The 72,089-nt window shown below is 35.7% G+C and overlaps 1 protein-coding gene across 3 annotated transcripts; it reads left to right on the top strand.

The window, feature by feature from the left end:
- The first annotated feature begins 36,638 nt into the window (after window positions 1-36,638).
- LOC149786222 (uncharacterized) lies at window positions 36,639-67,084 on the top strand. 3 transcript variants are annotated; one of them, XM_089976600.1, is made up of 19 exons: window positions 36,639-36,753; window positions 38,577-38,815; window positions 39,195-39,373; window positions 39,673-39,776; window positions 40,365-40,633; window positions 41,018-41,182; window positions 41,923-41,966; window positions 44,890-45,003; window positions 45,385-45,498; window positions 48,645-48,758; window positions 49,125-49,238; window positions 50,950-51,063; window positions 54,574-54,687; window positions 55,951-56,064; window positions 60,905-61,018; window positions 63,521-63,634; window positions 65,269-65,362; window positions 65,655-65,716; window positions 66,247-67,084. In XM_089976600.1, exons 1-19 carry the CDS (start codon window positions 36,646-36,648, stop codon window positions 66,252-66,254), a joined length of 2,298 nt encoding a protein of 765 aa, XP_089832726.1. In that variant the 5' UTR covers window positions 36,639-36,645; the 3' UTR covers window positions 66,255-67,084. The 3 variants fall into 3 exon arrangements, with proteins under 3 accessions (XP_089832726.1, XP_089832727.1, XP_089832728.1); XM_089976601.1 differs by lacking the exon at window positions 45,385-45,498; XM_089976602.1 differs by lacking the exon at window positions 60,905-61,018.
- Window positions 67,085-72,089: the final 5,005 nt, after the last annotated feature.

Below are 72,089 nucleotides of genomic sequence, written 5' to 3'. Positions count from 1 at the left end.
CATATTTTCGCAATTTGATGCTTTCTTTCACTGCCAATTTACAAGACAGAACATAAATACAATACATATGCCGTTATTTTATTTTATTTGTAATTTCGAGTTCGAAAATCTCTTCACTCATTTTCTCTATTCATCTCTCTCATTGAAAAATAGTTTTTCTCTCACGTAATCTGATTAAAATCAGATCTCTGCTATCCTGCGTTAAGATCTGACGACAACCGTTAAAGGATCATGTTCTGGTGACCCCCAAGTGATCGCTGTCAGATCTTCATGTTTAACAGTGGTGATCTAATTTTAATCAGATTGGCCCTTCACACTGATTCATTTTTCAGCAATTTAAGATGTTTCTTTCATTGATTTATGATGGATGACACAATAAATACGAACAACTTCATTCAACTTACTAAATGAGTAGATCTCTCTCTCTCTCTCTCTCTCTCTCTCTCTCTCTCCTCCTTGGTATAAAGTGCTATTCGACTAAAGGCAGAAGGCAGCGTCCGACATCGTTAATCAATATTCCAATTTGTAACGTATATCCTTGGTATGCCAGCTACAGGTAAACAATTTGCCATTTATTACCAGAATTTAGAACACATGATTGTATATACTAGAAAGTTGGTCGAGGAAAGATACAGCGTACATACTTTACCTAAACGTTATCTAATATATATATGGTTAATGTTAATTAATGGCAACTATGAATTGACTGATTTAATGTACTCTTCGCATCTCTGGATGTAGTTCTGTATCTTTTGTTTTCTGTTCACAATCCTCTTCTTTTCTCTCTTGAATTTCTATTTCATTCCTTTTCATTAGAGAAACATACGACACGTTTAGGATTTGAATATGATAGTGGCTTAAATGAGGAAAGTGAGGCACTACAAACACAGATGGCTAGTTTCGTGCAAACTTAGCATGCAGCCATTCATGTACAGGGAACACAAACTAAGCGGAATGACGAACCAAGAGGTCATTCAAGCATCGTAACGTATTTACGGTTGATCCAAGTCAGTATTATGCTTAATTCACATTGTTTCCTGACCATATAAATTGCTTTTATCCTTCATCCCTCTCTTTACCTTTCAGTTGGTCAGTTTGACTGTATCATTTCAAGTCATTGATAGGTCCAGAGATACCGTCTCATGGCGCAGGCGAAAATGCGTCAGGGTCGTTTTTTTCACGGATATTCGTCCGTAACCTTGTTTCAATTGTCCACACACACACACACACACACACACACACACACACACACACAGAGAAGACTTTCCATACCTTTTTATTGATCATCCCTTATCTTTTATGTTGGTCGGTTAGTCTGCTGCCTGACCAACCAACGCAATGAGAGGTTGGGGCGGGGGGGGGGGCGGACTTTGGACATTTGAATATTTAATCTGTTTTTAGAACCTTATTATATGTTTCTTTAAGAAAGGATTAACTAGGTTATTGTACATATGTGCCTCCTAGCAAAGATATTTCCGGTACAATCTCGACATACCACTGCAACTTTATGGCATTGGTATTGTGAATACTGTATTTAACTCCTATGGAAAGTGCACATATACCGTTGCGATGAAGAAAGTTATTCTTGGTTACATGTTATAAGTTAATTGACAACGCTTTTATCAAGCCCATATTCTTTTCCTCTATCATTCCATAGATTTCCACGTAATTTGTCCCTTATGCATGAGAGTCAGGATGAGAGATAGGGAGAGACAAATTTAGATAAAGGGATAGCAGTGAAATCATAAAGGATTTTGATGAAACTACGTTTCATGTTTAATTCACATATTCAACTGGGATTACTATTATTATTCTCTTTTTTATCTTACGTCGCTCATGATTCATCCTTGGGATATTATATCTGACCCTGAGAGCATAAAAGCGAAATCCTACTATATATGCGCATTAATCCGCCATGGACGGGTTACAATTTCATATACCAACAGTATTGGTAAACCTAACTGCTTAATACCAACACTTTACAAATCACGTGATATATATTTATATATATATATATATATATATATATATATATATATATATATATATATATATATATATATATATATATATATATATATATATATATACGTTAGACGTGTCCAGAAGAGCATTTCTGAAGTAAAGGCTTAAACATGTCAGCAAATGCATATATATATATATATATATATATATATATATATATATATATATATATATATATATATATATATATATATATCTGTGTGTGTGTGTGTGTGTGTGATGTACGGTTTGTGTAATTATTTAAAAGAGCACTAAGGTAAGATTTCAAACTCTCGGGCTTGGATCGAAGTCTCAAACTCGTTTCTCTTGCATTGGGAAGCTTCTGCAAAATTTAAATTGTATTTGATCCCAAAATCTATTTTCTTATTCTTTAATTTTAAGTTAACAACCACAACATATATGGACGTATCAGCATATAATACTCACTTACTATAGCAATTAGGTCAATTCGCAAACATTTCTACAGCTCAGACTGTTGTTTTGTTGTATACCAAATGCTATTAATCAATCAAGAAAAAAAAGCATCCCATCTTCAGCGAGATAATGCGATCTGATTTAAATCTCCACAGTCATACACGGAATGTAGAGATTTGATTTTAATCACATGGGTGAGAAAGCTGATTTAAGATGTACTCTTAAGAATACGTAGAATGGTTTTTGAACTTGTTATGTGTTTTCTGAAGTTTAAGATATGAAGCGGAGAAGATGAAGAAAAAAAAGAAAATGAAGGAAGTGATGATAATAATAAGTATGGGAAGGAAGGGGTATAGGAAGGGAAGAAATGAAAAAGACAATGATAGTGTAATGGTTCCATGAGTTATATCATTGTATTGTGTTCATTAAGGCATGAACCGTTGGATAAAATACAAATTGTGTAAATTCGCAGTGGATTCAAGCAAAATGTATACTTTACATTCAGATTCATACATCGATGAACACAACAGAGTTAAGTCACTTCTTAAATTTAGAATTATTTAATTTTATGTTACTTACAATGTTAATCGTTTATTTTGTTTGTTGTTGTTTTTACTAAAACAAAACCGTGTCTCTAAACAACATGCTCGCTCGATAAAAAAAATGGACGTGTACAAGAACACATTTAGGCAATTAACGTCTTATCGTAAATAGTTTACGTTTCGCCCTATCGTATGCATCCATAATTACTAGAAATAACAAACTATTTTCATTTAAAATAATAACTTTATTATCAGTTAATTTGTTAATTCCATTTGATAGTACTTGTTATATATTTTCACAATGAGCAATTAAATCAATAGTAAATGAAGCATACAACATTTACAGCTTAATATTAATATAAATTCTCCCAACTATCTCCACAGGACACAATGGTGCATTCTTTGAAAGCTTAAACACACACACACACACACACACACACACACACACACACACACGTGTATGCAATGAAATCATTTATATAATGAGATTTCCTTGAAATATTTTAACCAATCAACATTTCTGCTGATTTGTTTCTCATAAATTATATATAAATCATAAGAGATATGTCCAAAATAAAAACTCTCACAGCATTTTCAACGGGTACTCAGTGGTTAAAGGACATATTCGCTATGTTCGTTCGGTTTGCAATTGATATGAAAGTTAATGTGAAATTGTACCACCAGCAGTTCAAGAAATAGTTTTTGAAGTGCATGCCAGTAAGTTATTAGCAGACTTATATATGAGACGGATTTGGAAATAGCCCGTTTTCGAATAAGGCCAAGACATAGGTCATTTGAGTTCTGCTCCTATCTACTGTTGAAACTTGGCTGAATCGCTATTTGTTTCCGGCAGTAAATAAAAAGGCTTTAGGAACAGTATTATATGAAGCGAAAAGAACAACAAATACATGCTGAACATATTTATCGAAACATTTTTCATTGTTTGGAAAACAAACATACATAAAGCCCAATTATCACCAAGCAGAATGGCTCACAAAGACCCAACTTGTTCTATGTTTAGAACATATTCTAATTTTTCAACCAATCGCTTGTCCTCATTTATCTGATTAAGTACCATACTTAATGGAAAAACTCCCCAGTGAATATAACAGCCCATTGATTATGAGCTTCACTGGTGACATTGAATTCTAAAGTTATTTGCTAGAAAAAGGAACAAATAACCTCAGTGTATCGAGATACGACTGAAAGCTAGGTCGGCGGGTGGGGCAGACTTATGAACAGTGGTAAAAGAGAGAGAGAGAGAGAGAGAGAGAGAGAGAGAGAGAGTAAGAGAGAGAGAGAGAGAGAGAGAAAGAGAGAGGCCAATTTAAGAGAAAATATAACAGTGGTTTAAACTTATTTATTTGCTGTTTTATGGATATTCAACATCAAAAACAGCAATTCGTTTACTAGATTAAAAAAAGCACAACTTTTACATCACACTGGGATATCAAATATCAGTGATTCTTCATTTTAAAACTTCATCACCGTGTTCGGTTTCTATTAATTTCATTTCTTGTACAATTTTGTATTGTTCTCTCTGATGTGAGGGAACAATATTGCTACGATGGTGAGTTCGACTAATTGCATGTTTATCGGTAAATCCTTCATTGTTAGGGCAGTGAAACGTGTCATGTTTCCAGAGTGATTTGAAATGTTTCAATCTTTAACGACTATTCCTTCTGCAAAATTAAATTTCTTAACAATTTGACTCAGGTGAGGTCCAATTTCCACATCGTTGTGGTCCAATAACCCAAGTCGCATGCGATGCTATCACCCCTGCGAAGTCAATGCTGGAAAACGATGCTGTGTCACATAGATTAAAAAGCGCGCGACATCATCCACAACAACCTTATCAACAACCAATGAATGTTCTAAGTCGGTTAGCTCATATTAGGAAATATTTAGTGGCTGAGAAGGAGCACGCTTGCTATAGCTCCCTCCTCCCCTTGTTAACCACTTCACTTTCTCTTAATATTAACTATAACATAGTCCCCTAGGATTGCGAAAGGCTAAAAATAAGTCAATATTCCCAGTAGGTCCCTAAATATTTGGTCTCAGCGCCTGGTTAGCAATCAAACTCTTTGTGACGTGTTTAATCCAAAAAGACTGAATAAATAGTTTGATTAGCGTAATTATATTAGGAGTAAACATATTATTTTAGATGTTATTATAATTTTACAACTTGTCTTATTTATTGGACTATGAAAGATATGAGAACTCTGACTAACCCATTTTTTTTTTTGCTTGTCAAAAAATATCAAAAGTAAAGATTTCTAAACAAGTGATTTTATTTGTTTTATCCGAAACCATCACATGGTTTTTATCGTGTTAAATTCAACTGATAAAGGTCGAAAATTGTTTACAATATTTTGTTGTTGCTGCTACTGCTACTATTGTTACAAATGTTGCTGAGTTACAAGATACATATGTAACTATTTTTGTCATATAAATATTATTATTATAGTGACAATAATGGGTACAATGACAACGATGAAAATGATCGTCATTGATTTTAGTCATTTCTGTTTACTTTAGAGTAAGCATGCTTCTTTTCGGTGTACATTGATGACAAAAATGAGGTCAAATATCAAATTTCGACTTTTACATAAGTAAACGCTATTGACAGTGTTCAACTTTCTGATAATATAAATGATGATGAATTGACTACGATCTTCTTCTTTATCCTGAAGACATTGATAGTTGCTATCCACATGGTCAACTCACAGATTTCGTTAGCAAGATTACACAAAACTACTCCACGTGGTCACATGAAACAGAACAGATTTTTAGGGGTTGCATTTGTAGATAACCTTAGTAGACTTTGGAGCCATTGAAGCAATTTCTCATTATCTAAATCATATTTTCTGTATTATGAAATTATAATGATAAAGTGCACAATATAATCAACTTAACACCTAAACGAATGTTAAGATTATGAGTGATACCACTGTGCCTTAGCATGATTACAAAACATGTGTTAGGCTATGAAATAGCTTTAGTCAGCAACATAATGACCACAATGTCAATTAGAGTGTCATTAACTTATCTTTGTACTTGTACAATAGCGGATATTTTTTTACAAATAAAATTCCATTATGCAAAAGGGGCCATGAGTAGCCGAGTGGTCTAAAGCACTCTCCGTTACGGATCACTGCCATCTCACCTCTGTCTGCGTGGGTTCGAGTTTCGGATTCACCCAATGTGGGTATTTGAGAAAGCTTGCCAGTAGCTTCTCGAGGGTCGGTGGTTTTTTCAGGGGATTTCCCGGGTTCTTCCTCCACCATTAATACTGGCCGCCATGTATAGCATATCGTTTGCTGAAAAATGGCGTTAAACCCTACAACAACAACAACAATTATACAAAAAATGAAATCATGATATCAGTATGCTATTTTGAAATAAATAATATATTTAATATTAATATTTCTTTTTCAAATGTATTTGACGTTGGTTTTGAAGTTTTGCATTATATTTTGTTGTATAGCTGCATTATCACAAATTCTTTACAGTTAAATTTTTTCTAGCTGCATTATCACCTCGGATGCGGGAGGTTGTGGGTTCGATCCCCGGCCGAATCATACCAAAGACTTATAAAAATGGTACTAACAGCTGCCTTGCTTGGCGTTCAGTATTAAGAAGTTAGTGTTAGGACTGGTTGGTCTGGTGTCAGGATAATGTGACTGGCTGTGTGACTGGCTGGGACACCATTCTACATGCCTGCGGCATGATGCACCAGCGCTAGACATCACTATAAACTTCCACATTGCAGACATCGTAGAGATATGTCTGAAAACTTGTTAAAGCTACGTTAAAAAATCAAAATCACATCACACATGGTGAAATCTCCGATTCACTGTCGGTACAACAAGGTACTGATTACGACGAGAATAAGAAACGTATCTTGAAGGAACATGATTTGGTACCTGGAACAAATCGGCAAAGGTTTGAGAATTGCAGAAAAGAAACTCAACTAACGTTGTCACTTCGCATGGGAAAACGAACACCTTTTTGATAGATAGAATGCAGACAATAAGTTGGATAGAGATTATGATAACATCAGAGACCTCGTGTGAGTTGAAGAGTCCAAGAATTGCAACCACATTAAACCTACCTTGATGAGACAAAAGCTGTGCTGCATGATTCTTGATCAACTGATGATTATTTCTTGACTCTCGACATTTCATTTGTAAATAAGACTTCATTTGAGGATTTTTCCTTTAAAACAAACCCGTAAATGTGTAACACGAGTATTTCTAAATCTCAGTCTGGCACAAATGCTAGTAATCATATTTCTGATAAGACAGAGCTGTTCCTAAGTGCATTTATTGAACGAAGAAAGGGAAGCTATTTCTGATTGCTACTGATTGACAAATACGCAATAGAAGAAAGACAGACTTATTCGAAATACTCTTACTCATAAGAGGTCATGGGCACGGTTTAGTATGAAAACAATACAGTTGTTTGGTCAAACAAACTACAGTCTGATTTTAAGATGGAGAATTGTGAACCAGCAATGTCAAATGGTCCTAGATCACTCATTGGCGATTCTACCAATCCTATAAAAATTAACATATAGGGGCCACATTAACTCCTCAGAGTCTTTTATTATCAGATGCGTTGCTTTGTCTTAGATGCCTTCTTCCAGTAAAAGTGTTTCTATTCAGGATGTCAAGTGCGGTTTTGTTAATGTTTCTCTCGTCTATATTAATCTGACATCAGACGTAGTCTCAGGACCTGTGATAGTCGGAATAGTACCTTATTGCCCATTGAGGGTAATCAATTATTACTAGGCAATGACCCTGGTGTATCTAAGATAGTGGATAATCTGCTTGTAACTGACTAGTACTGTGTAGATCAGAAGCTGATTCTTTTAAGATTAAAATCGCAGATTTATACCATGCCATTGCAGCCGCATGAACTGTGTCAGAAAGAGGTCTTGATAATGAAGCTGATCAGGAAATTATCATTTTAGCTGATACTTTTATTGGTCTTTGCTTAATAAGATCATGTCTACATTTGTTATTGATCAAATCAAGAGGCATTGAGCACAATGATCCTCTTTTGCCTTTTCATTATATGTACAAGGTGATAAAAAACGATCACTGGTTGTCGAACAGTAACAAAATTCTGATTATTTCAGAAGGCTACTAGAGACTCTGACGCAATAGAAGTACCTGCTTTTCCTACCACACAATTTGGAGGGTTTTACCATAACTTTATTTACGCCTTTAATTTTTCCTTTGCCTTCAGGGGGAGCTTTCTTTCGAAATTCTAAACATGGATGGAAACAACGAAATTAATTTATCATTGCTTCTTATGCCGTACTGCTTTGAAGATTTTACTAAAACTTTGTAGGCCAGATATATGATTGAAGTATGTACGAGTGAAGCCTTATTCGTTTCATTTGGCCTTTTTGGATAATGTTCATGAAATATTGTCTCAAAGAGGGTATTTGGGGGAATCTGTTTCAGCATTGCTTCTTCCTCTACATTGTTCTAAGGGCTTGAACTGTAGTTAGGATATTACGTTGGTAAAGTTCCTCAATATGAATTTACTGTTTTCTCCGTCATATTGTGTACATATTAGCAGCAGGGAAGTTGAACAGACCTCGGTGCACAGACCAAATAAATCTTTCTACGCGAACTTTTCTCGTAGAATCCTCAGAAAGCAAAAACAAAGCCTTCTACGAGGGTCAATTTTCGCATTACTCAGACCCGATGCATCAGGGTGCCCCCGGGGTCTGTCACAAAAAACGTAACGCAACAGACAAAATTTTCGCGGAAATGTGCTATGATTTTGTTCTATTTTTTTGTTGTGCAAATATCGGCTGCCCTGTTCCATTTTACATCACATTAAATAATATATTTTAAAATAAATGAACCCGAATACTAGTACCAGTGTTAGAGAACCACATTCTGCTCGATTAGGTCGAGAAAAATTAGCGGCATTAAGGAAATTTATTCCCACGAGAGAATTATTTAAGAAAAAGGTACGCGAACACGAGGATGCAGAACAGGGATTTACCGAATTATCGTCGAAATTATTGAAGCCAGTTACCGAAACAACCGAAAAAGTTTTACTTGGAGATATCACAGATCCGGATATTAGAAAACGGGGAATTCTTCCTGTGTTGAGAGACATTGAGGAACATGCGCGAATATTACCGGATCAACTAGAACAACTAGTATAAGCACCGCCGCAAGCACAACCACAAGGACAACTGCAAGTACAACCAAAGAGAAAAAAACAGGTAAGTTTTAAAATAAAAAGTAAAGAAAAAATTGGTGTAAAAACTTTTCTTGAGGGACTAAGGAAAAACTTTACCGAGGAAGGTTGGAACATAATAACAAGACCGCTTGAAAAATTTTATACTATAGAAGATTTTGCTAAGCTTGCGGAAGATTCTTTCGATAATAGAAATAAATTTTTGTCACAGGAAGGATTAAACAAGGTCAAAACACGTGATATTTGGTATAATTTGTTATATAGAGGTTACATGAAAATACCACAGGCGAGATAAACGGATCCAATTTATGAAAAATTTTTGACGACGGCGCGTAATCGAAAAGAGGAAAATAAACAAAAGTTAAGACAATTTCCACCTGCTACACAGGAAAAAACATTACCAATTCCCTCATCAATAGATGAACCTTCAAAATTTTCTCCTGCAAAAGTAAAAGCTAAATTGTTGGAAATTAAATCTGATGCTGAAAAATCCAGAATCGAGTCTAAAACAGCGGATTTGTATTTTACCGATGATGCTCTTAAAATGCTCAGCGACGAGGATAAATTAGTTGATATCGCCAGATTTGGTTTTGAGGAAAAAGAAAAATTTATGAAACCAAGATATCGAAAAGGAACTACAAAATCAAAATGGATTCCTGCGGTATATTTTGCTTCAAAAAGAAAAATTGTTAATTTAAATGATCCCGGTTATAAAGATTTTGTGGAAAAAGTAAAACAAAAAGAAGAAGAGGAAGATATACTAGAATCATTATTTAAAGATGAACCAGAACCTAAGACAGGTAGCGGATATACCATTTGTCCCGATAATATTGTCAACGATGTATCTCGCCTTGATTCGGCCAATGTGGATATGTGAGAAAGCTTGCCAGTAGCTTCTCGAGGGTCGGTGGTTCTTTCCGGGGATTTCCCGGGTTCTTCCTCCACCATTAATACTGGCCGCCATGTATAGCCTATCGTGTGCTGAAAAATGGCGTTAAACCCTACAACAACAACAACAAAAATCTCGCCTTGAGGTATTAATCGGAGGAAAACGAGCCGGAAATAACTCTCCTGAAATAATCAACGAAGCCTCGGATATTTGTCAACGATTATTCCGCGGCGGTATTATTAATTCCTACATTTACAAAGAGCTCATCGACGAGCTTATCGATTAAATAATACTAAATTAGATAAATGATCGTTCACAAATATCAACGCAGACCTGTACAGGTTCGCATGGTTAACTCTCGATTGCCCGTATACAAATATGTTCACGGTAACGAATTTGGCCATATCGTTGGAAGCCTCGTTACAAGAATAGCTCCTAAAATCGGACCTATGGCTAAGCAAATTGCATCAAAGGCAATAGGAAAGATTGGCGAGACAGTTATTTCTGGTGTTGGTAATTTGGCCAGTAAAGGCTTCGATGTTGTTAAGGGTAAAATAGCGAAATTAATAACACGTAAAAAACAACCGATCAAATTACCCAGCACTAGCGAAATGCCCAGTAGCGTCAGTAAAATAATAAATGACGCGGCAAATAAAAAAATAAATGAAAAGGAAATCGAGGAAATAGCAAATACAAGTTTTGTGTCAGGTAGCGGTCTTCCTTTTAGATAATAATTCTTTATAATAAAATGTTCGTACAAGTGTCCAACGAGGTATTTGACATGGACGAGCCTGTAGGCAGGGATACCTCCGTGCGTGATTTGCAATATTACTCATACGATACAGTTGAGCCAAACACATCTAATCGTTTGGAAATTCAGGTTCATGATACAACAAGGTATTTTCTTCCATCTGAGGCGTTTATCGAAGTTGTCGGTGAAGTCGTTAAAACGGATAATACTGCCTATAATGCAGATTTTAGGGTCGGATTTGTCAATAACGGTATTATGGCCTTATTTAAGAGCGCCACGTACATGATCGATGGAAGAGAAATTGAATCAATTACCAGCGATGTTGATTTGGCAACGACGATTATAGGTCTAGCTAGATACTCGGATGATTTTACTAGATCAGGTGGTCCTAGTATGATGTTTGCCAAGGATAATTCTGATCGTCCCGAAAGCATGCAGTTTGATATCAGACAACCAAATGATCGTGCTGCTGCTCCAGTTAATGTTGAAAATATGATCATCAATGTTAATCCTAATTATAATCTTGGATTTGCCACGCGAAAAGCTATGCTAACAGGAGGTCGCAGAAGATTCTCTTGTGCTATTCCGTTGTCTCATATATTTGGATTTTGCAGGCATTTCAGAAAAGTTATTTACGGAGCGAAACACACAATTGTATTTGTCAGAAAGGGAAACAGCGACGATGCTATCTGGCGAGAGGGTGATATTGATTATACTACCAACGTGATAGGTCCCAATGATGCCGTAAATAATAACGGTATGGTAAAATTAACTAAATTTACTCTGTGGATGCCAGCGATAACTCCATCGATGATTGAGGAAGAAAAATTATTATCATTCATGAATCAAGGTGGTAAATCAGTCATGTCATGGCTAACAACGACAACGGATTCCACAAACACCGATATTAACGGTGATTTTACCTGGCGTATTGCATCACAACAAGGTACCTCTGCACCTAGGCATATCTTTGTTGCTTTTTTGCACACCAGGAAATATCATCAATTATTTAGTCACATGATATTTGATCGTATCCACGCAACAAACGTATCGCTGAGAATAAACGGGCAACAAGAACCATCCGAGGAAATATCGATCAATTTTGATAATTATTCGACAGCTCGTGCGTATTATCGTTTATTAAGTTTTATGGGTCGTGATCAAAATATCGACACCGGATTGCAAATATCACAGCTAGATTTTAATACCCTTTATCCTATCTATTACTTTTCTCTGGAGCACCTTGATTTGGTAAAACAATCTGTCGTTGATATTCATTTCAAGGCCAGAATTACCACAGGAAATGCCTTATATAAGGTAATCGCGGTAATTCTCAGCGATAGAACAATGATCCTGGAAGGTATCAGCGGCAGAATGAGAGTCATCAACGCACCTGTCGAAAAAATGTAAAATTTTAAATTTTAAAATTTAAAATTTAGATTAAAACGATTATAATATGCCATACAAACACATTAGCGTGACTCTGACCCCGGATCAGATAAAAAAAGCTCCAGTCAGCGACAACGAAGCGATGTGGTGTAAAACTAACTCTAAAAAACGATCATATTCAGGTTGGACCTAACAAATTATCGCTAACTAAGACTCAGCATGGGCGTTTTATCAAAGCTAAATCAGCAAATTCTGGCGTCCATGTTAATCTTAGTCCAGGTGCTATCAAGGATATGATAAAAAACAGGCGGAATATTTCCTCTACTAGCTGCTATTCCTGGACTAATAGCCGCAGCTGCTCCGAAATTCATAGCCGCAGCTGCTCCGGCAGTTGCAAAAGGTGCGATAACAGGCGCAGCTGTAATATGCAGGTAGCAAAATAGTACAAAAAGCAACGAGAGGACGATACGGTAGAAAAAAGGGAGGAGCAATATCACCTGCGGAGGTGATGAGCCTTATTTCACAAAAAACAATATCACCTGCGGCGATGATTAGCCTTATTTCACAAGGGGTAATATCACCTGCGGCGATGAAGGAAACCATCTTAATAAAAGAGAAATTATCACCTGCGGAACAGGAGAAATATCTTCTCTCAAGATTAAAAAGAGGAAGCGGTCTTTATCTAGGACGTCCCCGGTACGGATCCGGTCTAAGATTAGCACGCCCTCCTCGAATTTAGATTTATCTAACGAAGCAAAAAATAAAAAAATAAAATTTTTCAGAGGCGTGTTTATGCGAGATCAACTACCTGGCAAACCAAATTCCACCGAGACAGGAATAATAAATCTCGATTCAAGCACCGGTCCTGGAACACATTGGGTCGCCTACGCGATTAATCCTCGCGAGGTTGTTTATTTTGACTCGTACGGGTTAGCGCCGCCAAACGAGTTTGTCAATTACGTGTCAAAATTAAACATTCCAATTTGGTATTCAACGCTGCCAACGCAAAAAATAACAGATCCACCGATATGCGGTCCTGAATCCATTAACGTTCTTGATGCGATTTCAAAATCATCCGGTCCATATCACAAAATCGTATTTAAATACGCGATAAATAAATATCATGGTTGACATTTATGGAAGATTCCTGTATAGGAAAACAGCGGCGACCGATATTGATCTATCAAAATACGCAACTAAGGAAGATGTTAACAATCTTTTATCGCTAGTAGGAATAGAACCTAACGATGTTGCTATTTTTCAGGATAAAGAAGGAAAATTACGAACAAGTAATATCAAAATAACCGATATAATCAAGCGAGATGAGTATAACGAACACGTTGGTAATTTTGATCGCCTGTCGGAATCAGCGTTAAGAAACAACATTGATATTAGCGAGCTCACGGCAAAGTTGCTCCTAAAGGCCGATAAAACGGATGTGGAAAAAACAGATAACGAGCTCACGGCAAAGTTGCTCCTAAAGGCCGATAAAACAGATGTGGAAAAAACAGATAACGAGCTCACGGAAAAGTTACTTCTAAAGGCCGATAAAACAGATGTGGAAAAAACAGATAACGAGCTCACGGCAAAGTTGCTCCTAAAGGCCGATAAAACGGATGTGGAAAAAACAGATAACGAGCTCACGGCAAAGTTGCTCCTAAAGGCCGATAAAACAGATGTGGAAAAAACAGATAACGAGCTCACGGAAAAGTTACTTCTAAAGGCCGATAAAACAGATGTGGAAGAAAATATTAATATTATTAGAACGAATTTGGGAAGTACCCACAATTATGTAACAAGTAATATCAACAGAATTATTAAAATTAATGCCGATATTGCTGCGATAAATCAAAAAGTCGATAAAATAGACACACAAAAAATAGACGATAAAATTAAAAAAATTAACGATGATCTTGATAAGGTCCTTGAGGATATGAAAAAAATTAACGATGATATTACCAAAGTTAATACCGATATTTCCACAACGCATATTTTAGCGCGTCAAAAGGTCGATATATCATTATACGATGGAGAAATTCGAGATTTTAACATGAAAATTAATGACGCAGTCGCAAAAATTGACGAGATTAACACAAAAATTACAAAATTATCGCCAACGGTAATTGATAGGATAAGTCGTCTTGTTACACCAGCGGAGATAATATCAGAAGATCTTTATTATAATGTACCATTTGTAATAACATCGAGATCAGGTACATGGACGCCGGAGAATAACACATTTAGCTTCACCGCGCCAATTACTGGTGCATATCGATTATATATCTTTTCCAAGATAAGATTTAGAATAATAGCCAAATTATACAAATGGCGCCACGCCACCGATAGATTTCTCGGATTTTTAAATATCTTGCTAAGTAAAGACGCCGAGGAAACATTTGAATTAGAACCGCCAGATAGAACCACAACGACACCGACCGAGTATTTTGTGTTTTTTGAATTTATTTCCGAGATACCATCATCATTTAGTTGGACAAGTTAACTAATAAATGACCGCGTCGGAATATCGATATAATCAGGCGCGCTCATGGCAGGAATCGTTAAAAAATCTTCTCGACGAGTATCAAGCAAAAGTAAAAAAATATCAGCGTAGATTAGTCACCATCGACGTTGCTGTATACGCAGCAAGCGCAATTATCGCCGGCGCAGGAGTAATATTATCCGCGGTAACAATGATCGCTCCAGTCGCGGCAACGATAATCGTCTTATCGACAACGACAATCGCAGGTGTTCTTAATATTATCGCAAAAAAAAATATCCTCGTGCGCGAATGTAAAATTATCCCTGTACACGAACAAATTATCCCTAGTTACGGAAGCATATTCGAAATTATCATCGTTACTTTCTGAGAGTCTCAACGACGGAGTTATTTCCGATCACGAATTCTCCCTGATGATAAAAATCTACTCTGAGATTGAACATATAGATATTAATAATGTCGGAACTAGCTCAGATTGTGACAAACACAACACCGCCAGTAACAACGATGATATCAGCAAGCTCAACCAAACCCGAGTTTAGTATCGATTTTCCAACGCCAATTAGCGCTAAGGAAATTGCACTATCACAATTACGCGTTTATCACAGCTGGCCTAATATTAGATCAAAATCATTTGGTGGATTGTTATCAAATAATTCTCTTGTTTTTGCTAATAAAAACCGTCCCAATGGAACTCCAGATTGGATCGTCGTTGGTATACCAACAGGCAGTTACGAGATTGGACAAATTAATAATGAACTTGTTCGTAGAATATCAAATATAACCGGCGATGCTGAACCAGGGATAAAAATATCCACGCACGAACCAACGCTGGCATCGATCATCGAGATAAAATCACCGTATATTGTCGATATTTATCAATCATCGATCAAGTCTGTGTTAGGTTGGCCCGAAAACGCACCTCCAGCACCACCGATTTCACCGGAACCAAAAAAATCCGATTTTATCACAGACGAGGAAGAAAATACAGTTATCGAAATCGATGCATCAAATATAAATTTGAGATTCAATTCCAATTATCCTTTCACAGGATTCACATTTATAAATAAAGATAACATGAGTTGGGTATTTTATGATATAACCGATCGTGAACATGGGACAATTATGATTCCCTACAGATTTTACACATTTACAGAAATTGCAAAATATTTTGACGATATTAATCAAGAACACCAAGATCAATTAGATTTACTACGAAAATTTTTTCAGGAATGTATCTTTGATATATCAATCTCATGTGATCGTATTATCTCTGTTGTTAAAAAATTAAATAGACTTGCGTCAGATATGGAATATTATCAACAACGATTAATTCAGGCGATAATTGACGATAAATCATCAAGAAAGATTCGAAGTGAATTTCTGGAAGTAAAAAAATCGGGTAACAAGAAAATATTCATGGACGCATATAAGATAACCGAGGTAACACTCCCGGATTACAAAATACCTGGTTACAAGGTTCCCGAGATGAGAAAATCAGTCGTTGATACCATCGATGAGTTATTTTCGCAATTACACACCGCGTGGGCTAAAAAAGCAGTACCGGCACATTTACTTAAACACGATAATGATCCAGCCAGGCAAGGACGGCATATCTCGCCGAGTATCGTTAATATAACGGACGTTATCGCGGTTAATCTTCACGCGGATGTCGTCGAAGGTAGTTACAACGCAGATGCATCTGTGTCCGAACGAGCACAACAAGGCTTTATCCTTTATTCGTTTGCACCCGATGTTTCTCCGGGATATTTGATCATATAAGAACCTGTCAATTTATTTTATCTGCGATGCCATAATCGATTATTGTCAAGGATAAATTTCAGATTGACGGATCAAAATGGGAATCTGCTTGATATGCGCGGAGAAACGTTGAGTATCAACCTGTTGGTGAAATCCTGAAGGGATTTTAATCTTGAGAATCTTCGATTTTAATCCTGAAAAAATCTTCATTTTTAAACCTGTCTATGGCAAAAAAATGGCAAAAAAATAAATAAAAATCGGTAAAAAATAAACAAAATTAGTAAAATTAAGATTCTCAAACTTTACAGGGATTTTTTTGTGGTCAAATTAAGATTCTTGATTCTTGCCTTCCTCGACCATTTTTTTTAACTGCCTGATGCGTGAGATAGTAATTTTTCTCGACTCGTATTCGTCAGATAAGCTCGATCTTATTTTTTCTACCAGCACCGATAACGCAATAAAATCCTTAATCTGATCGTCATTGACAGACGCCAATGATTGATACATCGCGGATTGGATTTTCTTTATGAATTTGTATTCGGACGGTAGCGTGTACCTGTGTTCGAGTTTACCTTGAACGATTGTTTCAAATTCAGATTGGATTTTATCGGTATCCAAATCCGAAGATAAATTTATATTTTTATTTTTCAAATCTTCGATGGCTTCGATGATATTATTTATGTTTTCTTCGTTCATATATTATATTTTTATCTTTAATTATCGAAATTTGTAATTTTCTAGTATTATTTTTTCGGAATCGGATATTATTGGAATATAATAAAACTCGACCCATACGCCAAATCTATAGGAAAATGTCGCATTTTGAATTTTTTCTGCCACAAGCTGCACCGAGTTCGTATGAATACCAAAATATTTTGCAGCGGCATACATCGATGTAAACACTATTTCTTCGTTAGTTTCTCTATTTATCGATTTGACCGCTCTAGCCGATCGTCCACCGCCGTTACCAAATTTAGAATTTTCCTTCTGAGTCACCGCTCGAAGATTAGATAATTTGTTATTAAGTTTATCTCCGTCGATGTGGTCAATGACTAATTTATCTTTGATGAGTCCATTATAACATTCGAATACAAATCTGTGATTGAAATAACTTGTATATCTTCTCTTACCCTTGCTGATGGTAAAAGTAAGATATCCAAGTTTACTAACGTTACCAACGCGATTCTTTGTTTTAATATTCCTAACGATACCATCGGATGATGCCTCGTATTTGCTAATCGTTGGATGAGATTTAAACTCGGAAATCTGAGAATCTTCGATTTTTGTTTCGGGAATCGTTGATTCAAGAATCGTTGATCTTGGATCCATATACAATATTCTATTTGTTTAAATCGTTATTTGCTTGAAATCGATTAATATAATCTTCTTCGCAAGTTATAACCGACAAGTGTTTTTTTTCGCAATATCGCTTTAACTCTCGATAATTTTTTCCTCCGCATTTCAAACACAGTCAAGTTTTCCCTCGCGTGCCAACTTGGCAAACTAAGCATCGCTGTGGTCCTTTACTGCCTTGTCGAATCGCATATATATGAGCGCCACAATAATCTTTTCTGCATGATTTATCACAGAAATTTACTGAGCCGATCAAGAGCCATCTGCAATTGTTCATTATTATTTAGATATTTGTCTAAAACATAATAATGGATATATTTGACCTTGATGATGCAGAATACGAAATTCCTGACGTTGATCAAGCTAAAAAGGAATTTTTCGACGATGGAGCGGTTCATACTTGGTCAACCTGGAGAACAAATTCCATCGATGCTACGATGAATCTTGAACGAGCTAAGAAAATAATCGATCATATAAAAACGAGACACTCCGAAGAAAGATTTATTTTTGGAATAAAATTTATCGCACAAATGCCTGACGAAACTTGGATTATTCGCGATAAACGAGATCCTATTCGCGATGGTAAGAAAAACGTTATTTTTGATAAAAATTCACGACCAGGATTATTATTAGGTGTCGATGGTCCTTATTACCCTAAGGCGTATCCGGTTAGCGCAGTTGTTTATGGAATTTATCGGCTAAATAATAATCCGTATATCAAAAATTTGCCTGTGATGAAAAAATCCTCGATGATAAATTGCGTAGCTGAACGCGTAATCGAGCACATGAAAAATGCTCGGCGTGGATCTGGGTTAACCCAGTTAAGGTTGGAAAAGATTAATGCGTGGGCGGAGACCGTCGTTGATGGAGCGACGATAGATAACGTAGCTGTGTTGAGCAAAAAATTAAAATTCCCAATCACGGTAAAAACATTATCGGGAGAAATATTATATTCGTCGCCGTATAAATCTCGAGGAGCGCCAATTGAGATTATTGATCATAACTCTCACGCGTGGTCGCATTCGGTGATGATATTCCCACGAGAACGCGTGGTTAAAATTTATCTCACGGAAATACTTTCCACGGATGATACGGAGAATAATTACAATGCCATGTTCAGATTTATCAGAGAATTAAGTAAATTGGATCCAATATCGGTCTGGTTATTCTCGAGCGAAGAAAAATACGATCAATTTATTCTACCATGTGGTGATATTTACAGAGATAAATCGCTGCATGAGTCGATGAGAGAACTCGCGGTAAGATATTCGTCAAATCCCGATCAATTATTGACAAATTGCTTTACTATCCCGTCCGTTGCCGCTCACGCCGCTAGAGAACGAAATTCATGGAAACCTACAAGAAGCGAATTTCTCGCTGATATTCAACGTAGTTTTATCGAATACGGCCATGGCGGATTGTGGAACACCAAATACAAATACGAGAACATGATCTCCGTTGACATGAGCGCGTGTTATCCTGGAAGTTTTCTTGGATATGGTGATTGTGACAAGTACTTTGCTAAATTCGGTCATCCTACCAGCGAGATGACAAGAGTCGCAATTAACGGACCCTTACCAGATTTTGTTATGACCGGATTTGTTCATGTAATATCATTCGAATTTGCTGAAAATCTGCATAAAATTTGTTATATTTGGTTCGGCAGACATTCCTCTCAGCGTCGTTGGGTTCCCACGGTGTTATTGAGATATATGCTAGATTCATCAATGTTAGTGTCGTTGACGGTAAGTGAGGCAATTATCTCGTACAAAAAACAAACAAACGTGTGGCTGCCGACGGATTGTGATAATGCGAAAGATATCGGAAGAAAAATAATAGGCAAATTTACTCAAGGTGGATCTGTTGATCATAAACACCGGCACGCTAGATTATTTATCAACGACGCTGAGATGGATTTTATAATCGCCGATACAGCGTCACGAGGAATATTCTGTAACAGAGAAAATATTATCGTTGACGGAACAAAGTTAGTTACCGTGGTTAGTTATCTCGATGGAGAATCGGCGCAATATACTCATCTGCGATCGTCGATGCTCGCTTACGTGAGCATAAATTTACTTTCGATGATAAATAAATTTTCTGATATCGCAGTAAGAGTCGCGACGGATTCGTTTTACATCGATAAAAATACCAAGACAGGTTGGAAAATTTGATCACAGACGGTAGCTCATGGGGAACTTGGAGAATAAAAAACGAAAATATTCTTGGATATTGTGAAGACGCTGACGTTGAGGATCGTGATGAATTTCACCAAGGTAGATTCGAAGAAACGTCCGTGGCTGCATCTGCGTTCGATCCAATTTCGCTCTACAAATTCGTTTACCTAAATGGGCCTGGCGGTAGCGGTAAAACAACACGAGTGATAAAATTATTTGCAAATTCTGATATGATCATGTTAACGCCGACACATAGATTAGCGCGAGAAATAAAGCAACGTGGTGTTAATTCATGTACGTGCCATAGCTATTTCAAATACAGCGGTGGATCATGGGATTCGGCACGTATGGGCGATAAATATATCAACAAGATTATAATTTTCGATGAGATTTGCACGGTAAATTTAGATATACTAAAATCGTTCTTAGCTTGGCTGGGAGAAAAAAATACCGCCGTGATAATGTGCGGCGATCATGGTCAACCTAATCCGATCGATGGCGAATCGCCTCATGAGTGGCTTAGGAGTTTCGTTGATTATTACGAGGAAATCGACGCCTATTATAGATCGACAGATAATTTGCTGACCGAGTTTAAAAAATTAATTCGATTACAACCAGATAAGATCCAATGTGACGTTATGAGAAAAATAATCGATGAAACACCGATAAGCGATTTTCTAAATCTGTGGCGTCCTGATCATCTGATCGTCGCTAGTAGGAAAATAGTTCGTGATATTATTCAGGAAAAGTTATTCAAGCTGCATTGTGAGAAATTTCAAGCGTTGCAGGTGCCGTTGTGTTACAGGCCTGCCGATACCAGGCGACAAAATATCAATGTTATTTTGCCAAATGGGGAGGAAAAAAATTTGGTTTTGAACGATATTATTTTCGTTGATATTAATCTTGTCAATGACGCGCTAAACGCAGAAAAATCACCATGGAAATTAGGTTACGCGACAACGATTCATTCGTCTCAGGGATTAACCGTCGATGGTAAAGTTTGGATCGTCGATGATAGAATTACTTGGTCAAACTTGGTTTACTTGGCCATATCTAGGGTTAGAAAATTATCCCAATTAGGTCGAATTCGAATGGATTATCTTAGTGATGCCGGTGGTAATTGAGTATCTTCGGGAATTACCTGTAACTCTTCTTTGGTAAATCCTCGTTGCGGAGCTAGCGAATCTAGTATATAGATTGCCGGTCTTCCTGGTGACCTTGTTACGGCAGATATTTAGTGCGTGGGAACTCTCCAGATTGGATCGGTTGCTCTTTTTCTTCCTCCTTCAGCTTCGCCTTCTTTGTACAAATACCTGACAGTGATATTACCTAACACAGGCTGCATCGTAGAATCTCGCTTTATTGGTATATTCGATTTTGTGATGGCAATTGCCGGTTTCATTGATATTGCTCGAGTTGGTTCGTTATTTAACGCGTTGATTACCTGAGGCAATCTTAATACCCAATCATGGGATCGTTTATCTTGAATAAATTCACGAGCGTATTGGTATCCGAATAATCGTTCAGCAAGCGTTTTGTTAAAACGTTCAACGATCGCTTGATCGCGATGAACACCTACGTGACCGCGTCGGATTTTAACGTTATTTTTTTTCATCAACGAAGTAACCGCACCGAGAAATTCTCGACCTGGATCAATTTGGAGAAGCTTCGGCCATGTTAATGGAGATCGTGCATAAATATCGCTAAATCCGCTAGCGATTTCCGTCGATGTTTTATTCGATAATGGTGCCGCTTCTTTATACCTACTAGCGACATCAACGACGGTTAAAACGTATTTGTAAGTAACTCCGTTGACGGTATCGTGAGGAAGAAACATTAAGTCTGCTTGATGTACCTCATTGGGAACACTAACGGTGAAACTCGCGTATGGTATTTTTTTAGGCGGAGGAAGATATATTTACCAAATTGCCTGTTTTGACAACCACAATGCAGCCACGGATCTTTTTACCTTAGCGGCTTTTGCAAGTTTGGTAATCGCTGATTTTCCTCGCCAAAATCCTCGTGGAGAATAGTATATCTCTTCCATATTATTTACCAGCACCGAATACTAATTTGCTTTTCATCGCACCTTTGATTAACCATGTTGCTAATTGTTCTTTGAGGGTCTTGTTGGGAATTGCGTTTAACGCGTGAATTAGTTTTATATCAGCGAGATGCCTTTGTTGTAGATCTCCGCTATAATATGCGAGATCGTGATTGTAACAAGCTTCATCGATGGCGTTTATTGGATTTTCACCTTGTTTTGGTCGTTTATTTTTATCAAGTCTCGTTCCAGGTCCAAAGTAATTATATCCAGGTAGATGTTTTTCTCCGGGATATTTTGCCCAGGGTAATCCAGGTAAATTTTTTAAGGAGGCTGCGATGTCTCCTCCGCGTTTAGTTTTTTTTTTTGACAAATCTGAATTTGCGTGTGTTGCAAATTTCGCATTCTCCCGCAATTGCGTTCCTGTTATTGCGTGTGATGATTTCGGTCGGATTTATCGTAGCTGTGTGCGTGCGACACTTAACACAATATAGATCCATAATATTTTGTAACATGAATGTAATTGATTTTTCAGCCACGAAACAACGCGAGCGGGTAAAACATCACGCTGCGTTACCAAATTCGATAAGAATGATAATCATTGGCCCGTCAGGATCAGGAAAAACACAGTTATTGTTAAATCTGATAATGCGATGGCTAAAATGGGATAAATTATATTTGATTGCACCATCCGTCGATGATCAGCGTTGTTATCAGGTTTTAAAAGATTTCAGCGACAATATCGGTGAAGGCGTGATCGAATTTATCACAGATATCAATGAAGCTCCTTCCGTGGAAAGTCTTGACGGTGATATTAATAATCTTGTTGTTTACGACGATGTTATGCTAGATAAACAAACAAATCCAGCTAGGATATTTTCGCGTGGCAGGCACAAGAATACCGATGTCATTTACGTGACACAGAGATATACGCAGATTCCGAAAGTGATAAGAGATAATTGTAATATTTTATCGGTATTCAACGGCGTGGACACACACACGCTGAGAAATATCCATCAAACCTGGTGTAACGGCGATATGGATATAAATAAATTTAGAAATTTGTTTAGCCGCGCTCAGTCAACTCCGCATGGTTTCATCACGATAAATTTGCATGATCCACGTGGTCGATATCGCGTTGGTCTTGATCAAATTTATTCGTGAAAAGTCAGCCGATATTTGCAAAACAAAAAAATAGAGCAAAATCATAGCACATTTCTGCGAAAAATTTGTCTGTGGCGTTATGTTTTTTGTGACACACCCCGGGGGCACCCTGATGCATCGGGTCTGAGTAATGCGAAAATTGACCCTCGTAGAAGGCTTTGTTTTTGCTTTCTGAGGATTCTACGAGAAAAGTTCGCGTAGAAAGATTTATTTGGTCTGTGCACCGAGGTCTGTTCAACTTCCCTGCTGCTACATATTTATTAAAACATGGTCGAAAAACTGGCCATTTTAGACTGTAGCTTGTCAGTTTCCAAGGACTGTATTATACATAACTTAGCAATCTTGATTTCTGGTTAGAGAAGATACGCAGTAATGTTTGGTTTTCTTGGGGATGGGGGGTGGGGTGGGGTTGGGGGTATATTTGGTAAAATGTTTCGAACCATTGTGGAAAAGAGTGGGAACGATGACACGTGAACAATTATAGACTTATATTTTACTATTTATGCACGCTTGTGCAATATTATTGCTGGATATTTAGATTCGAGTAGGAAATATTATGTTGATATCGCTCAATATTTTGAGACAAGCTGAATAACTGTTGTATGTCATATACGTTACACATGTCAAGAAGAATAAATCCGAAGTACGAGCATATACATGTCTATAGCTGCATGTATATCAAATAAGGATGCACGGTTTTTGCTGTGTAACTATTTTTTTCTGGAGCACTCGGTAATGATTTCGAACTCGTGAGCTTTGCTCGCAATCTCAAACTCATCCTTCGTGCATTGGCAAACTTTTTCATACAGCCAGCAATATTTGATCTCGCTATTATTTCTCTTATTAGCGAGTTAAAATCACAAAATATATGGACTCGTCGAATATGGCATCGACATAACTGAACAATTCGGTTGATTCACAAGAAAGCCTACAGCTAGGATTAGTGTATTGCTGAATACAAAATCTCATCGTTTAGAAAGGTGACTTAAATGGTATCCTAATTAATATGTAATATGACTCTGAATTAGTATACGTGTTATACATGATAAGATATGAAGCGATGATGTTGACAGAAAATAGAAAATAATGGAGATAATGATGACATTTAGCACGGGGAGTCATAACAACGGACAAAACAAGAGGATTAAGCTGATATAAGGAGTAGACGATTTAAAAATTAACTGTAAATTTTGTGTTCATTGAAAACAAACTTGACGGTAAAGTACATTTTTGTGATTCCGCAATGGATTCACCCAAAATGTATACTCCACCACAGCGATGAACCCAACAAAATGATACTCAAATCTTATGACTATATTTAATTTTTGATTATTTTACCCACACCTTTTCACAGTTAAATAGGTTGTTGAAGAAAAATAAACATGTTTTGGAACATTTATGTGTTCCATAAACTTGGTTGTGTTCGAACACACTTTTAGGAAATAATATCATATTGTAAAGAAAATGCTAAGCCCCATGTCATTCACGTGCAATCATATTTACTAGATTTTTATTTTAATAAAACACAACAAAAAATATCGTGTGAAATAAAAACAATATTGTCCACTAATTAGAGAAGTCTGTTTGATAGTAATAAGCATGCAATTGCACGATGATCAATAGCAAATCAACAGTAATAAGAAGAATACAATGTATATTTCCGATTTATACTTAACATAAATTCTCGCAACTCGCTTCACACGACACTATAGACCATTATATCAAAGCACAAATATACAAACAAAATATTTAATTTTTTCACATAAGAAATTAGCTTTTATGTACGAAATAAATTATGAAATGTGAGATTTCCTTCAAATGTTTTAAATAATCCTTATTTTTACTGACTTTGATCTCGATAATTAAATCAAAAACATGAGATTTATATCCATACTACTCTCCTAACCTGTACATTTCCCACGGTACAGTTCTACCAGGTGCTAAAACGGACCCGTACGCATTATTCGTTCAGTCGGAAAAAGGAAATGACAGTTTGCAGCGAAAACAGCATTTAAAATTATTTGAATTACAGTAAGTTATTACTAGACATACATGAGACGGAATTGGAAGAGCGTGCTTCGGAACTGGGGAAACTGTTACGACCGCAGACGATGAAACGAGGCTTTAGTATCAGAATTACTTCAGCACCAAAGAACAAAAAATAAACATTGAACTTATTTTTTAAACATTGTTTACTGTTCATTCCAATTAAAACCTGGAATGACCAATGATCAAAATACATCCAGGTAACCTGTACTTCCCTGAAAATTTTATATGTCATAGCGGTTTGCATAGTGCGCAACCAACCGGATTTTTACAGGTACGGGCACAATATTTTAGACGTACTGTGGCGTATTTCATTCAGTGAGCTTTCAACTTCTGTGTAAATAACTTTGAAAGTGTCATTATATTAGTGCAAACATTCTATTTGAAATGTTATTATAACTGTACAACTTGTATTTATTAGACTGTGATATATATATTAGGATTCCAACCGAGTTATATTTATGAATAAACAATCGACTGCAAAGCGTGCTTTAACAGTGATTTTTTTTTTTGTAATACCCGAAACGTCGCTAGGTTCCTTAATGTTAAATTCAATTGACGCAGGTCGAAAATGGATCCTAATTTTGAGCTGATTCGTCTACTGCTGCTGCATTAAAGTTGTTAATGTTGAACTATACAATACGTATTTTTTAGCGATGATTATCGTGACGATGACGATGATAATGAGAAGAATATGTTACGTATAACTATGTTTATTGAAACAGAAGAATGCTTTTTCATAGTATTCATTTAAGACATGCAAGAGGTAAAATATTAGACTTTACATTAGTAAAATCTACTGACAGTTTTGAAAGTTCTGAAAATATGTTATTTAGGGTGGACATACGGAATGGGAATAAGTAGAGAAATCTTAAGTTTTAGCGCAGGTGGTTTCTCTGCCAATGCCCCGTGAGTCTCCCACCTTACAATCGCATTGGTATCACTGGTATCACACAAGAAAATATTCTCTGATGTATTGAATGATCAAGCTTTCTTTCCTATTTTATATGACCAACTCTCTTATTTCAACTATGTCACATCTTGACCTTACGCTCCTTTTCCCCGGCATCCTTTGTTTGAATTTTTCTTTTTAATGTTGTGTCAATATACATGTAATCAATCATTTGAAGTCCCCAAACATTCGTTACTGGTGCATGTTCTGTGATGTTGAGAATGACCGTTGTTTGCTCTGCGGAAGGAAATTTGAATTGAGTGTACCAACGTTTCTAACAGTCCAAAAACTTTATTTTCTGGAACTTATTCATATTGTGCTACAATGTGATTTGTTGAAGTTATACCTGCATACTTTTGCACAGATATGTTGAAATGAATATGCGGACGAAAATACTGTGTTGTACTTCTGTCGAGCAAATGATAGAACGGTTGGGGCAACCTCTTTTCTTCTTCCACGAATTGATTCATTTTAGATGTTTTCTTCACAACTTAATTTACAACATGACACATAAATATAATCAATTTTCTCTCATTTTAATTTATTTGATGTGTCAAATTAAAATAACTACTTGCTCTTTCACTTCCTTTATCTCATTCACTTATTAGCAGCTCACGCTTACACCGTATCACCCCCAGTGTAACGGACTGGTCGAGCGGTTTAACGGGATTTTGAAAAACACGCTTAAGAAGCTGTGAGAAGGCCGTCCCAAAGTTTGTGATCGGAATATTCATGCCATGCATTTCGCATATAGGGACGTACCACAGTAATATATGGGGAGCGATATAGCCTCACGTAGACTTCTATTTTAAAAAAGGGTCCCGGCACGTTTGTGGGCTATTGACATCACCGACGAAAAGTGACTATTAATATGGCATATGTTGTACCTCCATGGGAAGAAGACGATGACTGCACTTGATCTGCATACAGATAAGTGTACCTAGCAAGATGGACATAACAGCAGATTTACGAATGAAAGGGAATACGTGATGGAAAACATCTATGATGGGATACAAGTGGTAGGTGAACAGATTTTAAACAACGTGTGTGACGGATATAGAGAGAAATATGAACTTTGTCCTATTTGATTGTTTGTTACTTGTTTTGCTTTAGCTTTTTCTTATAAATGAACATTTAATTTAAATAAGTTTTATATGAAGTAATTTTTAGAAAGGCGTGAACTTTAATTTTAAAAAGTAGTTTAATAGAACCAAGAACTAAATAATTAGTACATCGGTTAGTTTCATGTAGAAATGTTAATGCATTAAATGGATAGTGCTTAGACCAAGGCACATGTATATACGTGAATAAATCTTTTGTACCCATACAATATATTTTTCTTTTTCGAGTCTCTATTCTATCTGCGAGTCTCTCTTTAGGACATTTCTGCCCTCTTTTCTGTGTGTTTTGATGTGTATTTGTTTGTTTCTGTATGTCTGTGTTTGTCCCTATCAACCCTTTGTCCCTACAAATGCATTTCACTCTATAAAAAGTGTTGACCCTATTAACCCCATAACGCCACCCAATGTTCAATTCTCATTGATCTCCAGGTGACATTCCCATCTTAAATTCACATTGACGCCAAAGTGCAAACCACTTCTTGTATCATTGAGGTGTACGTGAGGCTATAAACCTTGAGGCTATAGTGCAAACGACCAAATTTAACAAAGACGTCTGCGTCAGGCTATAAATCTTGAGGCTATAGTGCCGGGACCCTTTTTTAACATAGAAGTCTAGTTGGGGCTATATTACCCCCATATACTACTTAGCACAGGCGAGTTAGGTTTTTTTTTCCTTTAAACTTTTGTATGGGAGCAAGTACGTGGTTCCATCGCCGTATAGCTGTGGACGGACGATCACGCTATCGAAGAGGTACGTACTACCAAATAGTACGTCGCGGGTTTGTGAAACAAATTGGAAGAAGTTTGTACCCTCGCACATGAGAACCTCAAGCGTCAAGTTAAGTATTATAACAAGCGCACAAAACCACGCCAATATGAAGTAGGGGTCAAGGTGTTGTTGCTGTTACCCCAAGAACACAACCAGCTGCAAGTTAAATTGGAGGAGGCCGTACATTTCAACCGTGAAGGTTGGAGTCAAACCTATTGGATACGGCTACCGACTAAGGAGAAACTATACCATGCTAATCTCCTTAAAGGGGACAAAACCCCCGACCTGCACAATTTTATTGTAAATAGAAGGATATTTAGTAATTTGTGTATATAATCTATCCCGACTATTTTTTTTTCAAAGTATCTATTGTATTTGCACAAACATTTCATATAAAACATTGTCCTGTATTCCCAGATCAAACGGAAAGAACCTGCTCCGAATTTGTTAGCTCCCTTCCATACAAACAGGATGTTACGTCATTTGAGACGATTAACGTATCAGAGTTGTATTCAATTTGTGCAGCGAAGTGTCAAGTAGAAACAAGATGGTTCAATGCGCAGCTCTAAATTGTATGAATAATAGCAGTTCCGAACAGAAGATTAGTTTTTTTTTTTTTCACCTTTCCAAAGGACCATAAAGGGAGATCTGTATGGCGATCAAATTAAAGAGAGAAGACTTTATGCTAACTCAACACACCAGGTTGTGCCAGAGACATTTCGAGCCTGAATGTTTCTCAAAAGAGCTGGGATCATCGCCATTTTCAGAATCTGACGAGTTCTATTCATCTTTGTCACACGAATATATTTCCGGTTCATACATGTAAGGTTGGATTTTAATGTAATATTCTACATCGGGAATGTCATCCACATCACTGTCGTCACTGACGGTCGCCATCATTTAAACATTCAAGCACAGCCAATTCATAAAACGCTTGACTGCATTATCAACGGTATACGGAAAATTCGACCTGGGAGAAAAAGCCTCATTGAGAATTCGCCATGGGAGAACTTGCCCCAAGTTATCTGGAGAAATCGCCCCAGAGTGGTTTGAGACGTCGCCCCAAATGCTTGGAGAAGTCACCCCAGATGGTTGGAGAAGTCACCCCAAAACTTGTCATCTAGAAAACTCATTTAATATTTATCTTTGAAATCAATAAATGATTTAAAAGATAGAAATGTGTACCTTAGAACAATACTGTTATCAAAAAAGATATCGCCACATGGTGGTGACCGCATTATTTGAATACACGAATGATGTATCATATTATCTGGTATTTACTCTCCTGTACAAGGAAGCAAACTCCATACTTATGCAACTCCAGATGGTTTCAGCTGGGAAACTGAAACGAAGTCAGACCCGGGAAACAAAAGAAAAATAAGGAAGAATATTTCACTTGTGATATATGTTCAAAGCGAAGAACTAAGTGTCAGTGCATTGTTGAATACATTTTTTAGATTCTATGCTGCACCTGTATCCTAATTCTATTGTATTATGTTTGTCATTCCAATGTAATGGTGCTAATGTCATCATGGCAAAGTGTATATTCCTTCTTGGTCATTTGGTAAATTTCGGTAATTGCATAGATATATGCAGTGACATCAAACTCATTGTCAAATTTGCTGAGATCCTACTTTTCATCGGACATCTACTAAAACAACAGAAATACTTGTTTAAAAATACAAAAAGCACGAGTCGTCATTGCTTTTAACTCAGATATAAACATTTTTGCTCTTAACCCATTCTGACAAAATCTAAGTGCTGTGCGCAACTTATTTAAATTCATTTATGTTCAAATAATAGTAATTATTTTATCAAACGTACTATTACGTAGTCACAGTCATTTGTGTAGAGGGTTCAGATTCTTAAATATATAGTTCAATAACTTTTCCTTGATTGAATATGTTCAGCGCGTATCCGAATACTTTTTTGTTTCATTCTCTTAGACGATCCTACGCTTGGTACTGACTAATATGGGAAATACTGCCGTTGTTTTCCATCAGTGCTCATCTCTGACAGTTATACGGCAAAACTGTTTCAATACTGGTAGAAAAAAGTATTCGTTTTGAAATGCTTTCTTTGTATTGTTGCTGAACTCTGATATTTATATCTTAAAATTATACTAACATGGGTACTGGAACAATCCTCAATTATTTTACTCATTTTTGTCTCCATCTTTGAAAAGTGATAAATTATCCACCAAATGAAATAACATTAAAGAAATATTTACGCTTTTTCATTCAATGTTTCCAACATCAATTTATTATGCACGTTTGATTTTGAATGCAAGTCCATAGGATGAATATGCATTTTTATTCCACACTTGCGTTCAAGACTGTTTTCCACTCGTTTTATAATAAACCCCTCCTTCCCATTCTGCATTCATCTTGTTTGTGTAATGTCGTTAATAAAATATAAATCACTTATAACTGAAAGTCTGTGTGTTCTTATAAACTCGTTAGATTTCTTATAACAACACACCGGAACACCACGATACAATTTTTTAAACAAATGTCACTGTTAACTTTCTTGATTGATAATCCAATTTTTTAAACAAATGTTACTGTTAACTTTCTTGATTGATAAACCTATTATACTAACATTATTCATTAATGTGGTAATTATGATAAATCTATTATTCTAACATTATTTATTAATGTAGTAATTACTCTCAAACTCGGACCAGGCTGATTCGGTACAAATCGCTGACTGATTCGGCCCATATAACTGACTGATTCTCCAAACTTCTAAGCGGATTCGGACCATGTGAAATGTTCTTCAGTTTACTCCAAGATTTAAATGTGACATCTAAATTTGTTTTTAAAGATGATCTTCTCATTATATCCTAAGTACATCGAGCAGTTCAAATATGCATTTAAGGTAACAAAAGTCCGTTAGTAAGCGTGGTCATGGTGTTGTTATATATAATACAATAACGTAATCATGTTTATTGTGAATCGGCAATTTAGTAGTGAAATATTTTTGTAAACTTTTCGTTCAACTTTAAACAGTTTGTTTTATTGAGAAATAATAAAATTACGAACACTGACAAAAAGGAAGAAATAAACTAAATGATGTTGAAAACAGTAGCGACCGAATTTCCTGAGTAGGCGTCAATGATGCTTTTTATCGAGTTCAAGTATCATTTGTCAATGGTTAGCAAATCTCAATGAAAATTCAGATTAAATTGTTCAGATTTGAGAGATGATACTATAACCGTTTGGATTATTGACGGTCACCACCAATTCAGTCGATTTCGGGTTATAGAGGTCCATGCCATAAAGTTGTCTCAGGATGACTTTATTTATTAGGCTGGAGCCCTTTCAGGTATAAAACTGTAGACGTCACATTATGCTTACACCCGCTCTATTTTTCCAATTAAAATGCATTTAATGATTTGAAGAGCAGAGCAAAAGGGACAGATACCACTTCTTTTTCGTTAAGCTCAGAAGCGGCGTTGATCAAATGGAAAAGTTGAAAAGTTGCAAATTTTATAGATTTAATAAGTTATTAAGTTGAAGAAAAACAACAATAAATAAAGCCTTAACAACCACATGGCGACATCTCAGAATTAGTATATATGATCCTTGGGGCGACTTGTCCAGGCGCAGAGGGGCGACTTTTCCTAACACCTGGGATGAGTTCTGCCAGAGCGAGTTCTCCATAATTCATTATCAACAATGCCAGTGTGTACAGTGTCTCAAATGACGTCATATCCGCTATTTGTTCAGGGGAGGGAAGCGCGTTGTTCTATTCAAGACGGATCATGAGAGATGATCGGTTTTTCATAAATTTCTTCGTAACGAGTAAGAATAAAAGGTACAAATTTTCAGAAAAAGAACCTTATACATATAGCAAACTATATATGAAGTTTGTGCAAATTTCAGTTTTGCATGTTTGTCCCCTTTAAGAGAGACTTTAAGTTTGTCGTCGCCACGATCGTCACAGAAGACGCCGAAGGCGACACGGAAGGTGCGAACACCATCCCGAACCGTCCATTACGAGGGCTGAGATACCCTCTATCGTGGAATGTGATCCCACGTAGAATGCAGAGAAGCGGGAAGATATAGAGACGTTGCTGGCCGTGTATTCCGATGTGCTTACGTAAATACCTCTGAGAACGTCACTTGTCGAGTTTGGGTTAAAGCTGGTGGACGACCGGCCAGTCCAACGGAAACCCTACCCTTTGCCCCACGAAAACGACAAGTGGTAAGAGAAGAGATCGAGCAGACGATTGCTCTAGGAGTAATCGAATCCGCCGATTCTCCGTACAGCTATCTCCTGTAGTCTTAATGCAGAAGAAGGATGGTATCCATCGGTTTTGTGTCAACTACCGGAAACTTCATCAAGTGACGAAATTTCAAGTGGAAATGCTACCTGACTCAGAACATATTTTCGCTTCCGTCTCGAAAGCGATTTTTTTTCGAAGTTGGATTTGTCCAAGGGCTATTGGCAAATTCCTGTCCGGGAGGAGGATGGGGCAACGCTCGCTTTTGTTACTCCCGATAGGACCTACCAATGGTTAGTCATGTCGTTCTGAGTCCAGAATGTGCCCATCGTCTTCACTAGAATGATGCGGCGGTTGTTGGAACCATTACGCGATAGGGGTGTTCAAAACTTCATGGATGATCTCTTGCTAGTCACAGAGATGTGGGTTGAGCACCTCACTCTGTTAGCTGACGTACTGAAACGGCTAGGTCAAGCGGGATTAATGTATCGCCCTTCCAAATGTTAGATTGGGTTCCGGACGTTAGACTATTTGGGACACCCACTGAGTCAAGGTACTCTGTCCCCAGAGAAGTCCAGGGTGTAGGAGCTGAGAAACACTGCACGCCCCACCACGAAAAGTGAGGTGAGGTCATTCCTGTGATTGACCGGGTATTAATGGAGATATGTGGCCAATTTCATTGCAAGTGCGAGGCAGTTGTCTGACCTTATCAGGATACCTTCCCCGAGTAAAATTATATGGACAGATGCTTGTGAGCATGCTTTTCTAACGCTAAAGGATAGGCTGATATCCGTCGCTGTTATCCGTCATCCGGATCTGTCCAACGACTTCTTGCTCCGCACTGACGCGTGTGACACGGGTCTGGGAGCAGTACTACTGCAAAAGCACGAAGGGACGTAAGACAGTCGGACACCGGCTGATGCCGAGAAGTACTACTCCAAATCGTAGGTGCAATGTCTCGGAATCATGTTTGGGATATCACTGTTCGATTGGCACTTATACCGACAGAAGTTCATATTGGAGACCGACCACCAACCCCTCGCGTATCTCACGCAGGTGAAATTGTCGACTGGGTGCTTGATGCGATGGTCGCTGTTCTTATAGCAGTGCCAAATACAGATGAGATACGTTAAAGGAACCGGGAACATAGACGCCAATTTCATGAGCAAAGGCGCAGAAATGGCATAGATCGCTCAGTAGATAACAGTATGTTGTGTGTATATTCGTGTCTGTAGTCAGCTTGTCGCGTAGTAATGATTTTGTTCTTTTACTGAATGTAGTAACGCACGTGAGCATTTGGAGCAATTTTGAGGGAATAAAATCCCGATTTTATTCTCAAGCATGGGGGGGGCGGGTGTCACGTTTGCTTAGCACCCATCTTAAGTCATGTATAAGTCATAATCTACCTGTCTTGGGAATGTAACTGCGACCTCGTGTTTGATATCTAAAGATTTCCGCGGGTTAGTGTCGAACTATTACGCAAGATTACCATGACTAGCCAGAGACCGGAAACTTGATTCGGCCCAGGTGACCGCTCGCGTCACTTATCAAAGGCTTGCCGTTATCACACCTATTTGTTAAAGGTTAGTTCAAGGATCAAAATGAAAGTCCACGGGGTGAGCGAGGCGTGTTCTTATCCTTCCCCACGCTGGCAGACAGCAAGAAGGATATTGTCCGTTAAGTTTGACTGGATCGGTCCACAGCGATATCAATTCAAAATTGAGACAGAGGGCGTGTTCACAATTCAGACCCGAATGATACTTTCCGAAATCGTAAGGGTAATTTAGTATTCTCCTGAAAGGATTTCAGTTCAATAGGGTTTATTCCCAGAAAAAAAGCTAATTGTAATCTGGCGGCAGAACTTAGAGGTAGATTCTAAGGAAAGACAAAGCTTCAAAAAAGAAGATTTTAAGGTGATAGATAACTTCCGGTTACATTGGGTCTAAAGTCTTCAAGAGTTGGAGACGGGATTGAGACTGTAGCCGAGTAGTCGAAGTCAACAGAACTGTAGTCGTGGGAGAGGAAGTGGAGGAGGAGAAAGAGTCTAGATACAATGGAGGAGGAGGAGAAGGGGTCTAGAGAAAGTGGAGTCTAGAGAAAAATCGAAGAAGAGGAGGGGGAAAAGGAGTTGAAGAAAAGTCGGGGAGGAAGAGAAGGAATTGAAAGAAATAGGAGAGAGAAAGGATACAACAAATGATTAGAAATACAAGGACAGGTGGAAATCAATCTCATACTGCTAATCAAGCGACACAATAAGCGCATTAAAGGATCAAACGGAAGGAGTGTACTTGGAAATTTTAGTTATTTGATTATTGAATTGTTATTAAATTATTATTTATTGAATTTCAACCTTTTTGTGTATTTGACCATCAATCCGTCGGCATTGCTGACTGGGGGCTCGGAGCTTTACCTCTACCTTTCGCTAAAATTAACTTCCAAGAAAATAGAGCCTGGGTGGGATTTCTATAATAGTCTAAATAAAATATTAATAAAATATTGGGAGAACCCCACCCCAACATATACTTCGTTACAAAACAGACTTATACGCAATTGGAAATAGCCAGCTTTCGAATAAGGGCAAGACATGGGTCACTTCAGCTCGTCTCCACTCTACTGTTGGAACCTTGCAGGATCGTCATTTGTTTAAGGCAGCAGACGACATAAGGAGGATTTAGGAACAGTATTATTCATGGAAAACGAACAACAATTACATGCTGAACATGTTTATTGAAACATTTTTCATTGTGTGCAAGCAAAACATACATTAGGACCAATTATCACGTAGCTCAGAAAGATCAACGCGTTTAATCTAAGTAGCTCCCTAAAAAGGTGTAATCTCAGCGGCTTGCAGTAATCAATCGTGCTTAGACAGGTAATAATGTAAATAAACATTTGAACGTAATGTGACATGTTTTATCAAATGAGCTTCGAGTAAATGGTCTGAATAGTGCACTTATATTAGACTAAACATATTATTTTATACGTTAGTATAATTGTACAATTTGTCTTATTTATTAGACTATAATGGATATGAGAACTCTAACCAACTCATTTTCTGATGCTTGTGAATAAACTATTGAAAGAAAAGCTTGCTATAAAAGTAATTTTGTTTGTTTTACCCAAAACTGCCGCAGAGTTTTCATAAGGCTAAATTCAGCAGGTGAAGGTCGAAACTGGTTTATGATATTCTATTGTCCCTGCTACTGCTACTACAAGAACAGATGTTGTTGCTGAGTAACATGATACATCTGTAACTTTTCGTCATATAAATCGCGTGTATTATTATCGTGACAATGACGATTATGACGACAACGATGAAAATCATTGATTCTATCCAGTTATGTTTACTGAAGCATAAACATTGCTTCTCCTCTGTCTGCATTTAAGGTCTTCATGAGGTACGTTATTAACTTCAGCCTATACATAAGCAAATGTTTTTGACAGCTTTCAACTTTCTGAAAATATATACGACAATTCATTGGTTATCGTTTGTTGCTATCTTATGTTCACGATGCTCGTTTACAGGACTGGACAAAATTACTCCATGAAGACATATACAATTAATCAATTAATTGTGATGCGTTTGTTGATACATTAAGCAGGTTTTGGGCCCGTTGCAACAAATTCTCAATATCATAGTTGTATCTTAACTTTGAAATTATTCTGATAATCTGGGCTTACCAACTTGACACCTAAACACATATTAAGATTATGAATGACACCAATATGAACCTGAAGCCTCTTTTTCTAAACACTGGATTGTTTGTAAGTTATGCAGTCAATTTAAATTATATGCAATGTCGAAGTGTACCTATCCCATATTTCTTCATCTACTAACCATCATTCTGAACTAATTTAAGAGATGACATATCTTGTATGACACCATACATGCGGATTTGCCATTACTTGTCATCAGCATTGTTTCGATTCTTACTTCCTCCATTTGAATTTATATTAATAGAAACACGCAATATATGACATCAACGATGAGCAAACAAATAAGGATAAAAATTCCCCAACCATAACACTGCAATGTTTCAATGTCTTTTCAAGGTTTAGTCAATAGACTGATAGCTATCCGGAAAAGGAAGTCGTTATTATTTCTTTTGTTGGCTTCTGAAAGCTATCTTAATATTCTATTGAAATCATTTATCTTTATACCTGTATATATATATATATATATATATATATATATATATATATATATATATATATATATATATATATATAAGCTATCATGTAGGACTTCTGGAGAAAATTCTCAAATTAGTTTCAGAAAAGAACAAAGAGTACAGATGTGTATAAAGTATATAATAATTTTGTTGGCCATTTTGACCACATGTTTAGGATCTCATTTTAGGGGAGCTGTGTTTTCATGGAAACCGAAAGATAATCTAAATGAGGTATGTGATGTTCTATTTTGATGTCATAACAATGACAATAAACTTTCGACAATTTATGCGTGATTGGCAAGACTATTTTTGATAATTAAATTCAATTATTCTTTTCAAATACTCAAGCCTCTATATTTCAATTCTACCTTAATAAAATGTATCGTTTCCAATTTGCTATAATGCACATGTCTAATTGATAGAAATTGTCAAGGTTATTACAAATGTTGATGCAGACCCGGCCCTAGGGCAAGGCGAATGAGGCAAACGCTTTGGGCACCCTCGCTTCTCCGCAATATAATTGTTTTGTTTGGGGTCCTGCGCTCATCGCTTGCTGCCTTTGGCCCAGCACATCTTAGGGCCGAGCCTGTGTTAATGAGTTACAGCGCTAAAACTTTCGAAGTGAAGAATAAAATATTTTATAACAAACGACTTGAAATTTTAAAAAGATAATGTTGGCGACACAAAATATACATTTTAATCAACTTGTCCCATTTTTAAAAGATCGCGCATCAGAATTAGGGCATTAGAAAAAATATTGGCAACTTGTATGCTATGTTTTCATCTACTGTACACCTTTTATCTAACAACGCCATCAAGAAATTGTGACTATGGGTAACAGACTCTTGAAATAGAAAAAGTTTTGAAGAAACATTAAGATTATTGAAAAAGCTCGCCCTATGAAATGTTAGTACCTCTTCGAATGTACCTTTCATGTATAACATTTTAACAAAAGTCACTGAACAATTCATGTTCACTTGATTTGAAGGTATTTTGGAAAAAGTTTTTCGACTGAAAATGTGTCTTGGCACAGACATTCGCTAATAACCTTACACCACTTTCGAGTTTTCCTATGACCTGAGAACATAAATTCTGCGAGTGTGCATTGTTTCAGACTACAGCAAAAAAGAGTACAAACGCTCTAATTATTGTTATGTTAGCGTGTCTCCTAGGCCGTATCAAAGACAATACAATCAAGAATTTTTCTTGATACACAAAATACGCGGATATGTATAAGTCGGGTTTTACTTTGTGGCCAACATAAATGCAATGAAATGCTTGCAACTAATTTCCTTTTCGTTTTATGCTCTGCAGTCAAAATCAAAATTTAGCTTTTTAAATTTGAAAACATTGTGCTGTAGACTGAGTGGTTGATTAATGATGGGCTTCTTGGAGTGAATGTTGATTGTTTGGAAAGGGACTAACGCTTTTATCCTACGTTTCACGAAAAGAGGAATAAATACTCAATAAATGTGCAGCCGAATCATCGTTTCACAACCTAAGATATTCAAGAAACAATGAGTGACCCCGTTTTAAACCAAATTAGTCAATTTGAGAGAAACCTTAATAATTAATTTATTTTGGCTACTTTTCTCTCAGCTACACGCGTTACATCACTAAATCTGAAATGCCGTTCCTTGTTAATAGTACTTTATTTTACACAACAATTTGCACAGTTTAGATACTAATTACTCATCTCCAGGCTATTTTTTCCGACTTCTCATTGTCCTTATTTGATTCGACATTTCTTGTGTAGATTTACCACCTTGAGATAGATTTTCATAAAAGTTTTAAGTTGAACTTACTAATCTCACTCTGTCAAAGTACAGTGCAAATTTAAGAGCGAGTCGAACAGGTAAATGTAAAGCGACAATAGTCAAATGTTTAATTAGTAAAACATTTACATTACTACGATGGTTGCATGTACTCAAGCCCGATCGACAACTTTGAAATATATATTTATTTCGCAAATATCTGGCTCCTGTGAATATTTCCCGCTTGAAAGACAAAATTCATGTGATTACGTTTTCACTGTATGTGTTTATTATTTTTAGATTGAGATTTTGTACAGATTAAGCTGGAGACAATCTGGAGGTCACTTCTGTAATGAAAGTACGATTTCATCTGGTACAGTCCTTGCAGGAGGATCTTTGAGCTGCTTCAAAAACTGCAGTGGAACAATCGGAGTCCTCAACTATTTTTGTACAGACTTCAGTGAAACAGAGGACTGGACTACCGGAAGAGGGAGTATCACATATACATTTCCATCAAGCAATACATACTATGAGTTTGGGTAATGATCTGCTGCTAATTTACTGTACATTGTACAACATAACTAGTATGGAACATATTTGTAAAAAAAAAATCTGAAATATTGCGCACATGACTGGTTATATTTTTCGAATTCGAAACCCTGCTGCATCATTCCTAAAAAATATTACATGTAAAATCGAAAATTCTCCTAATCTTCATTACCTAATTTATTATAGGTAAATGTATCAGTTAAATGTATCAGTTAGATACTACAGGCATTAGAGAAACGAATAAATGTGGTGTTTCGCTGTATCCGATTTCATCAGCTTTTTATGGGAAAATTTAATATTTTTTGTATGATAAGATTTTGAATGAGATTAAAAGGAAATAAATCACATGACATATTTCATTTATTCTAGATTCACAGGAGGTGATTGGATATCACTACTTACCCTTGGAGGAGGTAATTGGGAACTAAGAGTAAAGGCAGATTTAGCACCTCGTACTGATACTGGACGAGTCAATTCTGCTCCACAAATTGACATTTCACCTATTGTGAGGCTGATCCATGGATGTCATCATACAATAGACATACCAGGTATATGTGTATATATATATATATATATATATATATATATATATATATATATATATATATATATATATATATATATTCTTTTCTTTTTTCTAGTGTGTTTGTTATCCTTCCTTTCTTATATCTGTGGTATGTATGTATGTATGTATGTATGTACGTATGTATGCACGCACACATGCATGTATGTATTAGATGTATGTATGCTATCTTCAGTTTCATTGTTCATAATAAAAAAAAACAAATTCGTATATACAATGAAGCATCTGTAATGACGCACTAGAATCTTTCTCTTCTACTGACAGTTTCAGATCCAGACGGTGATGAAGTTCGATGTAGGTGGGCAAATAGCATGCTAAATGAATGCGCCAGCATCTGTAATGCATTCACCGGAGCCGTATTAAATGAGGTATTTCCATACGATAAAAAAAACATATGATTACTTCAACGAAAATAACAATCTACAGGTGGACATCTGCCTTGATATTCTGTGCCTTGCATTGTAATTTTAAAATGCATGCGGATCAGGTCCCTTACTAGATTTATTTTCATCAATGTTAAGATATTTTATAAATCCATTTGATATTGTTGTCATATATTTTAATCATTTTAAACAACTTTACTGAGACAGTCAAGGATTTAAATCCAATGTGCCTGGTCTGAAGTTTCTACTTTAACCGCGAAAGCTAGCTGTTTCAGCTACTTGTGTGCCTTATGTTAAAATGAGCAATGAATATTATTATCAAGGTGATAATTTCAAAATAAATATATGAATGGCACTAATCATTTCATTGGCTTTCTATATAGCACCAGTAACTATAGCTAAATTAATTTACTGGTTGTATATCTCATACACGGAATGACTAATTGCAAATGTCCTTCACAACGAGTCATCATTGTGTTATGGAAAGCCGTGCAAAAAATTAATCTTTTCTATAATAATCCTGATAAGCAATGCCAAATATTTTTAACTAATTATTTAAATTTTAAAATCCAGAATACATGCATAGTAACTTTTGACGCAGTTGGAAGCATTGGTTACTATGGAGTTGCAATACAGGTGGAAGATTTTACATCAGGATCAACAACACCGCTTAGCAGTGTACCGATCCAGTTTCTTGTATACGTTTACAACACTACATCTGGATGTAACAGTGTCCCGGAATTTCTACCTCCGACAAGACCTAATCAAGATACGGTGATTGTGAACCCAAACGGAATTTTTACCGATGTAATAGTTGCACGAAGCAGAATTCCAAATACAGAGTAATTTTATATTTATTTTCAGAACCTAGATCAGCCAATATGGTTGAATAATAAATTCATTTTTTACATGAAAGACCGTTTCCTTGCTTCTAAGACAAAATTTTAAAATTACTTTATTGTTATTTATCTAAAGCATATTACAACAAATTTAAAATCAAACAATACAACAAAACAAATAAATAAATTTAGATTGTCGCTACTCAAAACTGTTATTCTAGTCGTTGCCGTTGAACGTTTCTATGTCAGAAAAAAAGTCATTTTTATAAAGGTCTGACTCTTTAGGTGCAAAAGGTTCAAAGCACGATCACCTTCTAATAGAAAAGGAGTAGCTTTCCTTCCAATATCAGGAAATTCTAGAGTCGGTTCTCACCTCTGATTTTTCAGCATAAAGGAGATAACTACTTTATCTCCGTCTGGATTTTCCAAGTCTGTCCTGGTGCCTCATCCCACTCTTCCTGGTGCCTGGTACATAGATGTGACCTGGAACCCCCCACAGAAGTTCTCGGACCAGACCTACGTTTTCTGTTTCTCAGCCACTGATAAATCCGGGTAAGTTGGCCATGAGGAACATACTAATACATGTAATATCATACGGATGGATCTAAGAGCCAATAAACGTTTGACCGTCTTGCTCAAAATATGCATTTTCCGTGGAAACAGAGCAACATTTAGATGATACCATTGTTCGCTGCAACTAAAGACCACCAATCGATAATTATTTATCGCTTACTTTCAGCATAAATTATATAGCCCTTTATTCAGTCGTTAATATTTTCGCTTCCGATTCTAGCAGCCTCGATGTCACAGAGGGTTGCATGCCTATTTCTCATACAAATGGGTACAGGTTCAAATCCTACCTTCGGGTAAGCCTGGGTCTGCTTCTGTGGTTAACATACCTTATTACAGTGCTGTTCAAACTTTTTGACACCATGGGCCACTCAAAACGGTTTTTCTTGAAGCCGAGGACCGCAGCAGAAAACTGAAAAGTAACGACTATATAGCTGCTCGAGCTCTGGCGGGTCCTTTACAATCAGACCGCGGACTGCGGGTTGGACGTCACTGCCTTATTACCTGCTGTTGCAAATTAATTATTTTTGTTATACCAACAAATGACATCGATAGCTCCCACAAAACCTTTCTTGAATCACTTCGGTGACTATCGTTAATCACCGTTTTCATCATCCATTTCCCCTCGTTGTTATCTTCGTCCGTTACTTATTTTCCTTGTTGTTATATTTAGTGAGAATGGTAACTATTGTTATTAATATTTTTATTATTATCATCAACAGTTTGACGAGTGAACAGAGATGCATGTCTATTGTCGTCAAGAAAGGTATTATTTAAGTTTTCTTAATATTTCTGAGTTATAAAATTTTAGGGGAGACATATATATATCATAATTATAATATTTGGTTCATACTGTTATTATTTATATGCATTTAGTAAAATATAGTATGGCGACAGAACAAGGATTAGGAAGATGATTGCAAAGTTTTGTTTCGCAAAGCTTACACTGAAAGCTCGTGATAGAAAATAATCTCTTTATCTGAATGTTTTTAATGTTTTGAAAAGTCTTCAGCCATGTGTCTATGTACGATATATCGGGATTGTAATTGTTTTCAAATAAATGCACAATTTTTTTTATATTAGGCTATTCAATAACTTGAGTCAGCAACAGACTGACTTCAACATCAATTAGAATATCATAAACTGAAATTTGTACGTGCATTATAGCTGAAATTTTGCAAATAAAATTCGGATCGCTCAGGTGGCCTAGTGGTTAGAGCGGCCGCCTTGGATGCAGGAGGTCGCTGTTCAAACAGGGTTACATTTCAGACTCTTTACAAGTTATGCGCTTGGACGGAGTCATGTGGTGCCAAAATAACGGGTTCGAACCCCGGCTGAGTCATACCAAAGACTTGTAAAAATGGTACTAACAGCTGCCTTGCTACACGTCCAGCATTAAGAGGTTAGTGTTAGGACTGCTCAACTTGGTGTCAGGATAATGTGACTGCGTGGGACAAAATGCTACATGTCTGCGGCATGATGCCCCAATGATAGGCATCACTATAAACTGCCTTACTGCAGACATCATAACGTTATGACTGAAAAATTGTTAAAGCTACATTCAAAAATCCAAATCAGACACACACACATTATTATTTGGAAATAGAGAATTTGAGAATTTATTTTATAAAAAATATTAGGTTTTTTAACACTGATTTCCAGATAAAATGACGTTTCTGAAGTTTTGTATTTTATTCAAGAATTGATTATTGTTTTCTAGCTGCGTTATCACTAACATACTTAGGGTGTAATTCTTGGAATCTGTCCATTTCTTCATATTTTTTTTTCATAATTTTTTTAGGAGAACATTTTCACAAATGAACGTAGGACTCCAGAATCAATTGGTTATCAGTCTGTTTTATCTCTATTCACATGAATAACAATACAAGATTAATTTATTACTCTAAGAAAATAACGTTTCAACTAATGATGAAATAGATCAGTCTTACCTTCTACCAGAAAATATATCCTAGATGCATCATGTGATGTTCACATCCACTTGCCAGTAAGACTTAACCTTGAAACTTATATATGAATCATCGTACGCATTATTGAACATGTACAAACTACGAGCATCGGATTTGTAGCATTAAAATTGTCATAAACTAGATAACCCTTAAAAGAAAACCTTTATCATGAAAATCGTATTATATATATATATATATATATATATATATATATATATATATATATATATATAGAGAGAGAGAGAGAGAGAGAGAGAGAGAGAGAGAGAGAGATAAAGCACTATAGTTAATACAAATGTTATTCGATTCCTTTTATAAAAATATTCAGCTACATTACATCTCCTCTTTAGCTATTTTGTCTAGTGTTTCTAAAGAGTAGTTTTGTCATACACAGTTTAAAACAACCTTCACTGCAAACGTTTCTCTTGCAAACATGTAAGAACCTGCCTAAATACTCTTGGCTCTTATGACTACTGTTTGGTCATCGGTTTGAGATGGAAAGAACTACTCTAATTGGCGAAAGGTCAATATGTCTCATTACTGTACGTAGACTACATTCTCAAGCATATTATAGCTAGTGTACATTGATGTTTTATGGTTCTCTTAATACTGTGTGTATAGTTCCTACCTACATTTAAATTGTTTTCACTCTTACATGTGTCCACTCGGATCTATCTGATCCAAAGATTGTTGGTTAGTTCTGTCAAAGTTATGGCCCTTTGTTATTTGCAACGCTATATTACAGGGTATGATTCTTTCTGGTTCAACTACATTCTCGGCTTTTGAAAAATGTCCTAATGTTTCTAAAGATTGTTAAAATTATGTAAGGATGGGCATACCCTTTTTAATTAACTCACCCAAATATTTTTGCTTGCTTTTGGACCGTTTTCGACAAGATACACATACTAATGATAAAGAGCAATGTACATTGTATTGAGTTGTTATTCTACAATGTTTGTTTTGTCAGACTCAACCAATTTCTATTCCAAGGTTAGTATGGTATGCAATTCATGTTGTTTGCAAAACTAATCACGGAGTGTTTAAATGAAACGTTTGTAAGGTTGTGGACACCAATAACATTTTGGCAAATATCCATATGGTATGATACATATCCTTATTTGTTCTTCAGCATCAGACGGCAGCATTATTTCTATTTGATTTTAAAGTTCGTAAAGGTAATTTTACAAACAAGACATAAAACTTTACAGGTACAATTTTGTCACACACAATAAAAATATAGACGTTTCCTCAAAGAGTAATACATTCCAGGGAATCCATATATATTATTTCACTGAACAAATATCGAATTGTAGGTAGGATGAAACATATACGTTCGCAAATGACGTTATTGTCATTGTTTTTTTTTCTTCTTTTTTCTTCTCTTCTCCGTTCCTACTTTATTACTTTATCCTATATTTGTAGAGATTTTAGGGTGAAAGAGACTCTAAATTATTCTTTGTCTCTCATGTTGTTTCAAGAAGAATCGTATTTAAGAGCTGGTAATTACATTTGTACCATTTCCTTTAGCAACCTTTTTTCCTTTTACTGGCGGTTTATGAATATGCAATGTTGAGCAATATGTATACTGTAATAAAACATTAGAAAGACATATTTGTTTGGATATTTGAAAATATACAGGTTTTCTAAAATTCAAAAGAATAATATTTTAAGTTAGTTTGTATAGCTATCATACCTGAAAGCATAAATATCATTCCCTTGCAGATATCAATGAGTGTGATAGTTCTCCCTGTGAAAACGGTGGTAATTGCACAAATACTATTGGCTCATACATGTGTGACTGTCCTGCGGGTTTTATGGAGATGAACTGTACAGAAGGTAAGGTTTAAATAGTGTATTAAGTCACATCATGTCCCAAGATTAGATTTTACTAGTTACAAAGAAATGTAGGTTCAAGTTTGTCAGTACAATAATTTATGCTTAAAAGAAAACAATAATCGATGATCTCGTTAAAATCTTATAACCAGACCCTTCACATGGATGCAATAGTAGATATAAATAAATAAACATGTTTAGTTTCAACTACTAGACGTAAGGAATGGTATATACTTAATAAACGGTTGACATATAGAAGCTTACAGATTTTCATTGTTTTACTTTATACAGTTGAGTTGATATTATTTCTCATCAAAATTTCTCATAACAATGATTCAACATTGATAACCGTCCCTACGATGGCAAGTTTAATTTAAATTACAGACATCAACGAATGTGACCTTTCACCATGCAAAAATAGTGCGAATTGTACAAATGTATACGGCACATACTTTTGCGACTGCCCTATCGGCTGGGCCGGAAAGAACTGTTCCTATGGTGAGTGGAAAGCATACCTTCATAGCATAGAATTAATTAGTTCGGGAGATCCCTCCAAACTGAATCAAGGATATATCAAAATCCTCTTGAGATCGAAGGTATTGTGTGGGATCTCCAAAAATCATATATATATATATATATATATATATATATATATATATATATATGACTGGCTCATTCAGAGGTGACTCACGGGTTTATATGTGTTTGAGAAAAAGATATTATATATATTGCATTGTCCTTGAGATAAAATTATCTGTTGATTTCCCCGTGGTCTTCAAATACGTAGTAGGCGCTAACTGCTCTTCGTTTGTGTTAAATGTCTGTTTTTATAATTTTAAGTACTCTCTTCCTCTAAGAAATAGTTTCCATCGCACGTGTTGTTGATAAACTGTGTGAGATTGTTGATAGATAGATAGATAGATAGATAGATAGATATATAGATAGATAGACAGACAGACCGACTAGATAGATAGATCCTCAAAGTGAACTCTCTGCATATACCGGGATGAACTGCAGAGAACGTAAGTTCAAAATAGCCCATTTACTTGCATCATACTATTTACAAAGAAATATACAATCAGTTGTACTGTAATAAGATATGTATATCGATACACTATGTTATACTTAAAAGAAATAATAATCGTGGATAATCTCATTAATATATATATATATATATATATATATATATATATATATATATATATATATATATATATATATATATATATATATATCTTGTGTAGTTTCTACTACCATACTTATCATTTGAAAGGAACGTTATATACTTAATAAACATGTTCGGCGAATCAGGAGTTACATCTGGAAGATTGCAGATTTTCTAAGTGGCTCTTTATACAGTTGAGTTGATATTATTTCTCAACAACATTTCTCATACCAATCATTCAACATTGATAACCGTACCTACGATGACTTGTTTAATTTAAATTACATACGTCAACGAATGTGACTTTTCACCATGCGAAACTAGTGCGAATTGCACAAATGCATACGGCACGTACTTTTGTGACCGCCCTATCGGCTGAACCGGAAAGAACTGTTCTATGGTGAGTGGAAAGCATACCTTCGTAGAATATAATTAATTAGTTCGGCAGGTCCCGCAGTATTGAATCACAAATACATCAACATCATGTTGAGATCGAACGTATTGTGCGGTATAAAAATGTACCTTCCTTAAGTTCTTTAATTCTCAGCTATCCTAATCATATATACTCCCAAAAGCGAAACAATGTTTAGGTCATACCGACCAAGTGTGCAATATCAAACCTCTCTCTCTCTCTCTCTCTCTCTCTCTCTCTCTCTCTCTGTATATATATATATATATATATATATATATATATATATATATAGAGAGAGAGAGAGAGAGAGAGAGAGAGAGAGAGTTACAAACAAAAGAACTGTTAGATAAGTTTTAATTCCTACTCTACGGTGATTCGCACACAGGTCCGCGGGTACATAAGCATCAACTCAGTAGCATCATTTTTTATGATCTGTTCATAGTGGTGATGTAATATGGACTAGTGTATTTAGGCAAGGCGATGGGTACTATTTACACACGTACCTGGGTTCGAATTTATGTAGTGTACGAATTAAAAATTATTTAACCTGTATGATACTATATATATATATATATATATATATATATATATATATATATATATATATATATATATATATATGTGTGTGTGTGTGTGTGTGTGTGTGTGTGTGTGTGTGTTAGATCGAAAACCTGTAAATTTGTGTAAAAATCAATAAAATAATTTTTTTTATCCAAGACTACTAAAGTGAACATTTAAACATAGCTTAAACTACTGTGATTTAAATTCCAAATTGTACAAAACATTCTATCACTAGGTCTAATTAATCAAGATCTAATTAAATTCCAGTGGTATTCAAAATAAGATCCAGCGACGAAGATTTTTTTATGTGCCTATAGCCTTTAATGTACTAATCAATCAGTGGCCTGAAGTGTGACAATATACTATAAGTCTCCCAATAAATGATAATACTATAATCCAAGGCGACCTTGTCTGAATTCACTATAATTCAAAGTTAAAGTTTCTGTTCTTGACTGTTCCAGAGAAAAATAATTTAAATCAATAATTACATCCAAAAAAATCTGAACACAACAATAGAAATGATGGTGCTTCTAATAATATAATCGCAAAATGAGTAAGTTCTCAAGTAACCAAGATTTAGATACCTCTGCTTAATCTTAAGGTACCAATTACCATTCTCTGAAAATATGCTAATGGAATTTTCCCTTATAGAAAATTCTAAGACATTGATCTGTTAAAAAAAATTATAATAAAGAATATGGCAAAAAGTAGACAATGTCATCTCGTGAGAGAATTCTCAATGTTCTAGACCCAGACCCAAATAAGCATGTTTGCCTCTATTGTTAATGATCCTTATAGGTAACACATACTCATAGACAAATAATTAGCTGTGGATTAGTTGTTCCCAAAAGAGATGTTACAGGTCAGGTACAACAGGGACTTGATTTTGGTCAAGGTCAAGTTCTAAATACAATTATACCTATGCTATAACCATGAAGAAGAAAAAAATAATTTACAAATGAAATGTACCTAATACTATATATATATATATATATATATATATATATATATATATATATATAACATTGTTTATGTTGTCGGTGCTTTTGTTTAGGACGTTAGGGGTTTGATTTGTTTTATGTTACATTTTGTTTTTTACTGTTTGTTGTTGATTTTTATTTTGCTTTAATTTTTTCTTTATTTGTGTTCTTGTTTCTGGTTTCATCATCATCTCGTTAGAAATTCCTAGAAACATAGTTTGCAGCGATTATGAATTATATAAGAAGACGCCTTATATACATTTCCTGTCTTTAAGTGGTGATTATGCAAATGCCTAACGGATCTTGGAGTTAACCATTTTGTTCAGCACTAGCTAGTACAGTAACGTATTTAAGTATATTAATGTCTTACTTTCACCATGACAACAAACTTGAGAGGATATAATTTACACATCCAATGAAACGATGTACGTTTTCTAATGGTTAGCAAATTGAACAAAATCGTTCTCTATTTACAATTGTTTGTACAGCGGTCCTACATTATATCGTAACTGCCATTCCCTTGCAGACCTCAATGAGTGTGCTAGTTTTCCCTGTAAAAACGGTGGTAATTGCACAAATACGATTGGCTCATACACATGTGACTGTCTAGCGGGTTTTACCGGAATGAACTGCACAGAAGGTAAGTTCAGATAGCCTATTTACTTTAATTGTATACACAGAGTAGATCTTACTATAGTACAAATAAATATGGATTCAGCTATGTTCTAATAAGATATTCGTATCGATACAATATGTTATGTTTCATATCAGAACATGGAGTTACCTTTCAACCGCTTCGTTATACATTCAATTTATTTTAGTTGTATTCGAGGTTTATAAATGTGCTGCATTCACCGTGACAGCAGACTTGGCAGGATATATTTGTCACATCCAAATGAACTATACACATTTTCTAAATCTTAACAACTTGTAGAAAATCTTTTAATTATTTACACTTGTGTGTAGAGTGTTCCTACATTAAATCGCAACTACTATTCCTTTGCAGACCTGAATGAGTGTGATAGTTCCCCTTGTAAAAACAGTGGTAATTGCACAAATACGATTGGCTCATTTGCATGTGACTGTCTAGTGGGTTTTAACGGGATGAACTGCACAGAAGGTAAGTTCAAATAACCTATTTACTTGTATCGTATCCACAGAGTAAATCTTATTATTTACAATTGAATATAGCTTCAACTATATTCTAATAAGATATTCGTATCGATACAATATGTTCTGTTTGATAGTCTCATTAATACCTTTACATAGAAAATTCAGATGGATGTAACAGTATATATATATATATATATATATATATATATATATATATATATATATATATATATATATGACCGCTCCGGTGACCTAGTGGTTAGAGCGTCCGCCTCGGATACGGGAAGTCGTGGGTTCGATCCCCGGCCGAGTCATACCAGAGACTTACAAAAATGGTACTAACAGCAGACTCGCTTGGCGTTCAGCATTAAGAGGTTAGTGTTAGGACTGGTCGGCCTGGTGTCAGGATAAAGTGACTGGGTTGGACATCATGCTACATGTCTGCGACATAATGCCCCAGTGCTAGACATCACTATAAACTACCACACTGCAGACATCGTAGCGATATGACTGAAAAATTGTTAAAGCTACGTTAAAAATCAAAATCACATCACACATCACACACACACACACACACACACACACACACCTACCTATATATATATATATATATATATATATATATATATATATATATATATATATATATATATATATATATATAGAGAGAGAGAGAGAGAGAGAGAGAGAGAGAGAGAGAGAGATAGATAGATAGTTATTAATTTTTTGCTACGTGATCTATCGTATGAATGGAGACATACTTAAGAAACGTTTAGTGCGAGTCAAGATTAACATATGGACGATTGCAGATTTTCGATGTTTTACTTTATTGATAATATTTCTCATCAACATTTCTCATAACAATGATTCAATAATTATAAATGTACCTACGGTGGCTTCTTTCATTTAAATGACAGACATCAATGAATGTGACCTTTCGCCATGCGCAAATAGTGCAAATTGCACAAATGCATACAGCACGTAGTTTTGTGACTGCCCAGGTATCGGCTGGGCCGGAATGAACTGTTCATATGGTGACCGGAAAACATACATTCGTAGAATACGGTTGATTAGTTAGTTCAGGATATCTCTCAAAATTAACTACGGATGAACCAAAATCGTCTTAAGATCAGTGTTCTCTTTTGCATCAAACTATTCCTTTATTAAGATCCTTTTATTTTTCAGCTATATTAATCCCCTCTACTTCCAAAACCAAAATAATCTTTCGACTACGCCGATAAAATCCTATCACCAGTCCTAATAAATCAAGTTCTAATTATATTTCAGTGGTGTTGGGAATAAGGTCTGGCGATGAAGGTGCTGATGTGCCTGTAGTATTGACTATATTAATGTATCAGTCGCCTTACATGTGATGATATAGTATAAATCTTCCACTTAATAATAATAATATAATACAAAATTACTTTGTTTCAATTGACTATGATAAAAAATTAATGTTCCTGTTCAAGAATATTATAAAGTGCGTCGTAATTCTAAAGAATAACAATCTGAATATAATTCCACCCAAATAAAACATCTAAACACAGTATTACAAATGACGCTCATTCTAATGTCATTGTAAGAATGGGTAATTGCTGAAGTAAACAAGATTATAAATCTCTCTAATTAAGATAGATTGCATTTACCATTTTATATTAATTTCCTGTCTTTAAGTGGTGGGTGATTATGCAAAATAAGCATCTGCCATTCCTTTGCAGACCTCAATGAGTGTGCTGGTTTTCCTTGTAAAAACGCTGGTATTTGCACAAATACGATTGGCTCATACACATGTGACTGTCTAGCTGGCTTTACCGGAATGAACTGCACAGATGGTAAGTTAAAATTGTCTTAGCTACATTAATCGTTTCCCAAGACTACATTTTACTATTTACTACAAGAAATATAGATTCATCTGTATTGTAACGATCTGTGTATTGGTACAAAATCCTATATTTAATAGAAAACGACAAAAAGTCAATAATTTCATTGATAATCTTTCTCCAGAATATTGAGATGACTGTTATAATAGATTTGCACAAATAACCGTGCATATTGTTACTGTTAGATCTGTCGTTTCAAAAGAACATTTATTTTGTATTCGTTTTGTTTGAATTAGTTTTAAATTGGGAAGTTCAAAACAACACAAATTACACAAAAGCATACCGTACGTACTTTGTGACTGCTCACTAAGCTGGACCAGAAAAGACTGTTCATATAGTAAGCAGAAACATATATATATATATATATATATATATATATATATATATATATATATATATATATATATATATATATATATATACAATTCGCTCGTTCGCAGTTGATTATGGATCTTATATACAGTGAGAAAAAGATATCCACTACATTGTCTTGTGTTTGAGATATACAGGAAAATTCATTTATCCCTGTTCTTTAAACATGTAATGGTCTAAAATTGCTCTTGTTTTGTGTTGAATGTTTGGGTTTTTCAGTGGAAGTTCTCACTTGCCCTGGATAAACGTTTCTTTCCTCGAAACATTGATAAGCTCTTTTGGATTAGCGTGTTATAAACTTTTAGGTCAATGTATAGTGAGATCCCTAAAAACTGAATCCTCTTTATACCGAAATCCCCTTCAGTTCGACAATTTTGACTGGTCTCAGAATATTTCTTCTTTAAGATCATTATTCTTTCAACATCCCTGAACCCCTTTACTCTGCGAAGCGAAACAAATATTCGGTCGCAGCATTCAATTTTATACGAACACTTGCTTCCGACTCCCACCCATAAAGTCAAAGCTCAGTTCAAACTTGGAACCTTATTATAGCTACAACATTCCATACAATGTTCACGGGTTTGGTCCAGAAATAACCCATGATCCTTCGTTATTTGCATAAATGTAAAGATTCATTAACCTGCCTAATATTAAAATTAATTTTAACAAAGGTAACAAATTATACCAGTAAGATGGAAAAGACAATATTAGTCAATGGATACAATACTAGAAAATGTAACCATTTTTTTTACTTGATAATCAAAGAAAGCTCATAACAAAGGAAGTGACTCATTCTATCCATTAATTCATACATGCTCGTCCGACAATAATTTGTAATACAAAGGGATGCTGATAGTGTAAATGTAAACCCTAATTGCATCTGTCATAATTTTGAAATGCACTGTATCCTAACGAGCTTGATGTGATTCAAAATAATTGCCATCCATGACATGTGTGAGAGTTTTAACTTTCCTTCAACCCACATATTTACACTTTAGTCAGCTCATAAATCTGCCCGTATCAGTCATAGCATCGCACTTCGTCAGTTTTTCTTTTCCACCACTGGTCACGCATCTTGCAGATTTCTCTCTAAGCGACAGCTTGATAGGATTTTAAGTGGTCTTTTTTGGGGATGGAGATTGCGTCATTCTGTCAGTCCATGATCGCTTTGTTCTTTCTGGCAATCAGATAATCAATGACACCGTTGTTCTCGTCGAACCAGTCTTGATCGGTTCGCTTTTTGTGGTCCAGAGTCACCATAGCTGTCTAGAAGTTGTTTCAGACGACTTGATTTGATAGCCAGACCTACTCTGTGGATCTTGTCTTTGTTTTTGGCCTTTTATTTCCAGAAAAAGGTGTAGCCTCTTCCTAGCTCAGTCAGAGAACTCTCCTCTGAGAACCTGGTTTACCTCAAGGCTGCAATGTCGCAGTTACACAAGTCCAAGAGAAGTGCCTTGAGTAGAACATGAATCTGTATGCCGTCTTCGTGGACCTGACAAAGGCTTTTAATAAGTCAGCAAAGATGCAGTGTGAGTAGTACTCAAGAAGTTTGGTTGTCCTCAGAAGTTTACCAACCACATCCGGCACTTTCACGATGATATTGCTGGAGAGATTCTCTCAGATGGTGAACCCTCTGAGAATTTCCCCATATTTAACGGTGTCATACTGGGCTGTGTACTCACTCTGGAACAATTCAACCTCTTCTTTAAATAGGTTCTGTTCCGTGCCATCCATGACCCTGACCTTGGTATCTACATTAGATATCGCCTGGATGCAAAAGCCAAGACACTAGAAAGACTCATCACTGAAGCACTCTTTGCAGATGACTGTGCCCTCATATCCCATGCTGAGATTCACATACAGGCCATCTTAGACAGGTTCTCTGAAGCCTACAATCTATTTGCACTCACAATTAGCCTAGGAAAGACAAAAGTAGTCTTCCAGCCCGTCCCAAACACTGTCCCGTCACAACCCTGCATTACCATTGACACCATGCAGCTGAAGAATGTGGACATCTTGAAATACCTAGGCAGCGCAATATCCAGTGATGGCTACCTGGAGAAAGTGATCAATGCGAGGACCAAAAAACAGTCAAGCACTCGGATGACTCAGATCCAAGGTCTTGCAGCACAAGGATATACGCCTATCAACAAAGATGAAGGTGTACAATGCAGTTGTCCTCACCTGTCTTTTGTATGGCTGTAAAACGTGGACTGTCTATCGAAGGAATATCAGACAGTTGTAAACATTCCACCAGTGCTCCCTGATATCCATCATGCGGGTCATGTGGCAAGACCGAATCACCAACCAGGACGTCATTGATAGAGCCAACACAACAAGCATGAAGAAGTTTCAAGTAAAGAAAATTATAAAACCCCTCTAAAAACCTAGATCACAGTTACCATTTTCTGAAAATATGCAATCACATTTCCATTCTAGAACGTTCCAACACAAGTTCTATTGCTAAAAGTATAATAGAGAATGTGATAAACAGGTAGTCCATGTTATTTCTGGGGTAATTCCAAATATCCTAGACGCAGAACTAAATAATCATGTTTACCTCTATTGTTTAAAATCACTATAATATTTAAACCACACTTAAACGGAAAATGTTAAATATGAATTAATTGCTTCAATAGCAGAGGTTACAGATCAGATACAACATGAACCTAAGTTTGGACAAGGTCAAATCCAAAATACAATTTTGTGTAAACTATAATCATGGAGGAAAAACTAAAAATATAAATTGTATATATATATATATATATATATATATATATATATATATATATATATTCTTCGTGTTAAATTGTATTTCCTGTGTTTAAGTGGTGATTATGCGAAATGCATATCGGTACATGGAGTTACCTTTCAACCGTTTCGTTATACATTCAACTTACTTTAGTTGTATTCGAGGTTTATAAATGTGCTGCATTCACCGTGACAGCAGACTTGGCAGGATATATTTGTCACATCCAAATTAACTATCCACGTTTTCTAAACGTTAGCAACTTCTAGAAAATCTTGCAATTATTTACACTTGTGTGTAGAGTGTTCCTACATCAAATCGCAACTACTATTCCCTTGCAGACCTCAATGAGTGTGATAGTTTCCCTTGTAAAAACAGTGGTAATTGCACAAATACGATTGGCTCATATGCATGTGACTGTCTAGTGGGTTTCAACGGGATGAACTGCACAGAAGGTAAGTTCAAATAACCTATTTACTTGTATCGTATCCACAGAGTAAATCTTACTATTTACAATTGAATATAGCTTCAACTATATTCTAATAAGATATTCATACGGATACAATATGTTCTGTTTGATAGTCTCATTAATACCTTTACCTAGAAAATTCAGATGGATATAATAGTATATATATATATATATATATATATATATATATATATATATATATATATATATATATATATATATATATATATATATATATATATATAGTTATTCAGTTTCTGCTACTTGATCTATCGTATGAATGGAGACATACTTAAGAAACGTTTTGTGCGAGTCAAGATTAACATATGGACGATTGCAGATTTTCGATGTTTTACTTTATTGATAATATTTCTCATCAACATTTCTCATAACAATGATTCAATAATTATAAATGTACTTACGGTGGCTTCTTTCATTTAAATGACAGACATCAATGAATGTGACCTTTCGCCATGCGCAAATAGTGCAAATTGCACAAATGCATACAGCACGTAGTTTTGTGACTGCCCAGGTATCGGCTGGGCCGGAATGAACTGTTCATATGGTGACCGGAAAACATACATTCGTAGAATACAGTTGATTAGTTAGTTCGGGATATCTCTCAAAATTGAAGTACGGATGAACCAAAATCGTCTTAAGATCCAGTGTTCTCTTTTGCATCAAACTATTCCTTCTTTAAGATCCTTTTATTTTTCAGCTATATTAATCCCATCTGCTTCCAAAACCAAAACAATGTTTCGACTACGCCGATAAAGTCCTATCACCAGTCCTAATAAATCAAGTTCTAATTATATTTCAGTGGTGTTGGGAATAAGGTCTGGCGATGAAGGTGCTGATGTGCCTGTAGTATTGACTATATTAATGTATCAGTCGCCTTACATGTGATGATATAGTATAAATCTTCCACTTAATAATAATAATATAATACAAAATTACTTTTTTTGAATTGACTATAATAAAAAATTAATGTTCCTGTTCAAGAATATTATAAAGTACGTCGTAAGTCTAAAGAATAACAATCTGAATAAATAATTCCACCCAAATAAAACATCTGAACACAATATTACAAATGACGCTCATTCTAATGTCATTGCAGAAATGGGTAATTGCTGAAGTAAACAAGATTATAAATCTCTCTACTTAACATAGATTGCATTTACCATTTTATATAAATTTCCTGTCTTTAAGTGGTGATTATGCACAATTAGCATCTGCCATTCCTTTGCAGACCTCAATGAGTGTGCTGGTTTTCCTTGTAAAAACAGTGGTAATTGCACAAATACGATTGGATCATACGCATGTGACTGTCCTGCGGGTTTTACTGGAATGAACTGCACAGATGGTAAGTTAAAATTGTCTTAATTACTTTAATCGTTTCCCAAGACTACATTTTACTATTTACTACAAGAAATATTAGATTCATCTGTATTGTAACGGGATCTGTGTATTGGTACAATATCTTATATTTAATAGAAAACGACAAAAAATCAATAATTTCATTGATAATCTTTCTCCAGAATATTGAGATGACTGTTATAATAGATTTACACAAATAACCGTGCATATTGTTACTGTTAGATCTGTCGTTTCAAAAGAACATTTATTTTGTATTCGTTTTGTTTGAATTAATATTAAATTGGGAAGTCCAAAACAACATAAATTACACAAAAGCATACCGTACGTAATTTGCGACTGATCACTAAGCTGGACCAGAAAAGACTTTTCATATGGTCAGCTGAAAGATATATATATATATATATATATATATATATATATATATATATATATATATATATATATATATATATATATATATATATATATACAATTCGCTCGTTCGCAGGTGATTATGAGTTTTATATACAGTGAGAAAAACTATCCACTTCATTGTCTTGTCTTTAAGGTATAAAGGAACATATTCATTTCTCCTTGTTCTTTACACATGTAGTGGTCTAGAATTGCTCTTGTTTTGTGTTGAACGTCTGGGTTTTTGAATGGAAATTATCACTTGCCCTGGGTAAGCGCTTCTTTCCTCGAAATATTGATAAGCTTTTTTGGATTAGCGTGTTATAAAGTTGTAGGTCAATGTATAGTGAGATCCATGAAAACTGCATCCTCTTTATAATGAAATCCCCTTCAGTTCGACAATTTTGACTGGTCTCAGAATATTTCTTCTTTAAAATCATTATTCTTTCAGCATCCCTGAACCCCTTTACTCTGCGAAGCGAAACAAATATTCGGTCGCAGCATTCAATTTTATACGAACACTTGCTTCCGACTCCCACCCATAAAATCAAAGCTCAGTTCAAACTTGGAACCTTATTATAGCTACAACATTCCATACAATGTTCACGGGTTTGGTCCAGAAATACCTCGTGATCCTTTCGTTATTTGCATAAATGTAAAGATTCATTAACCTGCCTAATATTAAAATTAATTTTAACAAAGGTAACAAATTATACCAGTAAGATGGAAAAGACAATATTAGTCAATGGATACAATACTAGAAAATGTAACCATTTTTTTGACTTGATAATCAAAGAAAGCTCATAACAAAGGAAGTGACTCATCCTATCCATTAATTCATACATGCTCGTCCGACAATAATTTGTAATACAAAGGGAAGCTGATAGTGTAAATGTAAACTCTAATTGCATCTGTCATAATTTTGAAATGCACTGTATCCTAACGAGCTTGATGTGATTCAAACTAATTGCCATCCATGACATATTTGAGATATTTAACTTTCCTTCAACCCAAATATTTACACTTTAGTCAGCTCCTAAATCTGCCCTCGGCAGTCATAGCAATGTACTTATTCAGCTTTCCTTTTCCACCATTGGTCATACATCTTGCGGATTTCTCTCTGAGCCTCAGGTTAATAGGATTTTAAGTGTTCTTTTGGGGGATGGAGTTTGTGTCGTTCTGCCGGTCAATGAATGCTTTGTTCTTTCTGGCAATCAGATTTTCAATGACGCCGTTGTTCTCGTTGAACCAGTCATGATGGGTTCACTTCTTGTAGTCCAGAGTCGCCATAGCTTGCTCCTTTTCTCGGAGGCATTTCCACGTATAGCTCCGTTGGTGGATAGTGTGTCATCTAGGCTCTTTGGGAAATTGAGCTGGGTGGAAGGCTGCTGAAGTTTGACAGTGTTGAAGGCTATGCACACACAAGCGTAGGACGCCTTAGGTGACGTGGGGCAATGTTCAGCTTTGGGGTAGTTCGCACAAGTCTGTGTCTGTCTAGCATTTCGCTCCTCCCATGGCCTTGGTGATGAGGACATCCTGGACATCACGCAGTCGGACTATTACATAGTCTGTTAAGTGACATTGGCGAGATCTAGGGTGCATCCAGTTGTTATTGTGTTTGCCATTCTGAACATTGAGTTTGTGATGAGAAGGTAAAATTCTGCGCATTTGCTGAGTAGGAGCAGGCCACTTTTGTTCATTTTGCCAACACCATGCTTGCCAAGCATACATTTCCATCAACCATAATCACCGCCAACACGGCTGTTGATGTCCCTCAGTCGTATGATCTTGTCGTCAGCTGAAACTAAGAACAGTACAGAGATGAGGTCCACATAGAACAGCTCAGTAGTTTCCGCTGGGCTCGAGAGAGTAGTGCCGAAGGCGCCGATGATTGTTTAGCGGCGTCTGTGGATGATAGGTATCGCAGTTTCATTAGCCTTTCGTTGATATCAACATGCAGGTCTAGAAGCTGTTTCAGACGACTTGATTTGATAACCAGACCTACTCTGTGGATCCTGGTTTTGTTTTTGGCTTTTCCTTTCCAGAAAAAGGTGTAGCTGCTTGCTAGCTCAGTCAGAGAACCCTCCTCTGCGAACCTGGTCCTCTGCGAACCTCGTTTAGCTGAAGGCTGCAATGTTGCAGTTACACAAGTCCAAGAGAAGTGTCTTGAGCAGAACATGAATCTGTATGCCGTCTTCATGGACCGGACAAAGGCTTTTACTAAGTCAACAAAGATGTACTGTGAGTAGTACTCAAGAAGCTTGGTTATCCTCAGAAGTTTACCAACCTCATCTGGCACTTTCACGATGACATTACTGGAGAGAATCTCTCAGACGGTGAAACCTCTGAGAATTTCCCAATATTTATCGGTGTCAAACAGGGTTGTGTACTCGCTCTGGTATTCTTCAACCTCTTCTTCACACAGGTACTGCTCGGTGCCATCCATGACTCTGACCTTGGTATCTACATTAGATATCGCCTGGATGCAAAAGCCAAGACACTAGAAAGACTCACTGAAGCACTCTTTGCAGATGACTGTGCCCTCATGTCCCATGATGGGATTCACATAAAGGCCATCTTAGACAGGTTCTCTGAAGCCTACAATCTATTTGGACTCACATTTAGCCTAGGAAAAACAAAAGTCCTCTTCCAGCCCGTCCCAAACACTGTCCCGTCACAACCCTGCATCACCATTGACAACATGCAGCTGAAGAATGTGGACAGGTTGAAATACCTAGGCAGCGCAATATCCAGTGATGGCTACCTGGAGAAAGGGATCAATGCGAGGACCAAAAAACCAGTCAAGCACTCGGATGACTCAGATCCAAGGTCTTGCAGCACAAGGATATACGCCTGTCAACAAAGATGAAGGTGTACAATGCAGTTGTCATCACCTGTCTCTTGTATGGCTGTAAAACGTGGACTGTCTACCGAAGGATTATCAGTCAGTTATAACAATTCCACCAGCGCTCCTTGATATCCATCATGCGGGTCAGGTGGCAGGACCGAATCACCAACCAGGAAGTCATTGATAGAGCCAACACAACAAGCATTAAATCCAAACTAATCTAAGCCCAGCTTCGTTGGACTGTCCATGTCATCAGCATGGATCAAAACAGAATCCCAAAGCAGCTGTTCTTTGCGAGCTAGCCGAGGGCAACCGAATCCAAGGCCCCCTTGCAAGAGGTACAAGGACAATCTCAAGACGCACATCAAATAGGCAGATCTTCATCCCCACCAGCTCGAACTCGTTGCCTCAGACAGAAGTCACGGGTGAGCCCTGACAAGAAAAGCCAGTTCCACGTTCGAGGTTTGCCAGTGTCAGCGTCTTGCTGCAGCTCATGATAAACGTCACAGAGATGTGTCCTAACCACTCCCAGCCACCGGTGTACCATGACCCACCTGCAACCACCTGTGTGCATCGGAATAGGGACTACAGAGCCACATGCACGTCCATCGTCGATAAGATTGCACAACTTGTCTTCCTCGGCCTGAGACACTAGCAATATACAACCCACATATCTACTGATATTGGTTACTAGCTCCGCTTCCTGGCTGACTATTAGTACTTCACTGTCTAGATACCATGAAGTAACCGTTGTAGCTGTATATGTCTTGTATCAATATCAATAACAGCAAAATCTCGAAATGACTACTTTACAAATACTTCCATATCTTTAAGTTTTATATACTCACATATCAACGGTCACATCATACATTTAAGTTAAGAAATTTGGTATATGCTGATTTGCAAATCTATCATCTGCTACCTTACAAAATACTATCTTTGCCTAATCAGCGAGTCTGAATATCCAATGACACGCGGGGTAAAAGGAATATTTGGTAGGTGCACAAAGATTATGGCCTATAGTAGGGTAATACGAAGTATTTTAACTTTAAAAAGGGGAAAGGTTTTAATGTAAATTTTGAATGAACAAACGTTTTTACATAAACCAGTTAGAAAATGTTACATTGATCTGCTTATGATCTCATCATGATTAATGCTACTTGTTTGATTGAATTCTATTCTTCCTCAGTTGTTTTATTTGTTTACATTAATACCAGGGCAGTCATGGAGAGAGAGAGAGAGAGAGACAGACAGACAGACAGACAGATTGTAAGATACCTCAAAACCGAACCCCATTTATTCCAAACTCGCCTAAGTTGGAAAATTTTGTGTGGTCTCAAGTTTTCCTTATTTGTGATTGTCATTGTTTTCAGCAACACAAAACCCTCAATCCCTGAAAACAGAAACCAAGTTTTGATCTCCGCTTTTAATTTACATCCACAAAACCATTGAACCCAACCCAATATTTACCATGACAACAAACAAAACGTATGTGTCACGTCCAATAAGAATAAAGAAGTTTTCTTTAAAGAGTCAGTATATTTTATAACTATCCTATATTAAAAGATTAACTTGTATTCCCTTGCAGACCTGGATGAGTGTCCTGGTTTTCCCTGTAAAAACAGTGGTAATTGTACAAATACGATAGGCTCCTATGCATGTGAATGTCCAACGGTTTTTACCGGGATGAACTGCACAGAAGGTTAGTTGAAATCGTCTTCCTTTCTTACTCTTACAAAGAATTCTTGTTTGATGTGCAGTGTAACAAGATATGTATATCGGTACAATGTAAAACGATTTGTATATTGATACAATGTAACAAGATATGTATATCGATACAATGTAACAAGATATGTATATCAATACAATGTAATAAGATATCTATATCGATACAATATGATATGTGAAAAAGAAATAAAAGTTGTTGATAACTTTATAATTCAAATATTTAGGAGGCAATAAATTACTTTAGTTTGTGTGTCAAATGTTTGATTTGTTGATGTAAGTTGGTTCCTCTCTGACAAAGAGTTTTTAACCTCGAAACGTTGAAAAACTGTTTCGTATTTGCTGCGTTATAATTTTTGGTATGTGTGTTTGCAAGCATAATTTCTAAATTCCATAACAGTTTGATATTTATAGTATACATATAAGTAGATTATTTAGTAAATGAAATTTAGTCATAGTAATGAGTCAAAATGGACCAATGACACACGAGGTACAAACGATATTTGACACGTGCAGACAAACATTGCGTCCCGAATGAGCTCGTAAACTTTCAATGTAAATTGTTATTAACTTCATGTATACAGCTCAGCCAGTTAGGCAGGATTATCTGATTATTATATCGTCATGACTGAGGTTATTCTTTTGTATAAATGATCAATATAAACTTTTCTTATTTTTGAAAATTTAATTCCAAGGCAAGACGACCAGCTATATGTGATAGGACTTATTTATCCTCACAAGATGAAATTAGTGTGACCAACAGGATTAATGTATGCCGGACAGTTTGGCACAGTCTCAGCTTGTTGATCCCGCAAATTTCTTCGACAGAGGACAGTTCAGTCCTGCTAATTGGGAATGACTCTGATGACATTGTGTTCTTACATCTACTTATATATAAGTACCTCGTATGTCATTGAGCCCTTTTTACTCATCAACAAGACTAAATTTCTTTATATATATATATATATATATATATATATATATATATATATATATATATATATATATAAGAGACATATGTTAATTACGTTTCTGACACCCTCAGCAAAAGGAATTTTTTTTAACACAAATATTTTCGATTCAGAGGGCTTCACCTATATATTCTTCTATTCATGTGTAATTGTAATTTTAATTTCCAATATGTATTTGCTGTACCTTTGCAGTTTGACTCAATTTTAGACAGAGTTCCCATTCTGAGCATGTTAGTAGTGGTTTTCGTTCGCATTTTCATCTGTTTTTATAAGAAAGGTTACCTCTTGATATTCACGTTTAAATTAAGAAATGTATTTGCTTGAAAAACGTTCTGTGTTTCTGACATTTTATTGATTAAAGATAATGTAATCATTTCTTGCACTAAATTTCACAAAACCGTTCAACTAAAGAAGTTCTGTTGCAGAAGCTCGATTCCTACAAGAATATATATATATATATATATATATATATATATATATATATATATATATATATATATATATATATATATATATATATATATATTACTTGTGTATCACATGTCCTCAGGTCAAGAGGAAAGAAAATTGTTTAGTTCATTTCCCACAATTATGGCTTGTGTCATATGCAGTGTTACATTCAAAGACAATAATCATTCTAGTCAAAGTAGATCCTCAGTTTTCACCAATTAATTTTTACATTTGTAGAGATTGTTGAAATTAAGCAAAGCTGTTCAAATCCTTTTAATACAGCTAAAACACTTAATTTGTTTGATGTAGGAATGATTGTGACGTACAAATTAAACAAGCATTATTTGATACAGACTGTAACAACAACCTACGCAACTGTGTTTTTAATCATCTCTGGTTTTGGTTTGTTCCTGTAGGCTTTTCTGTTTTTGTTTTTGTTCTTGTTATGGCTTTTCTTCTTTGGTTTTGTTTAGGTTTGTTTTGGTTTTATTTATTAGTGAGAAATTTTAGAAATTAATAGGTTACAGAGAGTATGAATTATATCAAATATATGTATTTTATACATTGTCTCTTGTCTCTAAATGTTAATCAATCACAAGCGCCTATAGGAACTCATAATTGCCTTTTAGTCATTTCGTCAAGCATCGGTTTTCTATTTTATTGGACGTTTTTAAATGTGCTACTTTCACCAAAAAAAAATGGCATTACAGGGACACATTTGCCACACCCAAATAAACTATACACGTTTTCTAAACGGGCAGCACAGTCTACAAAATGCTTGTATATTTTCATTAGCATGTATACCGCTCCAGCATTAAATTTCACTGTCGCTCGCTGGCAGACGTCAATGAATGGGATAGTGTTCCCTCTAAAAATTGTGGTAACTGCACAAATTCGATTGGTTCACATGCAAACCTCTCGTATTTGTGTGACTGCCCACTCACTAGACTGGAACAAAGTATGAGAGAGAGATCGTCTACAATTAGTTGCCCTTTGTAAAATTCTTCGTTATTCAAACATGTAATTACCAATGCTGGTTTGTTAAATTTATCTTACAGATATAAACGAATGTGACTTCTCACCATGCGAAAATAGTGGAAAATGTACAAATTCATACGGTTCATACTTTTGCGACTGCACCTTTGGCAGGATCGGAAAGAAATGTTCAGATGGTAAGCGAAATTGATAATTTATATATGTGTGTGTATGTGTGTGTGTGGTTTTATTTGTATTTAATTTAATTTAATATTTATTCTAGATACTAGTGTGCCACATATTTGCAAAATAAAATAACTAAGTTGTACACATAATCCCTACCATAAGCATAATCTTTGTGATCTGTAATCAGTTTTTCTGCTTTTTGTTCAAAATGTTGGATTTTGATATTGAAAATTGCTTCTGTGAGTACTCTCTTATCCATTATACCATGATGTTATCTTTCATATCCATTTTTACCTAAGAAAGTAGGGTTTTACTATTTTTTACTAAACGTAGTTGAAACACGAGTTTCGTAATTTATCGCTTCTAAAACTTCGCTATAATCGTCACACAAGAATTCCACTATGGCAATTTATTATCCAACAAGTCTGACTCTTCGTGTGCACAGGAATTTTACCTCCCTTACTTTTGAATGCTTTCCAGTTGACTAAGATTCAGGTGAATTGTGAAATTGTTTTTACCAGTGGCTACATGGGTGTATGGGGTCCTAGGATTGCTATTGCATTTGCCAAAGGTTCGCTTCTAAGGCAAATGCACTGCTATATAACAGTTCATGAGAGTTTGTGGTGCAACTAAATGAGCAGTTTTCAACAAATGGTTTTATGTTTTTCTAAAGGATGTCGAGCTTACGTAAAGATTGTCATACCATTTCAATTAAGATGCTCCAATCATTTTGATCGATGTAGAGACGTTTCAACATGCATTTGAAACTATCTTTATTTCGTACAATAATTAGCACTGTCGAAGTAAATTGTGTTTCATGTCAGACTGTACTCATTTCCATTGCAACGATACGTTACATAATGAACCACATTTGCAAAACGAATCTCACAATGTTTCTATTAACTGCTGGCAAGATAGTAGACATCACCATATTTTGCAAATATCCACATCGTTTGATATTATTTTGTGTTCTACAGCATCAGACAATTCCATTAATAAAGAAGAAGTGTTAACAGTTATAATTTTCCTCACAGAGACCAACATGCCATAAATGAAAACCTGTTTGTGATATACAAATTATATCAGTCTATATTTCTTTAAGGTAACATGGAAATAGGGACTTTCTATCTCCAGCTTCTTTAAAAGCAAACTGAATATAGATTATTATGTGATATGTGAAATATACAGCTTCACAATCGATGTTTTGTTATCTTCTTTTATTGGATGTTTCTAGAAATGTATAGGGTACAGAGAGTGCAGATTATTTCTTGTTTACAAATGGCGACTAAAACGTTCTTACAGGATGACATTAGCGTGATCACAAATTATGAGTCGGTGCCCAAAATGTTTTGGCCAAGATTGATTCTGTTCGATTAAACTAATTTCAATATTTGAGGATCGATCGGTGCAATAAACGAGGGAAAATTATGTTTTTGTGCATTGTTTGTAACCTTGAACAAACTCTCAAACCCCAAAAGGAGGAGCGATTATCTGTATAAAAAATGCACATACCTTCTAGTATAACAAATTTTCTCCATGGCTAGTCATAAGTATATAACCATTTATAATTTGACAATTTATCATAATTTGATCATGTAAGGTAATATAAAATGACGATATTGATGGAAATATATCCATTTTTCAGTTCAACTTGAGCTCGTACTGCCTCTAATCTTGCTGACACCTGCGATTCTTGCTCTACTGATCTTCGTTTTACTTATGAAAAGAAAGAAGAGAAGGTAATAGCCATTCATTTGTACAATATGTATCCTTACATTACAATAATACAACAGGAAAATGTAAATGCATACATGTGCACGCTTCTTCTTTATAGCTCTGCCTGTTTTACGATCGTGTGTCAGGACAATTTAAATGAATGCTTTGGATTAGTTATCATTATAAGCTGGATATTTAAATGTGAAGTCCGTAGACGTTATTAGTAAATACAGTATGATCTATTTCCTTTTTATTTTGTGCACTGGTACGCAGTCGTTACATTTCGTAAACTATATACCTTTCATTTTATGATAGGAAGAACAAAGTGAATGATTCTACCCTGAATGTTTGCACTGAAACACCGTCTGAGCTCAGTGGTATGTTTATTTCTATATTTGTCTCTACCTGAATCGTGCATTAGGCTATTACGTTCTAGTTAACTTAATAATACACTCTCAACGACTCAGGTGGAAACTCTCTCAACGGCTCAGGTGGAAACATAAAGTAGTATTTACTGTGTTATACATCAGTAGATCATGAACAAAATGGGTTATTGTAAAGTTTGTTTGCTAAATGGAAACATGTAGCATATAGATTTGGTCAATGCCACCGCATTAGCAAATATATACTTTATTTGTATCTCTATCTCATTTGGCAACACTGAGCATGTATATTTCTAGGTTTAGAATTGTTATAGTTTGAAAATTGTCTTATATTTTATTCCATAATAACGATAAACACCGATATAATAACGTACAACTGCTGTACAGAAACATTACAAGAACATACTCTTCAAGTTGGGGGAGGAGGTAGCTGAATTTGTAGATACTCGTTAAAACTTCAAACATTGATTTTCTCTTTCCATTCCTATTTACACTATTTATAAAATTTTGACTGTTATTTTCAGAACGATGATTTAATATGGATCTCTGGGAGTTTCGCATCCAGCCTAGCCAATTGCAAGAATAATATTTGATGTCACAATAGCATTAACAAATGAATGTCATGATCCCAGACATTTATTCTGTTGGCTACATTACACCTTGAACTGAGAACACGTAACATAGTACACTAGTCCTCTGTGTTTTTCTTCTTGTAAGATAGCAACATGTCGTTGTACCTGTATACAAGATTTGTTTATACAAAGACTCATAGCTATGGGACCAGACAAGTCCGTCGAAACGTTTTTCTCTGTTTTAAATAAACTTGCTCTGAAAAACTTTTAAAGCAGATATACTTTACCAGCCTGTGAATGTAATAATAACAACGATAATGTTTGATCTTCATTATAATCAGCAAACCATTATTATCTCCACTGGTAGAGTCATATAATAATCACACAATAAGTGATTGTTATTTATTTGTAAACACTACGATAGAGATCCAAATCCAGACTTTTTGGATTCATAAATTTTGAATAAATGGGTTTCAAGTAATCAACATTTGTACTGATGTTCTGAAATTTCAGCTGTGAAATCAAATGTCCTTATGTAATATTAATTTACACCAATGCAAATTTCATAAATAATGTGTGTGCTCCTGCAAATTTCATAATAAACATAGAAGTTCTTATCAGAGTGTTCAGTTCATACTACATTTAGTAAACACTTTGAATCTCTACCTATTTTTCATGCCTTTGAGCACAAAAATATTTAATAAATGTTATGTATTTTATATCAAATATATCATATGAAAATATATTTTACAAATTTATTTATTACTTAATAATAAACATTTTAAAAATACGTTTTCTTGAAAAGTTTAACTGATTTAAGATATGTACTCATTTCTCCACTATTAATATTGCATGTTTACCTTTTATGTCATGCCATTATGCATTTCCCGTTTCTAATGTAATGATGTCATTTTTTGTTGGATAAATACCAAATGTCATATAAAATACATTATCTGATAACTGGATTATGTTTGTAATTTATGCTCAAAGACCATCAGTGGATGATATGCACTTTATCATGCTTTCAATGTGAAAAACCTAAAAGTGTGCCTCTTTATAATTTGAGATGAACCTTTAAAAATTGTAATAATAATTACCATTATTCAGTAAACAAATAACTGTCTTCAAGCTAAATGGCGCTCATTCACTTTACCAGATAAACATCACAAGATAAATGTATAAATATTTAATACTTATCAGTTCTCTGGTGTTTTTCATACAAATAAATCTAAACAGTTACATAGACAACACTGTTGAACAAAGCTACTGTATGCATGTACTTAATCATGAGAAGAAAGTTATCAGTTATAGCACGTTTTAATTTTCCACCTTTTGTTAAATCTTTCAAAACAAGAATGTCATTGGCACTTTGCTTCAGCTTGGTTTTATTTCAAGTCAGGAGGATATAATGCACATGTGCCTAGCTTTATGCATTAATTTGATACTTGTAGGTATGAGTTATATAATTAACATGCGATATTGCGCTTGAATTGAAACAAACAATTGTATGTTGGTGATCACTTTACTAGAAGTTGTCTAAAGGTGATCGTTTCTATATGGACAAAATGAGTTTAAGAACTTATTTTCGCAAGGAATATCACAATGAAGATTAAAGTTAAATTCAAGTAAAGGGCTGGCACACTTGAAATTTAGCCGTGTATTTGTCAATGGAACTGACAATAGCAGGATTTAATCAGCCAACTTCCTATGTCAGTTATTGACCCCGTAAAACCTCTGCAGAACAGTGGGGGAGGCGCAAACATGTAGTGGTCAGCAATTAAGTGTTATGGATGAAGGCTACACCATGTTTACAGGTGCAGTGCACCCCCATTGCTCCTATACATGTGCAGAAAATCCTTGTGATTAGAGCTACTAATACTCCACCCGGATAGGCCACTTTAAAAGCAAATAATTCGAAAGAAATGAAAACTAAATAAAATGAGAACTCTTTAACTACCTGCAAACAAGCATAATCTGAAAAATTATATTTAAATATGGAAATGTTTGCGCTCCATTTTAGGATCAGTCTTAAACTTTGTGTCAATTATAAGGACAGTCTTAGGACGGGAGGCATCTGTCAATTGGTCAAGTTTTGACAGAAGAAATTGGGGAGGGCTTGAATTCCAGTAAATTCCTTTCCACATTTCTGATGGAAGTATTACCATATCAGAGCAAAAGATAGTGTATATATATAATATAAAATATCTTTGATGACCACTAAGTAATAAGCTCATTGAAAATATGTAAACTATTCCTTTTGTATTAATTATGAACTAAGCTGCATGGGGATATTGGGGGTAATACCAGAATTAGAAATATCCCGTAGGTTGACGTTCGGTTAACTATTGGGTAAATGGGAAATCTTATGTTAAAATGGTCCACAGGCTAACATGGGGGGACTGAATTGCGCCATACGATAAAGCCTATATTAAATGAGCGTTAAGGTCAGAAACGTTCATACGTCAAGCAAGAATTTGTATGCCAAATATTATAAATACAATACAAATCCACTAACCTTTACAATCCAACACACTACATATGCTATCCATACACACATCCCTACAATACATCACACACCTTTTGATTACTATTAAAGCACACGCCACGTATACAATTCAGCACAGGCCTTTTGATTACTGAAAACAACAAACAACAACAATAGTACTTGCTCTAAATCTCCTCTTGTGAGATGAGACCTAACGCATCTTTGCAGATATTCAGCTGACTTTACATCTTGACTCATCATCATGCACATATCATGTTGTGTTGTCTGACAAGTATGATTGATCTGATCTTCTATGACAATGTTCTTTGGTGCTATTTGCGTCTATATTGTGTGTTTAACTTTTCTCCATGAATGTAGTTTCATTGGATCAGTTTTCAATAACATATTACATAGCTAATTTTTGTCCCTGACTGTAGATTATATTTTAAGATCATGATCATTTTCTAGCTTTAAATAGGCTGTTTACTTGGGTTTGAGAATGATCTTTGAAGGTTCTTAAACAAAGATCATGTTTACAGTTTCTGATAATTTTCCGACGGGAACATTTGAGTTATTGAGAACTAGGTTTTCGTCCAATGGGATTGCATCGCGGCATTGCTAAGGTGGGGTGCATTACAGCATAAGTCAGGTAGAGCCGTATTGCAAAATAGAGTCATGGGGATGTATTCAGGAAGATACAAGCAAACAGGTTATTAGATCCTCTTCGTATTCTTATATTTATATAAGTCTTTTAGTTATGTTAAGTTTGAGAGGAATCATTTATTTCAATTATGTATTGGAATTACATAGCTCTCATTAATTGTTAAATAAGTCATTATTTTGGAATTATTGTGAATTCAAGTACATTCGAGATGTGGAATTCATTCACAACACTCTATTCGTTTGGACTTCTAGTGTTACATGGGATTTAATTCACAATGCCGAAAGTTCCCCTCAAATTTTCATTCTATAACTGAATAACTGAGAAAATTAAATTATTTGCTCATTGGTACTAAACTTGATAGATTTGCAATTTCGTTGCTTAATTTAAGACCATACAGTCTATATGAGGGGCCCCGAGTGGCCGAGTGGTCTAAAGCGCTCTCCGTTACGGATCACTGCCATCTCACCTCTGTCTGCGTAGGTTCGAGTCTTGGATTCAGCCAATGTGGGTATGTGAGAAAGCTTGCCAGTAGCTTCTCGTGGGTCGGTGGTTCTTTCCGGGGTTTTCCCGGGTTCTTCCTCCACCATTAATACTGGCCGCCATGTATAGCCCATCGTGTGCTGACAAATGGCGTTAAAACCTACAACAACATACACTCTATATGTAAATTAATGGCTCCTCCGTGTACAAATATCTTAAAATTATTCAGAGAAATTAACAATGCTTTTGAAATTTAAGTTCACTTTGATTCGAAATTTTTGTTGTATCTGGTAGAGAATTTACATTTTGCATATTCGTGAACTTTGTAGTTAAACTAACAGCATACACATTCATCTTATGTAGTGAGCTTAGTTTCAAATACTAACCTAACCAGTAAGGGTTAGAGTCTTTGAAAGGGACTAGTTGCTTGAGCGTGCCAGGCATTCTATTTCGGAAGTTAAAATATCTTTGATAAAACAAGAAATAAAAATATGTTGGTCCATTATTGGTGGTAAAGAATTTTTCTGATAACATTCTTTGGGTTTAATTTGTAAGTTTTTATCCTGATGTCAAATCGTCACTCGCGGTATGAAAAGTGATGATTAAAATGTGGTTCAGAAATGTATCTTAAAGATGTAGGAATTGGTATCTGAAGCATATTGAAAAATGTTTGGGAATAGGAACAAAGAAACTGGTCAACATGTATTGAGTTCTCATGAGTGAAATAACCAATATTTGACAGGTGGTCCTCAGCCAAGAAGGTTGAGATAGATTATGATAACCTCAAATATTAACTCAAGAGGACGCGACGTCCATCCATAGTAATGTCAAGATCGATCTTGATGAGGAAAATCTGCAGCATTTGAAGTTTCTGATCGAACAGTGGATAATTATTCCTTGACTCATAAGGTTTCCTTTCTTAAAAAGTCTTGTCTTCAGCGGAGTGGTGTTGGTAAATAAAACCTTCTAAGTCTCATATAAGTACTTTCGAATCTCGATCTGGTATATCTGCCTGGAATCAAGCTTCAGATAAAAATGATTAGAAATCGTTATCTCTTCCTATGTGCACTTACTGTAGGCAGAAGTGGCACGTTATTTCTGAATTGCTACTGATTAAATAATAAGTAGCATATTAAAGACAGAGGTATCCCAAATGCTCTTATTGCAAAGAGATCAACGTCATGGTATTGTCTTGAAAGCAAAATGTTTGTTATGTCAAACAAACCCCAGTCTTATTTTATTATGGTGAATCATGAACAATTCATTTATTGGTAATTCTGTCAATCCAATCCATATTACAATTTTAAGAGAAGCTTCTCAGTCTTATGTTATCGGGAACTTGGTCTTAGTGTGAAAGTTTTCTTTTCAGGGAGTAACGTGTGCCTTTGTTGATGAACTTCTCAACTTTTCTTTTTGAAATTAGTCTTAGTGTCATGACCAGTGACTGTCGAAACAGTGATTTTCTTTGCTCATTGAGGGTATTCGTGTATTACTAGGCAATGACCAAATTGCTGTTCCAAGTCAGTATTTCAAGTCATACTGACAGGAAAGTCTTAGTCTATCCCATAAAACTCACAAGTTCTTAAACGATTTATTTGAAATACTTATAGGATTGTTCATTGATTGTTTATCTAAAGCATTATTTTTACGATGATTCTGAACTCATTCAAAGAGATTCTTGATTGTATCATTGTCACACAGCAAGACTCTTGGCACATTGAAACATTCAATTATGTTGGTATATCATCTCATTCAATACATTTAATTCATTCGGAACACTAGTCATCAGAAGTTGTGGTGAAACGTTCCTTATCATTTGAGATTTGATTTACAATACTGTAAGTTTCTCTTAAATTTTCAAATTTTAAAAATTTGTCTTTCAGACAAGTCAGTATCCAAACAGGAGACAATGCTATTCCTGTTCTGACCATCCTGACAATATGATCAATTTTGACTTCATACTGTTCTGGATCAAAATCATCCCAGTCGCAAATCCTCCGATGTTTTTTGTCTTCTATCTTCTTTTCCCATAGTAAAGGATCACATCTGTCAAACACAAGATTTCCCGAATAATATCAATTTCTGCAGACAAGAATTCGGATCCACTTATTGCCGACACCTCATATCAATTTCAAAATCTATTGCAGTATTTGTGTCTGTGATGAC

The sequence above is a fragment of the Sinohyriopsis cumingii genome, chromosome 12, assembly GCF_028554795.1.
Source record: "Sinohyriopsis cumingii isolate HCF-2022 chromosome 12, ASM2855479v2, whole genome shotgun sequence".
NCBI classification, from domain to species: Eukaryota; Metazoa; Mollusca; class Bivalvia; order Unionida; family Unionidae; genus Sinohyriopsis; species Sinohyriopsis cumingii.
This window is presented reverse-complemented; position numbering and strand designations above follow the sequence as displayed.

Bases quoted from the DNA above. Each gene is read 5' to 3' on its own strand.
- LOC149786222 (XM_089976600.1), top strand. From the start codon at position 36,646: ATGTGTATAAAGTATATAATAATTTTGTTGGCCATTTTGACCACATGT. The intron at 45,499-48,644 runs GTGAGTGGAAAG...ATTCCCTTGCAG, and splicing joins CGGAAAGAACTGTTCCTATG to ACCTCAATGAGTGTGCTAGT. The intron at 51,064-54,573 runs GTAAGTTAAAAT...ATTCCCTTGCAG, and splicing joins CGGAATGAACTGCACAGATG to ACCTCAATGAGTGTGATAGT.